At 36.7% G+C, this 58572-nt stretch overlaps 11 protein-coding genes across 13 annotated transcripts; 5 read left to right on the top strand and 6 right to left on the bottom strand.

The window, feature by feature from the left end:
* Positions 1–324: 324 nt before the first annotated feature.
* On the bottom strand, positions 325–3673 carry LOC147285414 (putative lactoylglutathione lyase, chloroplastic). The gene is made up of 9 exons (XM_086243762.1): positions 3431–3673; positions 2882–3086; positions 2670–2794; positions 2485–2549; positions 2112–2324; positions 1978–2025; positions 1306–1413; positions 911–1051; positions 325–569 (listed from the first exon to the last, which is right to left on the bottom strand). Exons 1-9 carry the CDS (start codon positions 3564–3566, stop codon positions 528–530), a joined length of 1083 nt encoding a protein of 360 aa, XP_086099888.1. The 5' UTR covers positions 3567–3673; the 3' UTR covers positions 325–527.
* A 5376-nt stretch (positions 3674–9049) lies between these two features.
* LOC147285413 (protein phosphatase 2C and cyclic nucleotide-binding/kinase domain-containing protein) lies at positions 9050–17043 on the top strand. The gene is made up of 15 exons (XM_086244101.1): positions 9050–10705; positions 11559–11690; positions 11801–12031; positions 12153–12278; positions 12811–12873; positions 12968–13050; positions 13390–13621; positions 13705–14021; positions 14170–14257; positions 14353–14419; positions 14681–14958; positions 15077–15142; positions 15265–15386; positions 15881–16037; positions 16195–17043. Exons 1-15 carry the CDS (start codon positions 9674–9676, stop codon positions 16438–16440), a joined length of 3240 nt encoding a protein of 1079 aa, XP_086100227.1. The 5' UTR covers positions 9050–9673; the 3' UTR covers positions 16441–17043.
* A 1438-nt stretch (positions 17044–18481) lies between these two features.
* On the bottom strand, positions 18482–20026 carry LOC147285412 (E3 ubiquitin-protein ligase ATL42-like). The gene has a single exon (XM_086245140.1). It carries the CDS (start codon positions 19985–19987, stop codon positions 18656–18658), a length of 1332 nt encoding a protein of 443 aa, XP_086101266.1. The 5' UTR covers positions 19988–20026; the 3' UTR covers positions 18482–18655.
* Positions 20027–21636: 1610 nt separating this feature from the next.
* On the bottom strand, positions 21637–24754 carry NINJA (Putative interactor of JAZ). Of its 3 annotated transcripts, none has more exons than XM_086245449.1 (3): positions 24621–24754; positions 22682–23698; positions 21637–22422 (listed from the first exon to the last, which is right to left on the bottom strand). In XM_086245449.1, exons 2-3 carry the CDS (start codon positions 23688–23690, stop codon positions 21923–21925), a joined length of 1509 nt encoding a protein of 502 aa, XP_086101575.1. In that variant the 5' UTR covers positions 23691–23698; positions 24621–24754; the 3' UTR covers positions 21637–21922. The 3 variants fall into 3 exon arrangements, with proteins under 3 accessions (XP_086101575.1, XP_086101574.1, XP_086101576.1); XM_086245448.1 differs by having other exon boundaries at positions 22682–23840; positions 24621–24730; XM_086245450.1 differs by having other exon boundaries at positions 21637–22419; positions 22682–23840; positions 24621–24730.
* A 7389-nt stretch (positions 24755–32143) lies between these two features.
* Positions 32144–32917, bottom strand: LOC147285410 (uncharacterized). The gene has a single exon (XM_086245794.1). The coding sequence runs from the start codon at positions 32915–32917 to the stop codon at positions 32144–32146; it is 774 nt and encodes a 257-aa protein (XP_086101920.1).
* Positions 32918–34676: 1759 nt separating this feature from the next.
* LOC147285409 (uncharacterized) lies at positions 34677–35592 on the bottom strand. Its single transcript, XM_086245793.1, has one exon. It carries the CDS (start codon positions 35590–35592, stop codon positions 34816–34818), a length of 777 nt encoding a protein of 258 aa, XP_086101919.1. The 3' UTR covers positions 34677–34815.
* Positions 35593–38010: 2418 nt separating this feature from the next.
* Positions 38011–40920, top strand: STP14 (sugar transporter 14). The gene is made up of 4 exons (XM_086243331.1): positions 38011–38328; positions 39176–39498; positions 39594–40223; positions 40336–40920. The coding sequence occupies exons 1-4, from the start codon at positions 38187–38189 to the stop codon at positions 40807–40809; spliced, it is 1569 nt and encodes a 522-aa protein (XP_086099457.1). The 5' UTR covers positions 38011–38186; the 3' UTR covers positions 40810–40920.
* A 1097-nt stretch (positions 40921–42017) lies between these two features.
* Positions 42018–45435, bottom strand: CAF1 (RNA-binding CRS1 / YhbY (CRM) domain-containing protein). Its single transcript, XM_086245472.1, has 5 exons — positions 44389–45435; positions 44062–44189; positions 43450–43675; positions 43215–43342; positions 42018–43112 (listed from the first exon to the last, which is right to left on the bottom strand). Exons 1-5 carry the CDS (start codon positions 45212–45214, stop codon positions 42078–42080), a joined length of 2343 nt encoding a protein of 780 aa, XP_086101598.1. The 5' UTR covers positions 45215–45435; the 3' UTR covers positions 42018–42077.
* Positions 45436–45615: 180 nt separating this feature from the next.
* Positions 45616–49279, top strand: LOC147285406 (putative glycosyltransferase At3g07620). Its single transcript, XM_086244215.1, has 5 exons — positions 45616–45728; positions 46005–46886; positions 46976–47106; positions 47476–47815; positions 48201–49279. The coding sequence occupies exons 2-5, from the start codon at positions 46056–46058 to the stop codon at positions 48870–48872; spliced, it is 1974 nt and encodes a 657-aa protein (XP_086100341.1). The 5' UTR covers positions 45616–45728; positions 46005–46055; the 3' UTR covers positions 48873–49279.
* Positions 49280–49877: 598 nt separating this feature from the next.
* Positions 49878–53577, top strand: LOC147285405 (putative glycosyltransferase At3g07620). The gene is made up of 5 exons (XM_086243615.1): positions 49878–50022; positions 50440–51486; positions 51579–51709; positions 51851–52199; positions 52605–53577. Exons 2-5 carry the CDS (start codon positions 50569–50571, stop codon positions 53271–53273), a joined length of 2067 nt encoding a protein of 688 aa, XP_086099741.1. The 5' UTR covers positions 49878–50022; positions 50440–50568; the 3' UTR covers positions 53274–53577.
* Positions 53578–54814: 1237 nt separating this feature from the next.
* On the top strand, positions 54815–58367 carry LOC147285404 (uncharacterized). The gene is made up of 9 exons (XM_086244830.1): positions 54815–54869; positions 55318–55450; positions 55645–55912; positions 56209–56313; positions 56459–56587; positions 56818–56867; positions 56970–57067; positions 57261–57545; positions 57732–58367. The coding sequence occupies exons 1-9, from the start codon at positions 54822–54824 to the stop codon at positions 58257–58259; spliced, it is 1644 nt and encodes a 547-aa protein (XP_086100956.1). The 5' UTR covers positions 54815–54821; the 3' UTR covers positions 58260–58367.
* Positions 58368–58572: the final 205 nt, after the last annotated feature.

The following is a 58572-nucleotide window of genomic DNA, read 5'->3' as shown; positions in this document are numbered from 1 at the left end:
TATCTTTTACATCAAGATAAGCATGCTGGTAACATTATTGCAATGGGAGAATACCTATAGGCTATAGCAGGGAGATGTTATTCATCAACAACAGCAAATTCCTTTCTCACCAAAAAATACAAGCCGTTCTCATTTCTCACCAGTGAGGAGAATATCATTCTGATTTCTGTATGCTTAAAAGCATGTGGCCAAACCAAACTGCTTTGCAACTTGCCAGGATATCTTCCCACAGAAACAGATGAATTGAATGACCCAAAAGAATATAACATAATAAGAGAGAAAGTAATATCTCAAACTTAACTACACTGCTGCAAAGCTAATCGCTTTTTCTTTTTTCTTTTTTCGATAATGGCTGCAAAGCTAATCGTGAGATAATATTTGTTACAAAGGTTATTCAAAGTTAATTATAACTTTATCTACAAAATGGAATTTAATACATTCTTTCAAGAGAACAGCTTTGTAGAATCATCTTGGCCTGATATTTCAATTTCAATATCACAAACTTGGTACTGTAAGCCTCCTACATCTCACTCCAATTCCTTAAGGAAATCAACATTATCCACAAAAACCTGCAAAATGGAAAAAAATGTATGAGACCTTGTAAATCAAGGGGGGCAATAACCGCCAATCATCTTTCAGCATGCCACAACCAAGTTTGGTCCAAGTAAGCCAATACCAAAACATCAAGAAAGTGGCAAACAGAATTGCCACCTGAATCACATAAGCCTTGCCAGCCTTTTTGTCGAGGAAGTTTACTTATATATGCACCTTAAGTATCTACACCCATATTTATGATTAACGGATAATATTGAACGAGTCTTGACAGCTATATAAATTAAATCCTCTTTTAGAATCCCCTTAAGTGTGAAGCTGTAGGTCCTCAACAAAAGCATGAAGGTATGAACCATACCGATTTCCAACCGTCAGGATCCAAGCAAGCGGTGATCTTTGTGTTGATACCAGGCAATGGCCCAGGTTCTCGTGTAACCTTGCCCCCACAGAGTTTAATTGCTTCAGCAGTTTTATAGACGTCATCTGTGCCTATCGCTATCTGTTGAGATAAAGAAATCACTCTACAAAATTAGTCCAAAAAAAGGGTGGCTCCAGACCAGATATACCATCTTTCAGTAATATAGCAAAATAGACTAAATAAGAAGCAAAGGCACCAGAACACAAAATAGTTTCTGAAAAAAACAAGCAAAATAATACGAAATCATGCATGCCCACAAAAGCAAAACCTCTTTCACAACAGATTGAGGGAACAATATCAAAATAAGAGGGAAAATAAAAAGGTCTGGATTCTACCTGGGCGTAAGCATTTCCTTTGTTGTACTCTGTGACCCCATAGTTGTATGTCAACTCCAGAACGGTATTTTTGTCTTCAGGGCCATAACCCAGCATTGCTATAGTATACTAGAAGTAATGAGCACAAGATTATGTCATTAAGGTAGGAATACACTAATCCAAAAACCAAACAAGGCTTGCATTATTGCATAAAACGTATTTTACAAATCAAAATAAGCAAGTTCAAAGGACTACATATGAGACAAAAAGATTAGGAGACATAACACACCGATTAAAACAAAAAGGAAGAGGCAGCAGTTGGGACAACGACTCAGTCAAAAAAAATCATGCAGATTGAAGAATTATTGTCTTTCACGATCTCCAAAAGTTAGTTGCATAATAGATGAAATTCATTCTCAGATAGATTTATTCCCACATGTAGTGACCATGGTTTGATCAAAAGATCAAATCTAAAAAATTATTGGTTAGGCATGCTTGTTCATCGCTGCTTCAATCTAGAATCTCATGTTAATAGATCATCATACTTAAAATCTATCTTTGGATAAAAGAGGCATCAAGATGATCAACCAGGAATTCTGATTTAGTTCCTGATACTAACAATTCCTTTGCAATATGGATTTCCAGTGTACAAAATAAAAGGCAAATATTGATCTAGAGAAAATGCAAAACTACCTTGTACTCAGGATTATCTCTCTTGCGAAGGAGCTCCATGCCAAAAGCCTAGATAGCAAAAAGGAAATAAGGGTTGAGAACCAAAATAAAAAATAAAAAGGCAAACAACATATTCTGCCCAAAGCAACTCTCACCTTCTCATAAAATGTTATGGAACGATCAAGATCACCCACACGAAGCATAACTTGACACAAAGGCTCAGGTGTAGGCCCTCTTTCCAAAAGTTCAAACTTATAACCATCAGGGTCTTCAACAAATGCAATTACTGTACTACCACCTTTGACTGGACCAGGTTCTCGAGTTACCTTGCCACCCTTAGCTTTTACAAGTTCCACAGTCTTGGCAACCTAAACATAAGAGCACATAAGTAAAGTCCTAGAAGGTGTCCATTAAGAACCAACAATTCGAACAAGTCTACAAAACTAGTAACAGCAGGATAAAATAAAACTATCATAAAACGTTTACTGTATGCTTAAAAAAATATACATCAATAAAATAGGGACTTACATCATCAACAGCAATACCAAAATGACCAAATGCAGTTCCAATATCATACTTGTCAACTCCATAATCTGGAAGCGCCATTAAATCAAAATGAACATCAATCATATATATTTACAGTGCAGGACAAGTGCTTATGAAAGGAATTCACAGCAGGTTTTTAGTGAACTTCAATGCTTTAGATGGCTTACTGTAAGTGAGTTCAATAACAAAGTGGGAATCCTCTGGCCCGTATCCAAGAAAAGCATTTGTGTATCTTTCCTCTGGTATGTCGCGTTTCCGCAACAATTTCATCCCCAGGCACTCTGTGTAGAATCTGCAGTCACAACACATTTTTGTTTGAATTCTACATTTTCGCTGATTCTAATCATACAAATACAACATAATATATCAACAGACATACTTTATGGTCCGGTCCAAATCCCCGACGCGGTAAACAACATGGAGCATCCTTCGCTTGTCCTGTTTGACCCACTCTAGGACATTTTCTGGGGTAGCCGTTGTGCTCGCCTGTGCCGCATTTCCAGCAGAAGCCACCCCCATGGTTTTACCATCTCCTCTCAACAGCTTAGAAGCTTTCAGACCGAAAAACTGTGACTGTGGCACGGCTGGTAGACAACTCAAAATCATCAAGCAGGTCTAAAATTTAAAAAAACAAAAAAAAATTCTGGTATTATAAATCTACCCACATTGGCATTTCTGTAACTTGATGTCAATCACAAACATAATAATCCCCGTCATAATTCATTAAATATTTATTTCCATAATCTCAACCATTCGATTCTAATCTTTGTACAAAACTTCTAATGAATTACTACAAGACACTAATCAAATTTTACATGATTACATAATTTAAAACCAAATCGAATTTGACAGCCTCTAAATCCCCAATTCAACTGCAAAGTGATGAATTCAGCAGAAACAAACAGATTTAGGGTTTAAGTTTATTTACCACTGGCGAGGTGAAAGCAGGCGAGCCTCCTCGAAGGAGTGGACGAAGCGAAAAGGCCGAAGCGAGAAGCGCCTGCGAATCGCAACGTAGAGAGCGACGGTCTGATTGAGGACGCCATAGGTATTATCCTCACCATCTCTATCTTTCTGTGTCCCTCTCTGACCTCTTGTCTGAGGCTGTGAGTGACTGACTGGCTCTGAATTTTTTTTTTGTTTTTTTTTTTTTTGGTTTTTTTTTTTTTTTGGGTTTGGGGGAAGGGAATGAGGAAAAAGGAAGGGTGGTCCGCGTAGCAAGGAAAGCCCTGGTTGTCTGGTGGAGTGTGTGAAGTGAGAGGAGAGCAACGCTTCGATTCGATTTTGATTTTGATTCGATTTCGGGTTGGGCCGATGGCCCAATTATGGCCTACATGCTTGATATAAAAGCTCAGCCGAAACGGGTGCGTAGAACTCGGGCCCATGACCTAAAAATAACAATGTCATTAATGTATTGTTAGCATGATTTGATTTGGTAGTGTGGTCTAAAGACTCTAAACAAGCATCAAAGTTAGCATGCCTGAATTGTACCAAGAAAAAGCTGGAGCTCCTCAATACCCTATTTAGAAAGACTATCTAGCATAATCTTGTTAGAATTCCCTCTAATGCAAGATTAATACGAGATATGTAAGAGGGTTTGCATATTTAACGTAAAAAAATTTCAAGTGTTAGAACACTTTTAGGCATTAAAATGCTTATTAGTATTAGAATAGTTATAAGTAATATTTAGATCTCACAAAATAAAAGACCTCATATTTGTTATATGAATACATATTAAATGATTAGATCATCTAATATGTGTTGGAAATTTGGAATACGATATTTTCTCACAATATATATAAGTTAAATATTTATCATACGAACATGATATTATACAATACGCACTCGTATAAAAACAAAACAATATCTTGTTGTAAAGTCGTTGTTTGCTTGCTTTTTCCCTTTTTCCATTTTTCCATTTTTCTTTTTTGTTTAGATACATGCATGTAATTGGATAAGAAGAGCTTGGGTTTTGAGACATGGTCAATATAAAATTCAAATGGTTTAATAGTGAGTTTCATACATGCTCACTATGAAAAAGTTTTAAATGTCTGGTCAAAGTAAAGTTGAACATCTTAGCTATAGCCTATAGACTATTGCTTTTTGAGCGTCAAATTGTATGCGTGGCATGCACTCATACAAGTGTATACGTCATGTCATGATCTAAGCAAAAGTAAGATGCCGCACAAACGATTCTGGACCATCAATATTACCATCAATCTAGATTCTACTAAGATGTCTCTCAACGAACCGTTTGGGATTGCGGTGGAGGATCCAAAAATTGTTGTGAATGATAATTCTCAATCACCTACAGCAATTTTGATGTTTGGTAAAAAAATAAAAAACTGTTTTTCCCCATAATTTTCAACTCCCCACAGCAAAAATAGAAAGCATTTCTAAGTGCTTTTGAAAACTGCAGTGAATCACAATAATGAATATTTTATTTTACCCATACTACCCTTATTGATTTATATAATTTTTATTTGTTTATTTTAAATTAAAAAATATGTCCATTGTTAGTTATATTTTATATTGTGATAATTAATTATGATATTTTATTTATATAATTAAAATTATAATATACTTAAAAAAATAATATGAATACTTATTTAATAATTTTGTTCTTAAAAAAATTAATGTTAATAAAAATTTGTAGCCACAAATTTTAAAAATAAGTAAAAAAATATTTTAGTTTTACCTAACAAATAAGTGAAATACACTTTCAGCATCATGTCTATTTTAGTAATTATACACAGTCACAACACTTTTACATTAACATTTACCAAACACTTTGATATTGTTTTTTGCACTCACATAACTTTTGAAAACATAGTTTACCAAATACTCAACTGCTTTACTTTACAGCTGACTTTACTTCACAGCTATTTTACTTCACAGTTTTTTTTCTCACAGCAATACCAAACTGACCCTAAATAATACCATCAATCTAGATTCTAGACCATCAAAATTCAATACCCTATATTTGTTATTGCATAATTTAAATTAACTTCCATTAATTAATTTTAGGTATTAAATTGTAATGTTTTTTCATTTTAACTACCAAAATATTTATGTCATTTCACTTTAGATACTAAATTTCAATTTAAGTACCAACTTAAAAAAATATGGTTATATTGAGCTGTGACTGTCAAATAGTCATAACTTTTTTATTGATTTATTGTTTTTTCAATATTTGTAAGGCTTAAACTTTAATGTTTGGTTTTTGGATTATAGGATTTCATCCTCCAAACTTAAATCAAAAGTATGAAACCTTTAAAAATTTTGATTTTTTATAAATTTTAAACAATCATATAACAAATTAATTTGTGACCTAATCTAAAATGTTTTACTCTAGGTTAGTACCTAAACTAAAAAAAATTAATATTTTGCTGCTTTACTGAAAAACTATTGATATTTGGTATTTAATCATAATTTTCTATTTAAATTAACAGTTTAGAGTATAATATATTTTTAAATTAGTTTTAATATATTATAATTATGATATATCAATTGGATTCCCTTTACATATGAATATATGATATATTTAACAAAGAAAAAACTATAATTAACCCTTTTCGGGATCAAAAATTTATGGAATATAACTAAAACAGTCTTTATGAGGACCTGGCTTAGAAGCTGAGATATTTATGTGTGGGACAGTCATATTGTTGCGTTTTATGAGATGCACCCCACATTGAATGAATGTCCCTCTTGCCTACCTGTTATAAAAGTAAGAAAAAATTTAGGATGGTAATAATAACACTTAAATTTTAGTTTTTTGCATATTTTCGTGTGGGTGCAGGAATATGGTAAGATAATTAATTTGAAGTGTAACAGTCTAAAATCAAAATAAGCAATAAAGAAAGCAAAAATCAAAATAAGCAATAAAGAAAGCAAAGGAAAATCGGAAAAAAAATGTTATTAAGATAAAATTATTTATATCATTTTTTTTTTTAATAAAAATGAAAGTGAGTTATATAGATGAATTTCTGAATTTCACCAACATTCAAAAAAATAATACTGTACCTATAATTATTAATATATAAAAGTTGAAGTTGGAGCTAAGTTTGATATGAGGGGTCACAGGCTAACATAAACATAAATGGTACATGCATTGGGTGAACTAAAGTGGTGACTGGCGGTGGCCATAAAGTTGACATAGTGATTGTGGGGTGCGGCTGTCTAAACTCTAAAAGCTGATGCGACTCGCACAAAATGCAGCCTCGCGACTCGTGACTCACTCATGGCTCCGCGCACGGAATGCTAGCTGGCTTTAGCAATTCCACTCGACTACTTTTCTCTGTGACGTGGTTTATTGAATATTTATTTTCATTAAGTTTTTAAATTTTTTTTGGGTAAATAAATAAATTTAGTATTTTACAATTTATAGATTAAAACTTATTTATTGGTGACCATTTTCTGTAATTTTAATTTCCTATTTATTATGCAAGCGCATATATGGCTATTCAAGCTTTATAATTTGTACTAACTAACTGTTAATTTATAATATTTTTTTGTTGAACGTTGGGACCGATTCTAAATTCAAATAACTTTAATCATAAATAAAGAAAAAATAATAATTTGAGTATAACATAATAAAAATGATGCTTTGATAATTTAAAATAAAATAAAAAGGTAAAATATCTTCGCTTAAATTAATTTATTATGAATTATTTATACCTTAAGGACCAACAAAAGGCATTACGTAGGCTTATTAATGAAAAATATTTTCTAATTAAGTAAACATTATGTGGGAGACAAATGGCACAAAGCCATTAGGATTTTAATGGATTGACCAAACGGTAGTGCCATTATTAGTCAATTTAGACAATAATCTCTCATCAAATTATAATGACAACTTACTAAAGCTCTTTATAAGTTTTTTTTTTTTTTGGCTAACAAGTCTCTTTATCTATGCTCAATCATTCATTTTGTACTTGTGAAAGACCACTATGGAAAGTTGTATATATGTGATTATGAGTGAACGTGGGTGGCTTTCTCATTCAAGTATCGAAGATAGTCACGCACAATTTGGTAAAGCATAATTCAATTATTGCATGAGAAAAATAAAACGAAAATAAAGGGTGGCAAAAGGGACTCATTCCACAAGTCGTTTTCATGTACTGTATTAAAAGTTGGCCTCATCTATGAATTCGTTAATCTTTTATTTCTTCTTCTTGTTCATGAAATGTTTTTGGTTTTTGGTTTGTGTAGTTATGTAGTGTTTAACTATAAACATCTTATTATATATATATATATATATATTTTAAAAAAGGTATAAACATTCTCATGCTTTCAACTTCGGGCATGCGTAAGAAAATAGAAGATAAGATTACAACTTTGAAGTAACTAAACATTGCAAAGTCATTAGTACATTCTCACCTAATCCACAATTAAATTACAAAATTATTCAACAAAGAAAAGTTTTTTAATTAAAGTTAAAAAGAAATTTGATCGAGTCTTGTGGATGAGACTGCAAGCATGAATGAAATGGAAAAGGAAATGTGAGTCATGTGAATGACAATACAACTATGAGTCAAGTAGAAATAAGATAGTATGTAATTACTATATTAACCTTAGATTTAGAATTATTAATTTTTTTAAATAATGATTTTTTGCAAAATTTAAAGTATGAATTAAGGAATGTTGGGATCTAATGCAAGTGACATTACGTGTCATAATTACAGTTTATAAGGAATACTTAGAGTGTTAATTGAAAACGTTAAAATGTTAATATTTTTCGTCATTTTCAACCAAAAGCTTATAAGATTTACTTGCTCCTTAAGGAAAAATTATTGGGTACGTCGTGTAACCAATCTACTTGTAAGGGTATTGTTTGACAACATATTTATATTTGTAGAGTATATTATTAATAATGTTCACCTATATTATAATAAATAAATTAGTTATACAACATAACAGTGTATAAATTAATTATTTTGTGTATCAGTTACACAAAATAATTTCTCTTCACAAAATATAAATTATCTTATTTTTAGTACAAATAAACAGCTTAATTTTTATGTTATCAAAGATTTTTTCGCCTAATAATATATTCTAAATTTTTCCATAAAAAATTGAAACCAATGAATTTAGGTTCTAAGAATGCATTAGCCATATTTGGAAATTATTAGGGTATCCACTATCCGATATACTCGGATTTGCCCAACAATCAAATTTTTTTATAACTTAAAAAACTCATTCAGAAAATTCAGAAAATAAATCTACTTTTAATTTGCCAAGAAAAACATACCATACCAGCGATATATTTTGATGTGATATTTCATAAGAGTGGAAGTAGCGCGACGCGTCACAGCGCGTGGCACAAGCACTGTCCACAAAAGCTGAGAGTGTGCACACATGCATTGTTTACTTCCACTGTTCCACAGACCAACACTGACACAGGCCTAATCCACAAAACAACGCGCCCCAACAACTCCCTGTCCCACGCGCTTGCTTGGCTTTCCGATCCCAAACTCAAACCCCAAGCAAAGCAAAGCACCTGCCCAATAAGCCTAAAAGCACAGTCGCAGCTAAAAGCCTAAAACTAGGCACCACTACATTTCTGTAAACAAAAACAAAAAAAGAAGAAGAAGAAAATACTCCCGAGTCCTGAGCTTCCTCTGTAACGCAGTCTCTGTTTCTATTTCTTTGAATTTTCAGGACTCAGAAGTATCTGAATCCAGTAGGCTATTACCATTCTTGGCCAATCATTGTAATTTTTTTTATTAATTAGTTCTTTTTTGGTTGTTGTTATTTTATTGTTTTTTTTTCTACCCCTTGTAACGGTTCTGAACCACAGTAGATCAAGAACGTCACTGTCCAATTTGATGTGCGATATCTAACAGTTTGAGTATCATAAAGCTTTGAAATTCTTTGGAAATAAAAACTTGTGGGTGGGTCAGTTCCCTTTCACTCTCTAAAAGTGTAATTTTCTGACCAGCTTTCTGGAAGATAAGGCTTGCTTGAGCTAAATCTCATTAGCTTTCCTGTAGTTTCCCAAGAATATATATACCACAGCTCTGTTTCATTGGAGGAATAAAATGGGTCTGGGGACGTCAAGCTTGAAGAAGCAGAGCAACCACCGTGATTGAGCTGGTTCCAGCTTGAGCCTAATGAATTTTCAGGTAAATTTGGCATTTGGGTTGCTGTCAGTTTATTGTTTTGAGTGATGGGTTGCGTGTACTCGAGGGTTTGTATTGGCGAGGTTTGTAGTCCAAGAGATGCAAGAATCAAAGAGAGCCAAAATGTGAGGAACACCGAGATCCCAGTGTTCTCTCCCACCTCTTCCAATGGCGAAGAAGGTGAAATTAGGGACCAGTTGAGCCAAGTAAGCTTAACCAGAGACGCTGAGGTGGGCATCACAAGGCTGTCTAGGGTTTCAGCCCAGTTTCTACCTCCAAATGGGTCAAGAACTGTTAAAGTTCCTTCAGGAAACTTCGAACTGCGGTACTCGTATTTATCTCAGAGAGGGTATTACCCTGATGCTCTTGATAAGGCTAACCAAGATAGCTTTTGCATCCACACTCCATTTGGGACAAACCCAGATGACCATTTCTTTGGGGTCTTTGATGGTCATGGAGAATTTGGAGCTCAGTGTTCACAGTTTGTGAAAAGAAAGTTGTGTGAGAATTTGCTTAGGAATACCAAGTTTCAAGTGGATGCAGTTGAGGCATGCCATTCCACGTTTCTTGCAACGAATTCTCAGTTACACGCTGATAGTGTGGATGATAGCATGAGTGGTACAACTGCAATTACAGTTTTGGTTCGAGGTAGGACGATATACATTGCAAATTCGGGTGATTCAAGGGCTGTTATTGCAGAGAGGAAGGGGAAGGATGTTGTGGCAGTGGACCTTTCAATTGATCAAACCCCATTTAGAGTAGATGAGCTTGAACGGGTTAAGCTTTGTGGTGCAAGAGTTCTTACATTGGATCAGATTGAAGGGCTGAAGAATCCAGATGTGCAGTGTTGGGGCACTGAAGAAGCCGATGATGGTGATCCACCTAGGCTGTGGGTACCAAATGGAATGTATCCTGGGACAGCTTTTACGAGGAGCATTGGTGATTCGATTGCTGAGACAATTGGGGTTGTTGCCAACCCTGAAATCGTGGTTTTAGAGCTTACGCAAAATCATCCTTTCTTTGTGCTTGCTAGTGATGGAGTTTTTGAGTTTATTTCTAGCCAAACTGTGGTTGATATGGTAAGGTATCCTGCTCTCACTTTGTTGCAATTTGAGTGTAGTGGGAGCTGTTTATTATGCTTCATTGGATGTTTATAACTTTATTACCACCGCTTATGATTGGTTGTTTGCTATTTTATTGTTGGATGTAGTTGTTATTCATGTAGTTATATCCTATGTCAACACAAACTGAAATAATCATTAATAAATAAGTTATCACATATTTTCTGGATCTTGATCATTGGGATCTAGAAATTATTATCATTCAAGATGTATTGAATTCAAGAAGCATTGTTAGTAAAAGTTGAGTAGAGATACATAGTTATCTCTTTGGTGCTCAAAAATCATGTTTCAGCTTGTCCTCTAAACATCTTTGCACCATATGTTTTCCATATTCCCTTGAGGCTCATTAAGATAGTTTTGCCCACATAATCAATTATGAAGTGTAGGTTTGCTTCTCCCTGTTCTATGAGTTTCTTCTAGTGAGAATCACATAGCAGAGGTCTGCTTCATCACATAAACAAATCGTTTGACTCACCTCTGATTAAATGGTTATATGAAAGAACTTGATGAAATTTCAACAATGGGTCTCATAATACTAAAACGATGGTTTTGATTTCAACATTATACTGAATCTTTTTCTATATAATTGTTTCACCCCTCCCTCCTCCCTGCACCATGTAAAACTTTAAACTGTAAGCTGAATTTACTTTCAATTACAAATTATAATGGCTCTTATTTTTTTTTTCCCAAATACGTATTCCAGCTCCTGCATGTAAAGTTTTTATTTTTATTTTTTAAATTTTAAATATTGTACTTTTTAGTTTTATTATTTTTTTTGTCAATTTTCCTGATTCTACTACCATATTTACAGGTTGCAAAATTTGAGGATCCCCGTGATGCTTGTGCAGCAATAGTAGCTGAGTCTTATAAACTTTGGCTGCAGTATGAAACTCGTACAGATGATATTACAGTGATAGTTGTGCACGTAGATGGGCTAACAGATGTAAGAGGATCCACAATATTATGTTTTTTTATTAGCATTTGAAGTGCATTTTCTTCACTTAAATACTTTTTTCTCAAATTTAGTGAATTAATGATGTATTTTTCTCATAGACTGTTGTTAGTCAATCAGTAAGTCCAGTTGCTGTCTTACGACCACCTATTTCTCAAGTTCTAGAGGTTACTGGATCAGAGTCTCCTTCAACCATGAGCTGGAACTCTAGAAACCAACGCACAAGACATGATTTGTCAAGGGCACGTCTCCGTGCGATTGAGAGTTCTCTAGAAAACGGGCAAGTTTGGGTTCCTCCATCTCCAGCCCACAGAAAGACTTGGGAGGAAGAAGTATACCTTTTTTCTTATCCTTCTTGCTTTCTGTTCAACATAGTTTTGTATGAAAGAAGGAAATGGTACAAATTTCTCTAATTATGAGTTCTTACTATGAATCTTTGTTTGTGCTAAACAGGCACACATTGAGCGGGCTTTGCATGACCATTTTCTTTTCAGAAAACTTACCGATTCTCAATGTCATGTTTTGTTGGATTGCATGCAAAGGGTTGAGGTCCAGCCTGGGGATGTTGTTGTTAGACAGGTTACCTTTCTTATTTCTAGTGTGATAGCCTTCTATAGGTCTCTGCTCTTATATACATATTTGCAATGTTGTTGGCGTTGGTATTAGTGGCTGAAATGGACCAATGACTCCAACAATTTGAAAAGAATTAATGTTATAGGTATTGAAATGTCAATTTGAATGTAATTCAATTCACTTGGAATGATTCAACAATGTCAGGAATGGTTATACAAAAAGTAGAAAAAAAAAAAAAACTGAAACATAATTATTAAATATGTGATATGTTTGCAGGAAATTTATGTAACCCGAACATAATTATTAAAATTTGACATATGCACAAAGAAATTTGCTTAATGACCCCATGCTCCAAAAAAACTTGATTTTCAAATTGGTGATCCATAGGGTATGCATTAGTGGTTTAATATTTGAGGTTTCATTCACAATGCTGAACCGTAGCAAAAACTGCCTGTAGATTCTATGTGCAGAAATGGAGAAGTTAAATGTTCCAAGTTTGTGTGAATTTAGTAATTTTAACAATTATTATATTTTGTAGGGTGGTGAAGGTGACTGCTTTTATGTTGTTGGCAGTGGAGAATTTGAGGTGTTGGCAACCCAGGTTTTAAATATACTCTCTTTCTATTTGAGTTTCATTTGGATAATTAATTCATGGGGTCCACCAGTTCTTCTGTTGACGGGAACTATCATGGCAGGAAGAAAAGAACGGAGAGGTTCCGAGGGTTCTGCAACGCTATACAGCTGAGAAAATGTCATCCTTTGGAGAACTAGCACTAATGTGAGTTAATTATTCCTACCTTTTTTTTTTTAATCTGTTGATGCATAAAATGATTCTACTGTCATAGTTTCTGTGAGTTTGACAACATGCATTACCCATAGAATTTGATGTACAAGTTCTAAAGGTATCTGAACTTATGCTCTTACACCTGTACATGTATATATTAGGCATTAATTTATTGCAGTGCCTGGGAAAATGAGATGCATATCCCTAAAACATGTTAGATCCATTTGATTTCGGGTTTTCTTGATCTGTTTATTTCATCCTTTTGTGATGGTGATTAAAAGCTTGATGTTTTCTAATTCCTTTTACTTTATTTTGGGATATATGGTATTACAGGTATAACAAACCACTCCAGGCCTCTGTTTGTGCTGTGACCAGTGGAACTCTTTGGGCTTTGAAAAGAGAAGACTTTCGTGGAATTCTAATGTCCGAGTTTTCTAATTTGTCATATTTGAAGTTGCTTCGATCAGTGGATCTTCTATCTAGGTTGACAATCTTACAACTGAGCCATATTGCTGATTCTCTTTCTGAGGCTTCCTTCTCAGATGGGCAGACAATAGTCAATGGGGTATGCAGTATGCTTGCTTTCGTTAAGAATATCCATCTACTATGTATTCCTTTATCTTACGTATATTTAACATGTATCTGCAGAATGAAGGCCTATCTGCATTGTACATTATCCAGAAAGGAAAAGTTAGGATTACCTTTGATGCAAGTTTAGTTAGTAATCCAGTTGTGAGCAGTCTCATATCTGACAATAAAAAAGAAGATGATAATCCTCAGAGCAGTAAAGAGCTCTCAGTGGAGAAGACAGAGGGAAGCTACTTTGGTGAATGGACACTTGTTGGTGAACATATTGATTTGATTAATGCAGTTGCTGTGGGTGATGTTGTTTGTGCTGTTTTAACAAAGGAAAAATTTGATTCTGTCATTGGTCCTTTGAGAAAGATTACTCAGGATGATCAGAAGTATGTAGTAAACTTCCATTTTTAACTCCATGGTTAAATTTGGAGCTCTCTGATGACATAGCAATTTTTGAAATTCTCTTTTATGTTGTACTTGATAACTCATGATTGTTTCATATCTCTGATATTGTTGGTTTATGTCACTATTTAGGGAAAGGGATCATTCTTCAGAAATTACAAAGGAATCTGCCAAGAATATTGATATTTCAGCTCTTACTAAAGTTCAACTCTCTGATTTGGTACTACAGTGTCCTGCTTGTGGTTACGTTTCCAAGAATAAATGCTAAATTGAGTTCTCTTATCATTTAATGATATCTTATTCTTTCTTGTCTAGGAGTGGAGAACATGCTTATATTGTACTGACTGCAATGAGATTGGGCTTGTACGCTTAAGAGACTCAGGTTGGTTTTGTTGTGTTTTATGATTATTTTGATTCATTTTTGTGTATGGTTAGATTGGCTTCTACTTGATGGTAGTGGTTCATGTTAAAGTGGGATTTTTTCTTTTTGTTTTGGGGGAGCGGGGGGAGACAAACTGACATTGAAGTAATAAAAAGCTGATTGTATATACTGCATGAAATTAGATGCAATATTTTGAGAAGAATCTCATGAATAGTACATAAGCTGATGAAAATGCTTCTTCTTGATTCTGATTGCCTACAGAAAATTTGCTTAGTTTGAAAAGGTTTTCAAAGCAGAAGGTCAGAAGGCTGGGAAAGGAAGCACAAGTATTGAAAGAGAAGGATCTAATCAAGAGTATAAGCCCTTCAGCTTGTGTGCCACAGTTTCTGTGCACTTGTGTTGATCAGACACATGCCGCCATACTGCTAAATACATGCCTTGCTTGTCCACTGGCCTCTATTATTCGTACTCCCCTTGATGAATCATCTGCCCAATTTTGTGCAGCCTCTCTAGTTACTGCCTTGGAAGATCTCCACAAGGTCTGATGTCTGGAAATAGCTTATTTCCTCCCCCTTTCTTCTTTAACTCCTAAATTTGCTCTTACCTGTTTTTGTAACATCTTCCTTTTGTCTTTCTTTTTTGAAATTTGAATTTCAGAATGACGTGCTCTACAGAGGCTTGTCTCCTGATGTTTTAATGTTGGACCAAACAGGACATTTACAGGTTGACGGTGTACCATTTTTCATGCCAAATAGTGTTCATAATATCTTGATTAATGTTTAACGTAGATGAAAGGAGAAGTTGATGAAATTATGCTTAATTACTATATTTTTGCTGTATTGTAGCTAGTGGACTTCAGGTTTGGGAAGAAGTTATCTGGGCAAAGAACATATACAATTTGTGGAATGGCAGATTTTTTAGCTCCAGAAATAGTCCAGGGAAAAGGCCATGGTTTCCCAGCTGACTGGTAATAGTGTAACTTCGGTGATGCATGCCATCATTTCCCAATATAAATATACTATATGATGCTTTATTTAGCTTTTGAAGGAAAATGTGAAACATATTGCATGAAAAATAAAATCATTTTGGATCAGACAGCATGGTCGGCATTGAAACTTGTAAAAATTTATGAAGGGAAATGCTTGACAGAAATATTAGACTTAAATGCAATTGTGAGATACATGCTGCTTTTAGGACATCCAATTAGCTTTGTACGAGTATCTAGTTTTGCTGTTTAAGATTTTTGGGAAAATTTTAGAACAAAAAACTAAAAGCATATATGGCTTTTTATGAATAGCATTTATACCAAAAAAAAATTTCTTCCCTTCTTGGGGTGGGGTGCTTATGTTTGTCACATAGGGATTATTGAAGGTTTAGGCTTTTTTTTTAAATTTTTTTTTTTTGTCTTAACAATATCCTTTGAGACACTCTGCAATCCTAAATTTGTTTGCATATTTGCAGGTGGGCATTGGGAGTCTTGATATATTTCATGCTACAAGGCGAATTGCCATTCGGGTCATGGAGAGAAAGTGAGCTTGATACCTTTGCAAAGATTGCAAAGGGACAACTAAATCTTCCGCAAACTTTTAGCCCTGAAGTTGTAGATCTCATCACCAAGGTATTGCAGGAATCTTTTAGTCAGAACCTTTTAGTCATCTCTCTCTCTCTCTCTCTCTCTCTCTCTCTCTCTCTCTCTCTCTCTCTCTCTCACACACACACACACACACACACAAGGAACTTTCACATGCTTACTTGTAATTTAATAATATGTTCAGTTACTTGAGGTTGATGAAAACGCCAGACTGGGAAGCCAAGGTTATGATTCTGTCAAAAGGCATCCCTGGTTTAATGGTGTTGATTGGAAAGGGATCAGAGACTCTAGTTTTCCTGTTCCTCATGAGATCACCTCTCGTATAACTCAACATTTGGAAAGTCACACCGAGGACCGTACTGTTCCTTTAGCTTCTCCATCTCGAGACGTAGAAGAACTTGACATTCCTGAATGGTTTGATGACTGGTAGAAGAATGAAAAGATACTGGATTTTCCACCTTACCAAACAATTTCACAGGTGGGCTTCTCTTCTCTGCTGTGAGATTGACTCATAGCTTTTGTTGAACGATGGGAACCCACCAAGGACAGGACAAAATCAATGGAGAAGTGGAAGTTACAAGCCTGACCTTGCTTTGTGGTCCAATTATATTTCATCTGATTACATAGTAGCATAATAGCATTAGAAGAGCATATGTTTTGGTCGGTTAATAAGTTTTTTACTTTTAAATTTCTTTTTGTGAATTCCATCTTTGTAAATACATATATGTGTAGATGAATGAGGGTCCTTTTTTTTTTTTGTGGGGATAATGAATGAGGGTCCTTCGTTGATGAAATTACAGCACTCCATTCCACGTTACTTCTGTAACAGCAGCTGACAGAAATTTGATTGACTTAGCCAAGTGGCTTCTCAGAGTCAGAGAGTCTTTTTTATTATTCATTGTCTTATTGTTTACTATTCAAATTCTCATGTATCACTTTCTTTTTTGTTGTAAATACTGAGCAGCGAGTTATGCAAAAACTTACTGATTGGTGTCCAGCAAAACTTTATATATTCTGTTCTCATTTTCTCTGATGCTTTGCTTGTTCAAATTGTTTCAGACATACATTGTTTGACATGATATGCTCACCATAACCAAATTTAAGGTTGATCTATGATGGTGATTTGAATTTGGGACCTTCTCTAACAAAATGGTACGAGATCTCATACCATTTTTATCCATTCCCTTATCACCTGGACTAGCTGAAACCTTTGGACTTTGGTTTCTACCAAATTCATATATAAATAACAAGGACATGGAGGAGTTTTCATTCCCTTCATAATAAAGTAATAAAAGTACTATAACAAGCATCATAACTTGCTTATCTATTAAGGCAATGAACGAATCAAACATAAAACAATACTAGATTAATAAGATAATTTAATTTAAAATGGAGTTCATAGATCGAGTCTACCACAATTATTCTAAAGGATTACCAAAAAAAATTGAAAATTAAATTATGAGGTATCGAGCCGACATCTTGTAAAGACAAAAAACTAAATTTAATTAAGAAAAAAACATGCAAGAGATGATTCATGGACGCGTTCCTTGAAGACAAATGAAGCAGGCTCAGCTCTTACGTCAATACCACAGCAGGGTTCATAAACAATATTACTAACTCTTGCGCCAACGATTTAGACAGGTTTACAAAACAAATTAACTTTTTTTTAATTTTTTTTTTGTCAGGATTCCATGCATGAGGCTCAAGATGATATTATATTCACAATTTGATATAGTAAAAAAGAAGATAACCGTGATTGACTAATAAAAATAATGACAAATTTTCAGGATTCTAAACTGCATGAGAGGACAAACGACTGACTGATGAAAGTTAAAATTTATAATGGAAAAATAAAGATAGTATAGTTCGATGGCTTCAAAGAGCATCATCTTTTCATTGTCACTTTATATATATGTGTATAATTTGGTAATTTTGTTAAAAAATAATGTGAATTTATAAACTCGATAGAATAATATTAGAGGTATCAACTATTTTCCAAACTTTAAAGTCCTAACTATACTATAGACATTAAAGTCCTAATTTTTAAAATCTCAACTATGGTGCTGATCCTAGTTTTTGGGCACACAAAGCGAACAAAGGAGAGTATATCCGGGTCCTTTCTATTTCTCGACAGATTTTGATGGATAAAAAGAGATTCCCACTATTAATTGTTAAGAAAATAAGTGAAAATTGGCATGATACTCATGGAACCAAGGCGGCAATCACTTTCTTGTGGCCTAAGTCTCTTTCTTGGAATTGGAGGAGTTTGTTCACAAAGCAAAAAAGCAAACAAAAGTATGTCATTAAGTAGATGATTCAAGAAATTACACAGTCATTGTAATCCTTCTGCTTAGTTTTCATTCAATAAAGTTTACTCAAATAAAATAAAAAATAAAAAAAAGTAGATGATTCAAGAAGTTGGTATTTGAAAATCTGATAAGAATAACATTGCCATGTATAGCTATGTGCACTAGTCCTTAAAGATTCAAAATGTTCTATTGTCACCAAGGAATCCATAAATGGTAGTGTTCAGTGTGTGATTGTCTGTTCCTCTTGAACTTATAAACAAAACTACCTAAAATCTATGAAACTTGTTTAATTTACATGAAAATTAAGAACATACTTGGAAAGAAGCATTGATCCAATTATACATCTAAAGGCTTTTGAGGCTGTTGAGACCTTTCCTCTCTATTTGCAAACCACTGGACTGTTCTCTTGGCAATTGGCAACCAAAGCCTCCTCATTCTTTCCTCTTTCACATTGTTTTCAAGCAAAGAAGGTTCTCTAATCCTGTTCTTGAAACCCAAGTTCCCAAATCTTGAAAAACCAGTGATTTCTGACATTGATCTTTTCTCACCTGCTGGATTCATAGACCTTGAGGCATGAGTTGAAGAAGTTGGTATGCCATCTGATGTGGAAGGAGCAACTGGGTTTGAAGCTGAACCATTTTTGTTCATTGTACCAACTTTGGTCTCAAACAATCTTTTCATCTCCATCTCCTCCCTAATCTTCATGATCTCCTCATTTCCTGTTGCTTTCGGGGTCAAAATCTGCTCATTGTTTGAATGTGTGGAAGAGAATCTGTTGCTTGACACCGCATTGATCATCTCCGAGTTCAAGAACATGAGGTCAGAGGAACTCACATTGCTCCACCTGTTCTTAAACACAAAATCAGACACAACAACTTTGTGTTTGTGCTTGTGCAGGAGTTTCTGACCCTCCTCATTTGTCATGCCTCCAGCTTCTTCTCGGATCAACAATTCTTCTTCCTTGTCAACATCCTTTTCGAGTTTTCGAAAGCTGCTTCCTATGCTGAATCTTGAGGAACCGCGGTGTTCTTCCTCTCTCTGAACAAAGAGCTCTATGTTTGAGTCTTCTCGCAGCTCTGACTGGTTGTTCCACAAGACCCTCATACTATTTGAGTTGGTGATGAAGGTGAGGTCCTCAGAACTGACCCTGTGCCTGCAAAGAGGGCAGCTTGAGTGCTTTTCAAGCCAGTGATCAATGCAGTCAATGTGAAAGGCATGCTTGCATTTGGGTAGCAATCTGAGGATTTCAATATCTTCAAATTTTGACAAGCAGACTGCACATTCCAGGCCTTCCTTGGACCCTTTTAGAGAAGAGAATCTGAAATAAGGAAGTGCCTCAATCACTGTCTTATCGATACCAGAAAATCGATTGCTTCTGCTGATAAGTCCCGTTGTCAAGTGATTGTTGCCAAGGAAAGATGCTCTTCTGTGGCAGAATTTGGCATAGACAAGGAGAAAAAATGTTAGACCAAACATGATAGATAGAATCCCAATAACCACAGCAAGATTTGGTTGTAAATTGGATTCATCATCAGAAGGAAAACCAGGACCTAAGGATTGTGCTTCAACATGGAAGACCACACAATTGATGAGAAGTAAAATAATCAAGCCTGAATGAAACATTGGAAGCTTATTGAAATCTTGAAACTGGCCCAAGATTCTAATCATCTTTTGCAAGCATTCTGTAAGGACAAAAAGGGATTATATATACACATATATATATATATATGTTTGTGGAAAAGAGTGAGATGGGTTTGTTATGCATAGACTTTTTGATGTCTCCTCTTAAAAGGTTATATATCAATCTTGTTTGTGACTTGGTTTTCTTGGTTTTTTCTTGGGCTGTTCCTGTGTGTCCTGATTTGATAAATCATTTTTATATGCACGACAGTGTAATAAGGATGACTAAGTGGGAGAGGATTGATTGCGTGTAGACAAATGTGGCTCCTTATGGTAGGCTATAGGCGTGGCGTTTCAGCTTACGTAATGGTCCTGCATTATAATAGTAAAAGCACCTGCCACATGACATCATGGGGATTTCAATCATGTTAAGAAACCATTTAACTATTGAAGTATAGCATTCACATATCTACCACTAAGCCAGCACACCAGATAAAACCTGGTTAAAGAAATTGAAAATTGGTTATGAGATTTTAACAGGTAGTTTGTCCCCTATATGTTTTAAGTTTCATTTTAGTATTCGATTGCTTGGTCTTCTCAGAATTTGGTAATGACTTCTTGTTTGTGATTCGACCAAATTTAGAACTCTTATCAAAAATTAACGTCAAAGTTATTAAGTTGCGTATGCTGTACGCAATAGCAAATATACCCCCAGAAAGTCAAGGGTCGAGTTGGATCTGGTTTTGGTGAGCTCATTGCATAGGACATCATTCAATTTCAGGCATGAAATTATCAACTCAGCTAAAGCCTTTTTGTGTTTTATATATACAACCCTGAATTTGGTGACCAGTTCATTGAGTTGAATCTGAGGGACAAGTAAACTGGGCTGGGTCTCATATATTGTACTCTAAAGACTTAGAGGTTCTGCAACTCCATTAAAAGAAATCAGATAGATTGGTTTAGCTTTCTGTTCAATAAAACTGAAACTATAATTCTTTAATAACATGCAGCATTCTTAATTACAACTTGATGTTTTTTCTAATTACAGCATTCTTAATAACACACACACATGCTATCGAAGACTCAAAAGTGGGTTTAAACATGCAGATAGATCGATGCAATTTTAAAAGATGAAACTGAGCATTTGTTAATGTCATAGACCTGGAATCAAGGGAAATGCCGTGTCATCCTTGTATAATTTTTTTTGGGTCAAAGAATACAGTTTTCAATAATACCCATTTGGGAAAGAAAACTAGCTATATGAAACAAACGTAGACATAACAAATCCGCAAGCGTTTCAATTTTTAAAGAATCACATGGAGGACGTTGAGGCACTAGGAAAATCCAATCTTTTAGTTAAATGACACAAGCATGACAGGTAGTACCTATAGGTGATCAATGTCGGTTCTATCTATCAAGGCCCAATAATTTTTCCAAGGCCTGCTGCTCCATACTCCATAGTCCATAGGAACACATCCAACGCACTACAACAAAGTTTGGGCCTCACAATATGGCCCATTACACATATAAAATTATAAACCGTACTCAACTCAAAACCAGTAATTCCATATGAATAGATGAGAATGGAAGATCATCTTTGCAGGTAACATACATTCAAGTTGGTTCCATATCTGCAGGTATTTTATATACTAAAATATACATTAACACCTTGATTCAAGCCTGATGCCAACTAAATATGAGAAGAAACACCGCTAGAATTCCAAATACATACCACTTAAACTCAGAAGAATTTATAAGTATCACAATGGAATGTTTGGCCTAACTATCACAATGGAATGATGGAATATTATTGCATACACCTGCAAATACTAGATTGCAGCAGACGAGGGAACTGATAGAAGAAGATTATCACTACACAAGAGTAAAGAGATAAGTTGAACATACAAAAACATCGCCAGGCTTTCCTGACCATGTATCAATATTTATTAGCTTGGTTAAACATACTGCACACATGGTACAGAATCAGCTCTGAGCGGAGGCAGCAGGATTGCCATTCGGATATGTCGCCAAACCAGTGCCACTTTCTGGATTAGAAGGCTCTTCGCTAGCATGCCGAACAAACTCTTCAGGGGACATGTGGGAACCATGGCAAGCACAAACTATATTGATTTGGTTTGTGCTGTATCTGTAAGTAACACCAGAAATCGTCCTGCCATTTGGGCCTGGACCTTTGGTAGAAACCCATGGTAGATTTGGGCAGGAACCAGATCCCCCGAATTTTACGTCTGCTGCAATACCTGGTTTTATAGCTGAAAAATCAAGGGAGAAATCCTCAGCCACTGAGCGGTCATGTGCATCTTTTATCCTGAGGTTCGTACTGCTTACTTTCATGTCTTCTTCTGCCTGAGAAGAGGACCCCTCTTCAGTAACATGCTGTTTGCCATCACCTTTGGCTCGTTCCGATATCCTCCCATCATATTGTGTAGCCTCAGACGAATTATGTGGAATTACTTGCATCACTGCTACATCAATACAAGAACGGTAAGGAATTGTTTTCAACTATTAGCACTGACATCATAGTCAACAGATTACATTCAACCAAAAAATTAAAAGAAAAAGAGCAGCAATAATGATATCATAGCCAAAAACAAAGGGGCATAGATAAACTAAAAGAAACTAAAAGCACAGGGAAATGGAAAATCTACAATAGAAGAAAAAGCAGAGGGTCTCTTCTACATGTAGCAAGGATAACTAGAATTTTTAATCCATAATTAAAGTTACCTGAGGTTGGTGGATTTCTGCCAGCAAAGGAAGGGTGGAACTGTTGAGGATGAGGAACCGAACCCCAGGAGTTATCCTTATCCAGCATTGGGAGCTGGACAGGTGAATAGCCAAACATAACTGGCAAATTTCCAGGATTCACAGGTTGAGTCCCTGATCGCTCACTAGTTGCAGTAGGCATCACCTGCATCATTCCAGGCATCAGATGGCCTGATGTGCTGGGTGCACCAACAGAGTTAGATTCTTTCATAGAGAGAGAGTAAGGCATGTTTATCATGTTTACTGATTGCACTGTGAATGGACTGCCATACGTCATGTTCCCAAGCTTATATTCATTTTCCGATGAAATAGTAAACCTCTTCTGCCCATTTAGGTCCACAACACTTGATTCAGCAAACCTACGAACCTCCTTTTGAGCATCAGAAGAGTCACCAGACCCAACAAATCGCTTGGAGCCATCATCGTGTTGGGAAATCAGACCTGAGGCTGAAACCTCCACTTCAGAATCTGCCACATCTTCGTTTTCAGCAGTAGAGCCATCTTCTGTTATAGAAATGTGTGATGTTCTCGTCTTGTCATGCATATCAGTGTAATGAACATCTCTCTCATGCTTCTTTTGATGGTTCATCTCATCAAACACATTCTTGCGTTTATTACCGGCCTCTATCTGTTTTTCCTCCTCTATATCATCAGACTTGTTAATGTTTGCAACCCAGACTCCTCTCCCATTCAAGTTCATTGACGCGTCTGCATCAACTTTGCCCTTGGAAAGGTCATTGAAGAAGTTTTCCTTAGGTTTCACTGAATCACTTCTTTGAGAGCTACTACTTGACTCTTGTTTCTGAACCCCACCATGAAGAAAGTCTTTAAAATCATCCACTAGTTTGTTGCCTCTATCACCCTCTTCTGCTCTAGTATTTGAGGAGGCACCATTTTTACCCTTGGATTTGGCAGATGATCCACCACAAGATAGACCCAAGCTAAGTTCAAGTCCATTATCATCCTCCATTTTTTTTTCTTTAAAAAAAAAAAAAAATGAAGAATATCAGTATGGATCAAGCATAATCCCTTCCAGTCCTCTATTCTATGCAGATTATATCCCTCACAACATTGACACCAACACAAAGACTCAACGAGCAATCATTCTAAAAGGTGATGCCTGCGCAAAAGGCAATCTCATTTATAGAGTCCAAGGAAAAAGGAATTTAAAAGCATCAACACTGCCACACATGTTAAAAAATCTATATCATAAAACTTTAGTGATCATCCAATACGAATTCAGAACACCAACCTAACCCAGTACATAAACAACAATTCAGAGAGACTAGCCTGATTAATTAAATACAAGATCTTAGACTCCCGTCTGTCACTAACAAAACATGGGTAGAGTGGGAAAGAAAAAAGAAAATCACAATTTGAAACCATCAAAATTCCGTTATTTCTGATCTAGAATAACAAAAACACTCCATTCAACTGACACAAACAAACTATACCGCTTAGATGAGCTAAAAATGATCATTTGCAGGAAACAAACATTTAAAGAACCCAGAATTTTATTAAATCTTATTTCCCTCCATTTTCTGGGCAACCAAACAAGGGCACGCAGATCTGCTCATCACCAGATTATGCATGAACGCCTATTAAAATCAAATAAAATACATATCCACAAGATTGAAAGCTAAGAACTTTAACAGAAAAAAATGTAAAATTAAACCTATATAGAGCCGGATAAGATGAACAATTAGCTGCTTACTGAGATTAGATCTAAAAAGAGTTGAATTCCCAAATTTCACAAAAAGATAAAACCTTTACCAAATACTTACAGATTTAATCTAACAAGGTTCGAAATTTTCCCAAAAAAATGCAAAAAATTATAATAAGGAACGCAGAGGAGAGAGAAAGAGGGACCTGAATTCGAAGAGAAGAAGATTAAACTTACTCGAAATCAAGCTGGTCTGTCCAGAGAACAGTGAGGGGAGAGAGAACAAGTTGTGAAATTTGGTACAAAGCAGTGGGAGAAAATGTTCAAGGCAACCTCTTCAATTTTTTTTCTTTTTTCTTTTTCCATTTTCCATTTTTTACTTTGGACGCACGTGAATATCATGCAAATTTTTTATTACGTGATAAGTGTTGTGTTTTTCTATTTCAACTTTCACCCTGCCCAAATGCCTTATTTGCTCTGCTTTTCTCTTGTTTTACTCCATTTCTAATATTACCCATTATTTTTTTTTATGAAGTTTTTTCCACTCCATTACTTGTTATTAAAATCCAAATTACACTAGTGGGTCTAAACTATAATGAAGAGTGAAGTCCATGAAAAAGTGCACCTTGGTTAATAACAATTGACGGCTCATATTTGTTTCCATAATAAAAAATTGACAGAATATCTGATTTGGATTAATTTGACATCTTTAAATACATTATAGAATTTCAGTCAGTGAAAATTAAAGTGAGATTGGACCCAAATTATGGGGAAAAATTATAATTCCAACTGTAATTTATTCAAGGTATTAGGTGAAACAACTTAAGTTATTTATAGAGAGGGTTTAAGATAAAATAAAGAAGGTCAAATATAATAACCAGTGTAACCACACTAAAATGGTAGTATGTTGCTAAATAATCTGGATTAGTTCATTAGAGAGGTTATCCTACTCATGTATGCTTGATGCAACTTGGATTCATGATCAGAGTTATACATGAAGATGGTACAGATACAAAAATGTAATGTACTCTTAATTTTTTTCATAAGTTTGGAGTTGCAACTTGAATTGTTACACTTATAATTACTTGGACAATTTATGCATAATTTAATTCAAGAAATTTAGATGAGTGTTACCTCACACGTGTTATCTTGCACATGGGTCATGCTAATTTTCTTCGTATTGATCCAATTTTATCGGACGTATCCTAAAGCTCGAATTGCTTGTAGTAGGTGGGAATTTTTTTTTTATGAGAAAAAAAAAAAAACATATTAACCTGACATTTACTGAATATTGTGGTTGTGATCACTTGCAAGCTATTATAGGGCCACAAAGTATGCATTACTTGACGCTTAGGCAATGCATATGGAACTAATTAATTACTATATGAATGGATTAGCTAGTTTTAGATCTTAATCATAACATATGTATGAATTATGATCTGCTGGCAATGCTTAGCATTGTTTACAAGTTCTTGGTTTTCCTTTTCAAATGGTCCCATTAATTATTAAGTTTCAATCAGCATGATGATATATACATCATCATTATCAGGAGATGAAGATCGTATAAAATTTGTCATATGATAGCTCCTCTGTTGTATCTAAAACAAGCTTATATGTGGGAGAAAAGAACAATGTTTTCCGCAAATAAATAGTCATCAAATGAGCAAATTAATGAAGCAATGCCATTGCAGCATTTGCTTTTGACTGGATGACCTTTCAAGGGAGCTAAAGATAACACACTAGTATACTTGGTTTACAGAGACACAGAGGCCTAAATTAGAGAATGCTAAATTGAACGAATATATTGCAGAAAACAAAATTTCTTTAGTAGTGTAACAATGTGCCTAAAAATCTAAGAGCCCTGCCAAACTGATATATACTTAATGTCCCAAAATGGGACAAAATACAAGTAAAATTGATTCCTTAGACAAATGAATGAAATTAAACTATTAAACATTGAACTTTTCTAAGGTAATAGGAATTGATATTTGGTATTAGGCATTATGAAGTAGCAGAGAAACTGTCAATACAAGAACATTGATGAATGGAACCAAAAACAACATACATGCAAATGTACCAAATGTTTGAAATTAAAACCATTCCCAGAACTAAACTACCATTAATTCCCCCTGTATATTGTGCAATACTAATAAAATGGGGTTATTCTAAAGAAATCATGTCAGGCAATGACTTTGTACTTTGTAGACCTTTCAATTCATGGTGCTGCCAACCCTCCATTGGTGATGAGAAAGCAAAGGTTCTGAGTTTGTGCATTCCGGAACATCCACAAGTTAAGAACAGTATTACGTTGGTTCACCAGAGCATGATGTTGAAGGAATTGCCTCCAGGCTCTACCACCAAGGACATGATGTGTTCCCGACTTGCCCCAAATCTTGAACTCCAAAGGGTACTGATTACCTTCACTGTCATATATTGTGACTGGGATGCCTTGGCTAAGATCTTCATTAGCATTCAACATTGGTTCGAGGTGCTCTTCGACGTGACGCTTTCTAATGACGAGTCTCAACGCTTCAGGCCTCGCATCAGTGCTTGACAACTGCTTCTGAAAAGAAGGGCTGCATTGTTCTTCATGAATCAAATGTTGCAGGCCAATTGGGAACACAACTTGTTGTTGTTGTTGTGGTTGTTCTTGGGCTTCTTGCGCTGCATTAATGCCTTGTGGTGGTGCTGCAACAACAATGGCTTCTTGGGCTTCTTGGGGTTGTGGGGCATAGTTGTGGAATTGATAAAGATTTTCACCACCCTCCATCAGAATCTTTCCTTCTTCACCAGGTTCTTCATCTTCATGGTGATCATCATTATGCTGCAACCTTCTGATGGTGATGAGAAAGCAAAGGCTTTTGGTTTCTGCATCCCGGAACATCCACAAGGTCACAACATCTCGGTTGCCTTCCAGACCATGATGTGCAGAGAAACTTCTCCAGCCTTCACCACCAGTAAAGAAATGACTAGGCCCTAACTTGATCTTCATAGAGTAATCTTTACCATCACTGTCATACGTTGTGACTTCCATGCCATTTCCAAGAAGCATTTGATTTTCATGAACAGTAAACATTGGTTCGAGGAGGTCATTGACTAGACGTCTTCTAATGAAGAGCATGCGCCTCACATCAATATCTGTCAGTTTCTTCTCAAAAGGTCTGCTGTAATTTACTGGTTGTTCTTGAATCAAGTGTTGCAGGCCAACTGGGAGTGGTGGTGGAACATCAGGAGGGACATAGAGTTGTGGTGATTGTTCTTGGGCTGCAATGCCTTGTGCTGCAGCAATGGCGGCTTCTTGGGCTGGTGGGTCTGCTTCTGGTTTTTGGATTTGCAGTGCTCCTTGTGCAGCAGCAATGGTGGCTTCTTGGGCTGCTGCAGATTCTTGGGTTTGAATGCCAGAGAGAATTTCATCAGGGTCTTCATGGTGATCATCATCATTAGCCATTATGCCTAGCCTGCCTGGAGCTCTCCTCGATCAGAAGTCACTTTTATTGTTTCTTGTTTCTCAATGATTCTTGCAAGATCGAGCAAAGGGGTCTGTCTTGGGAGATTTTAGTTGAAGAAGAAATGGGAGGGAGGTGTTTGTTTCCCCTAAATTCTCAACCTGGGTTTTAAAGAGAGAGAACCCAACTTGTTTTTTTGGCTTGATAATGGAACCCAAATGACTTAAAAAGGAAAGAATCAAGATTAACTTTGTTTAACTAACAACTAAGCATTAACAACCTCTCGTTTCACTTTGGGAGACTTAAACCAACTTAACCAACTTGCTGGGCAGAGCAGTTTACAGTAAAACCAACTTAGTTTGAGTCTTTAATGCTCTTGGAATATGGGCTTAATTGGTAAATTTATATTTTCCTTTCAGTCCAATATTACTGTTTATTTACCAATGGATTAAAATAACTTTTCTTGCTAGAGAAAAGTGTTCCAAATGGGAGATTTTGTTGAAAAAATGGCACCTGGGTTCTACAAAGATCTTTCCAAATGGAACCCAGCTTTTTATTTTTGTTATGCTTAAACGAGAAATAACCAGGACTAAATTTGTTATAACTAACAATTAATCTTGCTAGGTACAACTACAACAGTTTTACAGTTTACAGAGAAACTTAAATCAATTTCAGTCTTAGAGTCTTGGAATAAGTCACTATAACAGTGAGGTATGTACAACAGTACAAGTGTTTTGCACTGTGGTACCAAACGGGTAAAATATTAGAGGGCCAGAACACAAAACATCTTTTTGATTATTAGCCACGACCAATTCCTAATAATCAACTTTTTTATCATTGGATTTCTTCTTAAAAGAAAATAGCCAGACAGTTCTGGTAGTGGTAGACTGGTAGGGAATCCCAACTCAAGCTTGGAAGTCGGAAATATACATGATGGAACCCAAATCATTGTCTGGGACAAGGGAGGTAAAAATATAATTAACCATTAACAAATCTCTTTTTAACTTTTTAACCATCTTGCTGGGAAGAATGTACACGTTACAGCAAACCATAGTCAATTGGAGTCTTAGGCTCTTGGGATATGTGTTTAATTGGTAAATTTTGTACCTTCCTTTCCAATGACACTATTTAAAAGGAAAAAAAAAACATATCTCCGTATTGGGTGAAAAAGATTAAGTTATTTGTAGGCAGGGTTCAGATCAAATGCCCATAGTAACTGGACAAATTACAGAGCAAATGCTAGCTAAAGATAACACAAGTATACTTGATTTAGTTATAGAAATTTCAGTAAACAAAAATTTCTAAGGTAGACAAATGAATGAAAAAGATTGAACTTTTCTAAGGTAATAGGAATGCATTATACAGCATTCCTTATACATTATGCTATACAGCAAACTTATGTGTATTACAGGGGTCACAGATTGTACATTATTTATACATTACTTAACGGTTATGTTATATCGAATATGAAATAAATTAATCACTATATGTAAGGATTAGTGAGTTTTAGATCTTAATCATAAAAGAACAGAACAGAAGATTCAAGCACGCATTGCAGACCAGGGTTATAGACAAAATTCAATATTTCAGTAAACAAAATGTCTTCACTGTAATTGCCTAAGAGCCCCTGCCACACTGACATATGCTCTTTCCAGTACTACAAGAAAATTTGATTCTTTACTACATCCTCTTAACCACCCTTCATAATATGATTGAATTAAATGCATTGCTGAAAAACAAGAAAGACAATGAATGAAATTTAACAATTAAAGATTGAACTTTTCTAAGGTAATAGTAACTAACATTTGGTGTTAGCGTCATATATGTAGCAGAGAATCTGTCAATATAGGAACATTGATGGATGAAACCAAAAGGATTAAACATGCAATTGTTAGAAAAACCATTCCCAGAACTACCACTAATTCCTGCATGCTGTCAAATACTAATGAAATGGACAGACACCTTATTCTAAAGACATCATATATGTCAGTGACTTTGTAGACCTTTCAATTCATGGTGCATGGTGGTCCATATATCTCGATCAACTATGCCTCCTCCTTACTGGTTTCTTGATGGTTTCTTTAACCTGGCTGCCTTCTGGAAGTGATCACAAAGCAAAGGTTGTGAGTTCGTACATTCCGGAACACCCAAAAGATTAGAACATCTCGGTTGCTTTCCAGACCATGATCTTCACGGAAACTGCTCCAGCCGTCACCAGTAAAATAATAACTGTTCCCGGTGTCCCGGAACCTGAACCACATAGGGTACTCAACACCATTAGTGTCATACACTGTGACCGGGATGTAGGTGCCTTCACTAAGATCACGACTCTCTTTAGCATTCAAGATTGGTTGGAGGAACTCTCTGACGTGTTTTTGCTTAATTTTAAGCTCCGAGCTTTTGTGCTTCGCAGCAGAGATGGACAACAGCTTCTCAAAAGGTCCTCTGTATTGGTCTCCATCAATCAAGTGTTGCTGGTGAACTGGGAGTGGTGGAACATCACGAGGGGCATAGTGTTCTGCAAAGACCAAACCTTGTTGTTGTGGCTGTTCTTGGGATTCTTCGACTGCAATGCCTTGTGCTGCAGCAATGGCTTCTTGGGCTTGTGGGGCTGCAGGTTCTTGGATTTGCAGTGCTTCTTGTGCAGCAGCAATGGTGCCTTCTTGGGCTTGTGGGGCTTCAGATTTTAGGAATTCAGCAATCTCTGCAAGCCAACTTTGTGAAACTTCTTTTGTCACCCAGTCATCCTCCTCAGTTTCGAAAAGCATGCCTTGTGCTGCAGCAATGGATTCGTGGGCTTGTGGGGCTGCAAGTTCTTGGATTTGCAGTGCTTCTTGTGTAGCAGAAATGGTCGCTTCTTGGGCTTGTGGGGCTGCAGGTTCTTGGATTTGCAGTGCTTCTTGTGCAGCAATGGTGGTCTCTTGGTCTTGTGGGGCTGCAGGTCCTAGTACCATTTGATACGATTCTGCAACCAACCTTTGTACAGCATCTGGCACCAAGCCTTCTTCTTCCATCTGATCAGTTTCGAGATAGTGCCTTGTGGCAGAGAGAACATCGTCAACATCCATTATGCCTAGACTGGAGCTCTCCCCTCCCCAGAAGTCAGTTCTATTGTTTTTGTTTCTCAATGATTCTCGCAAGAGCAAGGGTTCTTGGGAGATTTTTGTTCAAGAAATGGGACGGAGGTGTTTTTCTTTTCTCCACCTGGTATTTAAAGAGACAACCCAACTTGTTTTTGGGTTGATAATGGAACCCAAATGCCCAATCAAGACTGACTTTGTTTAACTAACAACTAAGCATTAACAACCTCTCTTTTCACTTTGGGAGACTTTAACTAACTTAACCATCTTGCTGGGCAGAACAGTTTACAGCAAAACCACCTTAGTCAGTTTGACTCTTATAGGCTCTTGGAATATGGACTTAATTGGTACACTTATATATTTCCCTTTAAGTCCAATATTACTATTTATTTATCAATGAATTAAAAGAAATTCAAGCAACATCAAAAGAAAGCCGGCCACGTCCCACTGTAGCAGTGAGGGAATCCCAAAAACTGCCAGACAGTTCATGTAGTTGTAGTGAATCCCAACTTAAACTTCAAGCTCAATTTCATGGTTTCTTTCAGAAAGAGGATTCAATGGCTTCAAGTTTTGATAGGCAAGATTAAAATCCATCTTCTAAAGCAAAATTTTATTGCAATTCACCATCAGCCTTTACTTTTTAGTTGACAATTCAAGGTAATAGAGCACAGTATACTTGGTTTGCATACCAAGTTATTGAAATTTCAGCAACTCTGCACTGTGATGTGCCTAAGAGCCCCTGCCATATTTTATTAAACATAGCAACTTCTCATATATAAACAAGAAAAACTGATATATAATGATTCTTCACTACACTGAAAAATCAGCAACTTTACCAACACAAGAAGGATTGATTTAATTGTTTAAAAATCAGCAACTTTCATATACTGATTTCACTCATCTTTTTCCTGTTTGAATTGTTTAATTCGAATTAAAAAAGTAAAACATTAGACAAATTAGTGAAAAAAAAATTGAACCTTTTGAAGGTAATAGGAACATTGATGAAACCAAAAGCAATACACCCACATATGTGTTTTTTTTTTCCAAAAAGTCATTCCTAGAACTGCTATTATAACTCCTTTGATCCAAAAAAACACTCCTAATAAAATGGGCATTATACCCAGAAATTAGAAAGCTAAATAAAAACAAAAGCTAAATAAAAACAGTACCTAAAGCAAACCAAAAGAAATGTCAGTGGCTGTGTGTACACCTTAATTTCTTGGTTGTCCAAACCTCAATCCTGCCTTGTTTTTCTCCTCTTTACTATTCCAGTCACTGGCAACCTTCTCGAATGGACCACAAAGCAAAGCTGTTGAGTTTCTGCATTCCGGAAAACCCACAAGGTCACAAAATCTTTTATCTTCATCAGGCCATGACCCTCATAGAAACTTTTCCATCCACTAGTAAGGACATAAATTTTGGACGCCCAAGTCTTGAAAACCATGGGGTGCCCTTTACCAGCAATGTCATAGACTGTGACATGGATGCCTTGGTTAAGATTTTCATCATCATTCAGCAATGGGAGTATGTGCTTTTGCACATCATCTTTCTTCATGGAGAGCCTGGATTGGTCCTCCCTCACATCACTACAAGTCAGCTGCTTCTCAAATGGCTTGCTGCACACTTCAATCACGTTTTGCAGGGTTGGGACTGGTGGGATTTCAGGAGGGACAAACCCCCCATAGAACAAACCTTGGAGCTGTGGCTGTCCAGGCAAGCCTTGGCCTTGTGCAGCAGCATTAATGGCTTTTTGGGCTTGTGGGGCTTCAGGTCCTTGGATTTGGAGTGCTTTGCTCTTGGTTCCTGCATTTGGGTATAACCCATTCTTACCAAGAAACTTGCATTTGATGCTCTCCAAATTCCTGGCTGTTTTGGAATCCAAACTTACATGCTTTAGACAACACAGAGTCAAAGCAGCCTTGGTCATCTCTTTGTCTTCATCTGCAGCAGGGTATTCATTGTGAACACTAACCATGCCTGGCCTAGAGTTCTTCCCCATTGAACCCATATTTTTCTTAGCATTCACCCAAATTTAAGAGCAAAATTTTCTTAGTAGTTCTGCAAAAGAAAGTAATGGAAGCCCTATGTCTAATAAAGAGTGTTTTCCTTAATGTTATTCGAGACAAGGTAAGAAGAAAAAAAATATCCCAATTGCTGAGATAAAAAATATCCCAATTTATTTTTACCAGGATGAGTTGTCTTTCTTGAACTTCAAGCAATTGTGGAAGTACAGTTTTGGTAGAATTGGATTTTGCATAGGATTGTTTACTTCTTTATTATTATTTTTTTTTGTCTATGAGGCCTGTGTTTCTGGTCCACTAGGTTTACCAGGCTTAGCTGAAAGCCCATGGGCTCAGAGAAACCTAGACCAATAGTAAACCAATTCATAGTTGATGATTCTAATTTCTAACTAATCAGTAATCAATTCATAATTTTGATATAATGGCCAAAAAATAAAATTCATAATATGATATGTACATATTGTAAATGGCAAGGAAAAAGTACTATCCATATATCTTTGAATAAGATTTGTTGTCATATTTTCACGATGATTAGACCATAAATGATTAAAGTATAACCAAATGGGTTGTGGAAGTTAGCTTGTTCACTCTAATGATTTCATCTAAATTTTCATCTGATCTTTCACGAGAGAGCGAAAATTCACGTCCATGTTTTAGATGGTTTAAACCTTGAACACAAAAATGACCAAAATTTGGTTAAATTGGGATAGACCCACAAGACTCATGTAAGGCTTTAGATGTGTATTGTCTATTTTGTCCTCATCAAAGGATACTTCATAGATTTTAAATGGAAAATTGGATGAAATTTTAGTAAAATTGGCTCACATTGACCAACTTTTAAAAATTTGATGGCTTGATTTACTACACACCGTCATATTTCAAAGGGCAAAATAGCTATTAAATATTTTTTTTAAAATAAGTTCAGCTACTTTGAAGAACAATATCTTATTAGGAGGGGCATAGTCTGCGCATTTGATTTTCTGGTGATTATAAAATTTGTTATCTGATAGCTCGTCCTCTTTTTTCTTTAATATCTACAGCAAGCTTAAAGGAGAAAACATAAGTTTTGCACAAATAAATTAATGCAATGTCATGATAGCATTTGCTTTTGACTGGATGGTACCTTTCAAGAGAGCTAAGGACAGAACAGAGTCAATCCCCTGCCACACTGATATATGCTTTGACCACTACTATCAGAAAAAATTGATTCTTTACTACCTCCTACTTTTAACCACCGTTTATACATGATGAGTTAATTAAACTATTAAAGATTGAACTTTATGTGTGTGTTTATTCGTGTGATTTTAGTTTGACAATGCAAGGTAATATAACATACTACTTGGTATACATACCAAGTTATTGAAATTTCATATAAAAAGAAGAAAGATTGATATATAATGATTTTTCACTACACTGAAAAACAGCAACTTTTCCCAACACAAGAAAAATTGATCCTTTAAGCAAACCATTCACATATAATGATTTCATTCAATCTTTTCCATTTCAAATTAAAATATAAGACCTTAGACAAATGAAATGAAAAAGATTGAACTTTTCTATGGTAATACGAATGCAACATATATGAACTAGCAGAAACTATCAACATATATAGGAACATTGATCAAACCAAAAGCAATATATATACAAGACAATATAGTGTTTTCTCCCAAAAAGCCATTTCTAGAACTGTCATTCCTATATATATATTATCAAGTCCTAATAAAATTCTGGGGCTTATAACTCCTCCTTTGATCCAAAAAGCCTATCCTACCAAAATGGACATTATGCCCAGAAATCAGAAAGCTAAATAAAAACAGTACCTAAAGCAAAAACCAAAGAAAGGTCAGTGACTTTGTTAGACCTTAATTTCTTGGTGATCCACATCTCAATTCTGCATTGCTCTGCTTCTCTTCACGGTTTGAAACACCGGAAACCTTCTTGAATTGATCACAAAGCAGAGGTTTCCAGTTTCTGAATTCCGGAAAACCCACAAGGTCACAAAATCTTGCTTCATCCTCAGGCCATGGTCATGACAGAAACTTCTCCATCCACTAGTAAGGACATGAATCTTGGACACCCAAGTCTTGAAAATCATGGGGTACCCTTGACCAGCAATGTCATAGACTGTCACAGGGATGCCTTGGTTAGGGTCTTCATCATCATTCAACAATGGGATTATGTGCTTTTCCACAACATCTTTTCTCATGGAGAGTCTGGCTTGGTCCTTTCTCACATCACTATCTGTCAGCTGTTTCTCAAAAGGTTTGCTGCATATTTCAATCACATTTTGCAGGTTTGGGACTGGTGGGAGTTCAGGAGGGACATAGTCTCCAAAGAACAAACCTTGGACTTGGAGTTGTTGTTGTCCAGGCAAGCCTTGGTCTTCTTTAGCAGCATTAATGGCTTTTTGGGCTTGTGGGGCTTCAAGTCCTTGGATTTGCAGTGCTTTTCTCTTGGTTCCTGAATTTGGGTATAACCCACTTCTACCAAGAAACTTGTTTTTGGTGTTCTCCAAATCTCTGGCTGTTTTGGAATCCAAAACCACATGCTTTAGATAAGAAAGAAACAACGCAGCCTTGGTCATCTCTTTGTCTTCATCTGCAGGGTATTGATGGTGATTATTAGCCATGCCTAGCCTGGAGCTTTTCTCCATTAAAGCCATGTTTTTTTTTTTTCCTTAGGATTCACGCAAATGCAAGAGAAAAATTTGGTTGAGAGATTTGCTGAAGAAATTAATGGAAGCTTAGGTCTAATAAAGAGTGGTCTTTTTCTTAATGACAGATGAGGACAAGGTAGAGAAAATAGGAGAAAAAATCTCTCTTTGCTTGATCTTCAAGTATGCAGAAGTGTTTTAATAGAATTAGAGAATCTGTTGGGTAGTGTTGCGACTGAGAGGTATTTGGGCCGTTGGATCACACGGATGGCCACGATATAATTGGAAAACTGAGACCTGGTTTCAGAGTGAATCAACCCCATTTTATGAAAATTATGAAAAAATTAATTAAGCCCTAAAGTTACAGGCTACTAAATTTGTGTTGGGCTTATCATTGGATTTCTTGTTCTAAATGATCAACGTGGCATTCTGTGCCATCCACAGTAAGCAGTACGTATGCGGACCGCGTTTCTGATTCACTCAATAAAGCAGGCTAGGCTGCAAGCCCATAGGCTGAGAATTGATAGTTTTAATTAAAAAGTAAAAACAGAAAAAAAAAAAAAAAAAAAACGAAATACTAATAATACATAATACATAATATCTAACGCCATAATTTTGGAGGGAGTGCTTTTGTCATCAAAAGTTTAACACCATAATTTTGGTGGGATATTTTCATGCTCCATTATTGAATTTGGTTTTATCAAACCTTTTCTTTTTAGCAAAACTCCTGCAAAATTTGTCATTTATATACCACATTAGTATAAGTGACGGAAAAATTACTAAGCTGATGGATTGGAGTACAAAGTGAAACAAAATCAGATTTGAATAGCCAAATGAAACACAGAATAATGATTTGGGAGACTGCTATACATACCCTTTTCTTTGGGTTTGGCCTTGAGATGTACCAAAAAATTCATCATTATTACGATTTCTTTCTCAAAGTGAGCTTTGTTATCTATTTTCTCTTTTATCTCACCTTTGATAAGTTGCCAACTGCATATGCATGATTAAAAGTTGTCCAACATAAGTCATTCTCGTTATCATTTTGTTCAAGAAGTATGATTGAAATATTGAACATAGACATATCATTATGCAAATGAGAATCACACACGGTGTTATCATTGGCAACCTAATATGCATATACATTCTCTTGGCAAGAGAAAGTTATTATGCCTATGTAGGGACTATGATTCTCTATTCATTTGCCTACTTATTTTTCTATCATACTTTAATTTAGACCATTAAAAAGAGAGTAAAGAGAGAAAGAAAGAGGAAAATGTGAGAGGTTTGATGGCCAAGATTAAAAGCATGGTAAGAAAATACGTAGAGAATTTTGATCCCTCTGTATGAGATCTCTGTAAAATAAAATATATGATGTTTTACTTTGATATATTAATCACCCTTAAATAAAGTATCTTTTTTAGAAAGAAACAAAAAAAAAACCCATATATAATTGAGGTCTAACTTAGATGGATCACAAAGGTTGGTATGTGAAATCACATGTCCCGAAATATGTCCCTAAACCCTTGGATTAGTAGGGTCCCCATATGCAATGGGTGGGTAACAAACTAACAAACAATTCACTAGTTGGCAAAACTATTTTATTAAAGAAAAATAGATAAGCTTGTACGTAATTCGTCCCAGCCAAATGTAGACTCATCATCATCTTCCTAGTCAAAGCTTGTACTTTAATTCATATGCTACTTTCCCTAGTCTTATAACTGCTGCTTCATCATCTTCCTTATCCCTATCCGAATGGCTGTAGACTTGTAGGGTTGAAATTCAACACAGCTTTGGTTCAACTTTAATTCCACCAAATATTGGATAATTTCCGATATTTACTCCACCTTGTCATGCGGCTTCACATACTTACATTCAGTTAACAAAATCTTCTTATCCAAAATTCCTTATAATAACAATAACAATAATATTCCACCTGTTTACTATTTTTATCCATTTTTCCCATTATGTTTTAGATATTTTTTTATCAAATTTCCATTATTAATTGGAACCATTATATGGGTTAGTCATAAATTTTTAATTGTTTTTGGTACCAACTGCTAATTGAGTAGCATAAATAATACGTTACTAGTACTGCTGAGAGTGTGACCCAAATGTAAGCCAAATTTGAGGTCAACTGGACAAAAAGCATGATGAGTACTGTAATCTATGACCTCTCACCTCTTGTTTTTTTGGGTTGGAGGAAAAAGGCATCCATTAGAGTTGAATTCAAGATACCAAGTAAACAAAGATTATTAAAAGTGATTTATAATATATTGTAACTAATACAGGTAGTCTTTGCAGGTCCTTTTCCCATTTTTCCACTTGTACTTTGTTTTATGTGTGAAAATATATAAAAGATAAGAGATACAGATAACTAATAAGTTGAATATAATACCATTGTCTATATGTAAGTAAAGGAAAAAACTGAGCTGTGTTTCTTGAGTCTGATCTCATATTGGGTTGACTCACAGCTCTCTATATAAGTTCTCTCAGTATGTATACGGTATACCATCATTCCCTTCTGTAAGTCATTATGGTCTAATGCAATAGCAGACATCCTTAGAGAGAGAGAGACAGAGGGAGACAGAGAGAGAGAAACAATGGCAGGAGGATTTGGAGGGGCAGGAATACCACATGAAAGGGCTCAACAATACGAGTATAGGATTACTGGGTATTTCATCTTTGCTTGCATTGTTGCAGCTCTTGGAGGCTCTCTTTTTGGGTATGATCTTGGTGTGTCAGGTCAGTATATTTTCATTGGTTCATTATTTAAATATTAGAGATTGGCTTGGCTTGGTTTGTTCCTCCTCTGTGTTTCTTACCCCCCCCCCCCCAAACAAAGAGATTAGCTTGTCCTGTGATCTGGGTTTCTGTAATTCATGGATATCAGCAAATCCTGTGACCAGGTTTGTCAGACTGTGTCACTGGCTTTTCTTAATAAAGTTGACACTTGTTTTTTCTCCTTCTCATTGAGAGGTTGGATGAATATGTCAGAGTGTGGGACAACTTTGAAGCTTTCACTTTGTTTTTAGTATTGGATGAAAGCCCAAATTTTTATGGGCGGAAAAGAAGAGGAAAGGGGAGAGAAAAAGCAAGATTTTTCTTGTTTTGCTTAGAAAAAGATTACAGGAAACAGTGGTAGATATAGGCTTTGTCTGGTGTTCAGAGAAATACTTTTGAGGAATACTCAATATTGATTCGCATTTCTTCAAAGTAATTAGTGGAACAATTTTTTTATTTTCGATGTTATTCGTTTTGCCAAATAGTTGCAAAAATTTTCAATAGTATACCTCAGTTTGCAGCATACCACCATGGATGTGCTGCCTCACCTACCAATAGAACATATCTTTTCCGTGACTTCCTTATCCTCTAATTTTAGATAGGCATTCAATGGATACCCATCTGCACTCTGCAACAAACATATTCCATAATGCTTAAGATTTTTGTTTTTCCATATACATTAACAATGTTACCCTTCGAAGTTTTAGGGAAAGAGAAGGCAATTGTATACTGCTGTGGTGAAGAGGCCTCTTTTGGCATAAAATTCCAAATGCACTATTACAATTTTACTTTCTATGGTAAATTTCAGGTGGAGTGACTTCCATGGATGATTTCTTGAAGGAATTCTTCCCAAAAATTTATAGAAGGAAGCAAATGCACCTCAATGAGACAGATTACTGTAAATATGACAACCAGATTCTGACACTCTTTACATCCTCTTTGTACTTTGCTGGCCTCGTTTCGACATTTGCAGCTTCCCATGTCACCAGAAGCAAAGGCAGGAAAGCCAGCATTATTGTTGGATCAATCAGCTTCTTTTTGGGAGCAGTCCTGAATGCTGCTGCAAAGAACATTGCAATGCTGATCATCGGACGAATATTTCTTGGTGTTGGCATTGGATTTGGCAATCAAGTAAGCCTAATGCTTTCCAGCAAAGAATAGTTAACAGCATCTTTCTGATTAATATACTAACAGCTTTAATTTCTTGTTCTATATATATAATCCAGGCAGTTCCCTTGTATCTCTCAGAAATGGCTCCTGCGAAAATTCGGGGAGCAGTTAACCAACTTTTCCAGGTGACAACCTGCTTAGGTATCCTGATAGCTAATTTGATCAATTATGGAACTGATAAAATCCATCCATGGGGTTGGAGATTGTCTCTTGGTTTGGCTACAGTCCCAGCAACTCTTATGTTTGTTGGGGGTCTTTTTCTTCCTGAGACCCCGAACAGTCTTGTAGAACAAGGCAGATTAGAAGAAGGAAGAAAGGTGCTGGAGAGAGTGAGAGGTACCCCAAAAGTTGATGCTGAGTTTGCTGATCTGGTTGATGCCAGCAATGCAGCAAGAGCCATAAAGCACCCTTTCAGGAATCTACTTCAACGAAAAAATCGTCCCCAATTGGTGATTGGGGCTCTGGGAATCCCTGCATTCCAACAGCTCACTGGCATGAACTCTATCCTCTTCTATGCTCCTGTCATATTTCAGAGCTTGGGTTTTGGCTCAGGGGCAGCTCTGTACTCATCCGTCTTTACCAGCGGAGCGCTGGTTGTTGCTGCATTCATTTCAATGGCTTTTGTTGATAAGTTTGGCAGAAGAGCTTTCTTCTTAGAAGCCGGAACTGAAATGATATGCTGCTTGGTAAACACACTTCATGTCTAAGCTCATTTTAATTGGAACTCTTTCTCTAAGTACCAGAAATGCTTATACTTCTGTATTTTGCATACTCACTAGAACGTTTGATCTACTGCAGGTTGCTTTGGCCATAACTTTAGCCCTCAAGTTTGGACAAGGAGAAGTCCTTTCAAAAGGAATTGGGATCTTCCTTGTTATTGTCATTTGCATATTTGTTTTGGCCTATGGAAGGTCTTGGGGTCCTTTGGGGTGGCTAGTCCCAAGTGAGATATTCCCCTTGGAAACAAGATCTGCAGGGCAGAGTGTGGTGGTCTGTGTCAACCTCCTCTTCACAGCTTTGATAGCACAGTGCTTCCTTGCGTCGCTGTGCCATCTTCGATATGGGATTTTCCTGCTGTTTGCAGGCTTGATATTCATCATGAGTAGCTTCATCTTCTTCCTCTTGCCAGAGACAAAGCAGATCCCAATTGAAGAAATATATCTTCTCTGGAAGAAACACTGGTTTTGGAAAAGATTTGTGGGAGATGGGGAGGAAGTTGGACCCAATGGGAAGCCTAGCCAATTAGATGGAAATTCAGGAACACAAGTTTAGAATCTTTAGCACAAAGAACATTCTCCAGATTTCTTATTTGTAGTTTGTTTGCTGAATGCAGTTTTATAAATAATCAAGAATCAATTTCAACGATTTCAAAGTCATATTCAAGTTCTGGATTTGTCACCAAACTCAAAAAAATATCATGAATAAAACTGTGGACCATATTGCTAATAACATAGATATCGGGATCTATTTATGAAAGATGTGATCGACAATATGATCTGTAAATATAGCGAATAAATAAAATCAATTGCCAAAAACCAAGCTGGACAAATGTACCAGACAACTCCATGTTGCATGTACATTTATCCTATAACCTATGTGTTCTTGTGGATGAACTAAGTTGTCCTTTCATGTCATGAATCAGGATGATTTTGGACAATAACAAACATGTTAATGAAGAGTCTAAATTGCATTGAAAATTAGAAGACAGTATGAAAATTTCTAACCACAAGTTTTATAAACATCGTAAGTCATAGCATCTGACGTACGCTTTGGTTGTCACTAAAACTAGTGATGCGACATGCATAATCTAAGTTGCATCATCAGACTTTTTATAGCAGTAATATCTTAGAAATCTTCAACAAAAGAAAAAACTTTTTAGAAATCCAATTATTGAATAAATTTCGTACAAGAAAGTTTTCAACTTTTTCCTTCGATATGGAAACCAACTTTCCGTTAAATATTAGTCTATATAGTAAGGGACAAGGATAGGTTGTCCTTTTCTAAATATATAAATTCGTCTGAATCAATCAAATACTATTTGGAGCTTTGAATCTTTAAAACAAAAGGCAAAATAGACTAATAGAGTAGTCAAATACTCAAATTTTCCCATCGTCCTCATCTGTGTTTCAATGGATTTGTTCAAATTTCCTCTTTCCCAATCAGGATTAATGATGTTACATTTATTTATTTATTAAATTCTTATGGAAAAAACATTGAATATTATCGTCGTGCAATTTTCATAGCATAAGATAAGTACCATTAATAACATTTTTCAATATGGTACTTTATAATTTTTTAAACGAACAATTCTGAATATGATTATTTGAAGGTCTTTTATCTTGGGCTGAAATCTAAAAAGTGTGGCTGGCTAGCTGCTGTGGAGTGTCGACCAACCACCTTCAAAGATCATAGTGGCAGCATTTGGAATATGAAATGGAGGCCAAAGAAGATGAAGCTATGCAAGAATAATGAGTCAGATTGTACCACCAAAAACTGTGCAAAGCATTCATAAATTCATCCCAAAAAGTCTAGTATGTACATCATGCTAATAGCTTAGCAAGTTCATCAACTCTCAGGCTTCCCTGTGGTACAACACTATCTAGATGTTCACCAAAATCTCTTGTTCTTTTAACTTTAGAATCCTTCTTCTCACTTCCTCTCTTCGCAGAAACTGTTATCTCTTTCACTTCCGAAACCCCGGCTTCTTGCTTCTGAACAAACCTTACTTTCTTTGGAACTGATACTCTCTTAGGTCGTTGATGCTTAAACACCGGCCCAGGTGGAGCGGACTGGGAGAAAGCAACTGCCCTTTGATAAATGATGTCAGAATCCAAGGAAGAATCATCTAAAATAAGTGCACTCCCACTCCCAACAGCTTCGTTCAAGAGTGATAGCACTCCCTCTGTACAAGGTGCACTCAACCTTGCTGGCTCGCTGAGATTTTGTGACCCTACTGAAGCATCTTCCGGATTCTCATTACTTATAGGATCCACCATGAGGGAATCCAACTTTGTTTCAGTGCTTCCAACAGTCACTGGCATGGTCCCAGACCCCACTATTGTATTATCCAATATGGGCTCAATTCCAGATGCATTGGACATAGTTTTTGACACATCATCAGCATAGTGGGTATCGTCTGGTATGGTTGAACTGTTATGGGCATTCGTTATGGTTTCTGATTCATCATTTATATAGCCTTTAACATCTGAAATGGTTTCAGTTTCATGGGCACCTCCAACAGTGGAAACCCCATCAACTGTGGCACATGGCTCAACATATTGTGAAGGGGATGGATCCTTACTTCCCTCTGCACCCACAACTTCAGAACCAATAGAGGATGTGCTTGTATTTAACATTTCAGGACTTGCATCCTTGACGGAAACTGTAGAAGCACATGATGAAGATGCTTCTTGACCTTCCAAGGGAGGTGCAATGGAAGTTGAATCATCAAGATCAGATTCTTTGACTTCCTCAGGATCATTCTCTAGACTTGGGAAAGAAGCCTTCCATTCGCGTCCTCTCCACATAAGAATGTGCTCACGTTCAAATGAAATTAATACACAAGGGACAAGATCCTGCATTCAAAGAGTTCAGAGAATTGCTTTACATGCTTTGTGATACAGATTATCATGGCTTGAGAAATGTTCTTGTAAACAAATAAACTAAATTCAGCAGACCTTTAATTTAGCGCCTATTTTTCGGTAGTCACTCCCATTCATCCCTTGGCAATTTATTCGTGCTAATTCACACTCTTCAAAGGCCTCTCTAACATTATTAACTAGGTCAGAGTATACTCCGTTTTTCCCTGTAAAAACAATCTGGCCACTGTCACCTTACTTGAAAGCAAAATTGAAACACCCTTATTATCATTCTAAGGGTTAGGTTTAACAAAATTAGGCATAAGACTGGTACCTAGCTTGCATATTGGTATTAGATTCCGTCCCTTCTTGCGCATTTCAGTTGCTTCTTCCACTGTTAGACCCTCAGGAGCCCGCTGAACCAGTCTAGGATATACAGGAGTGATAGGTCTCCAAAGCATGAGAGGAAACCGTGGGCGAGATTTATAGTTGTAGTTTCTACCTCGGAAAAGGTATATCACCCCACCTCTTTTGTAAATAATTTTCCCTCCAGTTCTCTCCTGTCAAATAAAATTTTGATAAGATTTCCTGTCAGATAATATAATCCAAGTATAATGAACTCAAAGCACAAAGCACAAAGCAAACCAAATATTAAACAACCTACATGTTGCATAATAAAACACCCACTGCTATAAAAAAATACCTAATCATCTTCTAATGAATAAAAGCATTTCATCACTACCAGAGAATAAAGAAGCAACTGAAATGCATTGATAATACAGCTCAAATTTGTAAGATGAGTCATTTTTTGCTATTACTCAAACTACTCTGTACTCATGCATTATCTTATTTTAGAAGCAATGCTAAGATATATGATTGAATGTATGAAAGCACAAGCATATTCAACTAAACTGGAAATAGAGGGTTGGAAACAAGAGTAACTAACCTCTAATTGCTGCCACACATTGTCCATGTCGACTGTGCACACTCCTTTACATTTTATCTTGCACACTCTTCGCCGCTTCCAATGAGCATGTATATTATCCAACATGTTGTGGGTCAAACCATCTCTACCTAAACAAAACATTGAATTAAAACACAAGAAAACAAAAAATCATAAGCTTTCAGCTACTAATCTCCTGCATTTGAAAGTTATAAAATCAAAACCCCATATCATTTAACACCCATATTAAAACTGTCTCCAATTTCACAATGCCAACAAGAATGAATCAAAATCCCAAAGGAAAAGAAAATGGCTATGAAAATTACATACCCATATTCAATTGCCTCTTGGATTTAATACACCCTTTAACCAACTCCTTAACCTCCTCCGCCGTAAGAGGCTCCCCCAATATCTCCTCCCTAGACTTAACATACTTGGGACCCGACCCGGGCAAGTAAGGACCCGGTTTCTGCACCGGCTTAACCCCTTTCTTATGCGGCGGCGGCAGCTGGAATGAATCGAATTCCTTCAATTTCTTCTTGCTTGGCGGCAATGGGGCCCGACCCGTCCACGGGCGGGGCATCGTGGTGGGCCCAAACGGCGCGTACGGCGGCTCACGGAGCTTAATGGGCTTCTGTTTCGGGGTCTCGGTGTAGCTGTACTTGAATTCAAACGGCGCTCCATCGATGACATACGAAAGCCCATCGTCGCCGATAGAAATGTTGGCTTTTCTGTCGATTGTTGTAGCCTTCTCTCTGGGGATGCTAGAGAGCTTTGTGGGTCTTATAACTCGGCGAAATGCGGGGTGGGAATCGGAGTTAGGGTTTGGATTTTTGGAGTACTTGGATTTTTTGCCTGGGATTGAAGGGCTTGAGGGAAATGAAGGTGTTCCTATGGATTTGAATGTTTCACTGGTGGAGGTGGTGGTAGTGGTGGCAGTATCAGAGTCGCATATTCGTGTGGCGGAATCAAAGCGGCGCTCGCGGCGAATATCGTCCTCGATTTCTTGCTGGGCCCTCCGGCGCTGGTTGAATTTCTCGGCGTTGGCGTTGTTCCACCGCGCGAATCGGACCTCAGTGGGCGGGCGGTTCTGGGTCGGGTTCGGGTTCGATAGTGGCGCGAAGATTGGGAAGGAAGTGGGCAAATTTAGCGCCATTTATTAGGAAGTAGGAGTTGGGTTCCGCAAATTGAAGGGCCGTGAAGGCAAAAGCTTAGAACTTTTAGAAGAAAAGAGTCATCATTTCCTGGATGTGGTGGATGCAAACCAGTGAAACGACGTCGCAGTAGTTGATAGTTGGTAGCAGGTAGGGGCTATCAAGTTTGAGTTTTGCAGGGAATTTAGAGAGAGAGGTTTAAGGTTGGTTTTGCCTACCAACTGCCAAGGGATAACGGGCAAGCGCGAAGGGGAAACAGAAGCCATAGAAGACTTAAAAGTACCGCTATACGACGTCGTCAATATACAATTAAACGACATGTCGTAGTTACACCCTCGTCTCCTCCCTGACACTGTAGGTCTGTAAACGACATGCCACATTGTCACATGGAGTTTGTAAAGTTGCATTTTCTCAGTTGGATGAGCAACAAAGCAAGTAAGCTGCAGTCCACAGAAGAACGCATGCACCGACAGTTGACCAAAGCCTACAGATCTCTTCTGGGTTCGCCCATTCAAGGTACTCTTTCTCTTTCTCTTTCTCTTTCTCTTTCCATTTTTATTTTCTTGTTTTTATTTCATATCAATAAAAACAGTCGTTTCATCATCTGGTCTTGTAAAATCTTTTATGACCTTCTATTTTAATTATAATGGGTACGTGGTTTTAAAATCACAAATCATTCCTGTTGTGGGTTTGGCACAATTTCCATTTGCAATGTAATTGTTTAATGGCATATACAAGTTTTCGGGTTGTGGTGGTGAATTGTGATGCATAAATTTACAATCTTTCTTTCAGCTATTGCAGTGTACTTGGAAAACAACTGGTGGACTGTACAATTTCTAAGATATGGATGTTGCTGCTCTTACCCAGAGATTATGCAATGTTGAAATCCGTAGACTGCTGTTCATAATTGGTGTGGTGGCTGTTATTGTAGTTGTTTCTCAGTGTTTTGAGCTTCCCTATGGCAAAACCTTTTACTTTTCACCTGCTGATGCGGGTTCGACTTCAACAGTCGCAATACTTGTCAATATTACTAGCTCAAACAATTCAAAATCTGGGAAGTTTAATGTTGTTGGTGAACTGGGCTTAGTGCTAAGTGATACTGATGGTTCAGATTTAGAAGAAGAAACTGGGTATGGAAATGGGAATGGTACAAAACAAACATATAGGGTGTATGGATTAGCACCAGATGATGGCAGCAATTCACACAAGATGTTAGAGAAGGAAGTAGCTCTTGATAAGAGTTTTCCGGCTGGAATGAATAGAAGTGCAGATGATATTTCTATGCCGGGAAAGACAATAGATTTTAGACGTGATTCTATACAGAGGGGTAATAAAGTAGATGAGAGTTACAAGGCAGACAATGGCCCTGAAACAAGCTCTGGTTTAGCAGTGAGTGAAGTTAGAAATGAAGCTGGTATTGTGTCAGTTGTATCACAAGGAATGTCTATGGATGCGGGAAAGTTAAATGCAGATACAAAGGGCAATACCAAACAAACTATAGAAACTCAATTTGAGGATAAGAAGACTGATATATTGAAATCTGTTTCATTTACCTTGAATGATAATTCTACAATGAATAGTATTTCCATACTAAAGAAGTGGAATCGTCGACCAACATCAATATCCCAGATGAATTCATTATTGCTTCAAAGTCCAGTTTCTTCTCGTTCAATGGTATGCATTTAAATTTCGAGGTTCCAATTTGAGAAACAAGGAATGAGTTAAGGTTTCTGGATACTCACTTGTACTTTTATCGACTGTAGAGCCCACAGCGTTATTCCATACGTGATCGTGAACTTCAGTCTGCAAAACTGGAGATTGAGAATGCTCCTATCATAAGGGACAATCCAGGACTTAGTGCTTCTGTATTTCGAAATATTTCCAAATTTATACGGTAAGCCTGTTCAAATATACAAACTGTCCACTATGTATTTGCACTTATAAACTGCATTATATTCTTCCTTTACTGTCTTTTTAATTTTACTTTATAATTGCTTGTAAACTGTCGCAATTATGTCTATGTTTATTACTTGTGTTTTGGTACATTTTTTAACAAAAGCTTATCAATGAAACTTCTAATCAATCTTTACAGATTCTCTTCATACTTTTGGGGATTGCTATATAGATGTGGATTGTTAACATTGCTCTGATTAGATATTGCCCTGTTAGTCTCTATATAGTGTTGAAAATTTGCAATGTAGGCTTCTTCGAGAAAACCCATGGCATTTGTTAATCTAAAGATCTGTTACATATTGTATTTCAGGAGTTATGACTTGATGGAACACATGCTCAAAGTTTATATCTACAGGGAAGGTGAAAAGCCCATATTCCATGAGCCTTTGATGAGGGGAATTTATGCCTCAGAAGGATGGTTTATGAAACTAATTGAGGGAAATAAAAAATTTGTTGTGAGGGACCCCAAAAAAGCTCATTTGTTCTACTTACCCTTCGATTCGCATATGCTTAGGTTGAAATTGTCTGGACAAAATGTCAAGGGCTTAGAAAAATATTTGAAGAACTATGTTGGGTTAATTTCAAGAAAGTATCATTTCTGGAACAGAACAGGAGGAGCAGATCATTTTCTTGTTGCTTGTCATGACTGGGTATGCTTCTCATGGTGATATTTAATTTCTATTTCATAGTTTTAAGAATCACCGAAGCTTGAACCTAGGGATAATATTGCATAAGAAGTCTTTTCAGTCTTATCTTTCAAAGTGATAAACCATGAGCAGCATCATGCATTAGTCTAGAATAACTCCATGAGCTGTGCTTCGTAAATGATTGATTACAGCTAGATGGATGTTGATGAAGGTTTTGTCCTGTTAGTTTTGCTAAAATGATATGGATGTCCATACAATCCCCAAATGGAGATACTATTCTGTTGCCTTTTCAAGGGAAAAAAATGGAAACTATGAGTCATATTATTTGCATTATACTATCCTCTATCAAACCCTTAATCTAATACAGCCTTGTAACATGGAATTCCAGGCCTCCAAAATCACAAGACAGTGCATGAAGAATTGCATCAGGTCTCTTTGCAATGCCAATGTTGCTAAAGACTTCCAAATTGGCAAGGACACCTCTCTACCTGTTACATATATACGTTCTGTGGAAGACCCCCAGGCGGATCTTGGAGGAAAACCTGCTTCAGAAAGATCTACTCTGGCCTTCTTTGCAGGGAGCATGCATGGCTATCTCCGACCAATTCTGCTGGACTACTGGCAGAATAAAGAACCTGACATGAAAATCTTTGGCCCAATGCCACATAATGATACTGAAGGCAAGAGAATTTACCGGGAATACATGAAAAGCAGCAAGTACTGCATATGTGCCAGGGGTTACGAAGTCCACACACCTCGAGTAGTAGAGGCCATATTCCATGAGTGTGTGCCAGTCATCATATCAGATAATTATGTGCCTCCTTTCTTTGAGGTATTCAATTGGGAGACATTTTCGGTTTTTGTACAAGAGAAGGACATCCCAAATTTGAGAAACATTCTGCTTTCAATCCCAGAAGAGAAGTACCTTACGATGAAGTTGAGAGTAAAGATGGTGCAACAACATTTCTTTTGGCACAAAAAACCTGTGAAGTATGACTTATTTTATATGATACTTCATTCAGTTTGGTACAATAGAGTTTTTCAGCTAAAAAACAGATAAAGATGCGAGAGTTTCAGGTTCTTGGGTTCTGGAAAACAAGACCGGTGAGTGCAAATTAAATGTTTCTGTAAACAAGAAAGAGATGCATAGAAGCCATACTGACTCTACTGATAATTTCATGTCATTGAAATTCAAATGAAGATAACCAATGATTCATCCAAGTACAGGGAAGTGATTGCCATTTAGGTTTTCTCTGCCTGGCTGAGACAATACTGCTGCAAGGCAATTCATCCTACTGGACTAGTGATCTTGCTCTATATGATTGGGTTAAATTTTCTGCATTATCTGCAAATGGGTGAATTCAGACCTGTTCTTCAAATGTATCATCAACCCCACTAGTGGGGATAGTGTATGTAAAGGTCAATGGTGTAGTAACATTCAATTGAAGAAAATATAATGTACAAATTGTGCTTTTGATTCTTATGAGCCTACTTGTTTCTTGGGTAGGCCTGTAAGTTAAAAGAAAAATTGTAAAAATAATATATAGGTATAAGTGTATAACTGAAGTGAAAGGATAAACATGATGCTATTGCTGATGGGGTCCCAGTGTCCCACGAAATAATTTGGTCTACTTTTGGTTTTTTAGTATTTCCACTTGTAGTAGAGAATCAGAGGACGGCCGACATGTTAGTCAATAGTCAACACTCAACAGTGGCAGTAATGTAAATTGAGTAATAACTAACGGACCAAAATTGTATTTCCGGTGGCAAAGCCAACTACAGCTTCCACTTTGCGTTGAGTTTCTTTAATTAATTGAATTCAGTAATTTCTGCAGAGCGCAGACAAGCCCCAACGAAAACCAATGAAAATGTCAGCGAAAAATTCATTTAGAAAGAAAATATTTAATGCTTTTGTAATCAATAATGGCAGTCTTTGGACAGTGTCACAGTGAAATTAATATTTTAATTAAACAAAAAATAAGGATGAGAGAGACGCTCTCGGCTCTCCCTTTCCTCTTTAAACGGACTCACGCGGACTAAAGAAAAAAAAAAAAAAAAACGGACTTCCAATCCAAGTTCCAAAGCCAAACAGAAAGCTGTGCTCTTTTTAGTTTGTAGAGCTTGAACTGCTCGGTTTTGGGGTTTTTCTGTTTGGCTTCTAAGAAAACGAAGGAAATTCAGCCTCAAGTTTTCTACTTTACTATACTCAGGTGAGTCATTGATCTTTCATTTTCTCGGGAACCAAACAAGAATGTGAATTTCTTCTAGCTAATGCTTGGGAATGTTATGGGTTGCTCACTGAAATTGAATGCCTGCCATTTGTAACTGAAAATTACACTGAAATTGCTCACTCACTCACTCATAATGATTATATGAATAAATTTATATAATGTATGTTTGTGTATAAATACTAAATTAGCAGACTAGTGAATAAGATTAGGACTTCCCAAAGATCAAAGGCTCTAATAAGCCAGCTTTCATTTTCAGTTTTTGTTACTAATTTTGTTATCCTGTTTAAATGATGTGAAGGGTTTGCAAATGCTTATAACTTATAAATTTGAACCTCTTTGTTTCAGTTTTTACTATAAAATAGCTAACTTTGTTGGTGCTCTCTACCATGAATTCAGGACACATCTAACTGTTCATGAGCCGTACTATGTGGACTGCTCCTTTGCATGTTTAATATTCCAGATAAGTTGATGTTTTATTTCTAAGATGATTGGGTAGCTTCTGCATTATCCGTATTGCAAGTGTTAATGCCTGGTATGGAGTACTCATTGCAATTTCTTAAGCTATGCAATATAGAAACCAGGCGATGGCTTTTTGTTCTGGGGGTAGTGGCTGTTACTTATTTATCGTTTCAGTCGCTGCTGCTTCCCTATGGAAATGCTCTTCGGTCTCTATTGCCTCAAAATGAGTTTCCAACACAAGTCAAAGATAGCTTCCTCACAGTCCATTCTTCTGCCAAGTCTGTGATGGTCCGCAATCCTCTTATGGTAAATTCTTCGGGTTTGATTGATGCTTCTATGTTTGGTGGAGTGGAGAAATATGATGATAACTCTAGTCTCGGAGGAGAAATTGAGCATGATACTGAACTGAAGGGAAAGGGCGGAGATAAGGAAATTGGTTTAGTGTTAGAAGAAAAAGGGATAGATAATACTTTTGAGCATGCCGTTGATAGACACATAGATGACAAGTTTCCATTTGAGAATGCTGTTGATATAAATGAAAGCCTAGCATTGGTCAGCACTAAAATTCAAGAAAATGGTTCTATTCTGGATAAGGCCAATGAAGCTAGTCATGGCTTCCCTTTGGAGCAGATTGTGTTACCACAATCTGAAATTTCTACAGAGAATACTCTGGAAGAAAATACAACTGTGACAGCGAAAAAATCTGAGGGTGTCAAAACTGCTTTTCCATCCTCTCTACTCATTTTACCTGCAGCATCTTCATTAATAAATGGGACCAATTTAACTTACTTGGTGTTCAATGCGAGCTCTTCTGTTGGTTATGCTTCACTGGACAGTACTGTTGTGACTTCAAAAAATGACTCTGTGATCATGACAAGTCCTGGGAAGAAGAAGATGAAGTGTGAAATGCCACCAAAGTCGATAACATCAATAGATGAGATGAACCATCTACTGGTGCGGCACCGTGCCAAATCACGTTCAATGGTACAAATATTGCTGTTGCTAATCTAATCGTATCCATACCCTCAATGCTTCAGTTAATGTAACAGATCCTAACTTCTTCCATTTGATTGCAGAGACCACGATGGTCCTCTGTACGTGATCAGGAAATTCTAGCTGTGAAGTCACAGATCGAGCATCCTTCTCTTGCAATAAATGATCGAGAACTTTATGCTCCTCTCTTTCGAAATGTTTCCATGTTTAAAAGGTAAGTGGAATTATCAACAGTAAGGGTTAATAATTTTAATCCAAAGTGATGCCTTGGATTTTCCATTTCCAAGAAAGTGATGCTTTTTCTTTTGTTACAAGAAAGTGCTTTTCTTAAACTAACATGTTGTCGCTTTCTCAGGAGTTATGAACTTATGGAGCGCACACTGAAAATCTATATCTACAAGGAGGGAGACAAACCCATCTTTCATCAACCAATACTCAAAGGATTGTATGCTTCAGAAGGATGGTTCATGAAACTGATGGAGGGATATAAGCGCTTTGTTGTAAAGGATCCACGCAAGGCTCATCTCTTTTATATGCCATTTAGTTCACGGATGCTAGAGTACACTCTCTATGTTCGTAACTCTCACAATCGGACAAACCTACGCCAATATCTGAAGGAGTATTCTGAAAAAATTGCAGAAAAGTATCCTTACTGGAACAGAACTGGTGGAGCAGATCATTTTCTTGTTGCTTGCCATGACTGGGTATGCTCTCTATGCTTCGTACCTTTTATCTTTCTTTTGCCTGAATAGCTAATATCTTTTTTATTGTGATAAGAATCATAAGATAGTAGAATGGGATTCCAAAAATGGTTGTGAGATTGAGGACCTGTTGCCAAAAGATTCATTAAATGAATTCATATTGGGCCATATGAATACCACATCTAGTATGGTGGTTTATTTAGCCACTCCAAACTTGGAGAGTTGGAGGAGACATTCTAATCCTTTGGACTTTGTTTAAACTGACCAAATCACACCATTTTCAAAAGTGGCATATCATCTGTTCTGTCTATAAAATGTATTCATGTTTCATCCCAAAATGAATGCAATTTCCTACATGTGTGTTTGTGTGTGTGTGTGTGTTTAACATGAGAAGTTGACTTTTTATAGGCTCCATACGAAACAAGGCACCATATGGAACGTTGCATCAAAGCCCTATGCAATGCTGATGTAACTGCAGGCTTTAAAATAGGAAGGGACGTGTCTTTTCCAGAAACATATGTTCGTTCTGCAAGAAATCCCCTTAGAGATCTTGGAGGCCAACCTCCTTCTCAGAGGGAGATTCTTGCCTTTTATGCTGGAAATATGCATGGCTATTTACGTCCAATTCTGCTAAATTACTGGAAGGACAAAGACCCTGATATGAAGATCTTTGGTCCAATGCCTCCTGGTGTTGAAAGCAAAATGAATTACATCCATCATATGAAGAGCAGCAAATACTGTATCTGCCCCAAGGGTTACGAAGTCAACAGCCCCCGTGTGGTTGAAGCAATATTTTATGAGTGCATACCCGTGATCATATCTGACAATTTTGTGCCACCATTTTTTGAGGTTTTGGATTGGAGGGCATTTTCCGTAATTCTTGCAGAGAAAGACATTCCAAACTTGAAAGACATACTACTTTCAATACCAGAAGAGAAGTATCTTCAGATGCAACTAGGAGTCAGGAAGGTTCAGAAACATTTTCTCTGGCATGCTAAACCCCTTAAGTATGATCTCTTCCACATGACACTTCATTCAATTTGGTACAACAGGGTTTTCCAGATAAAACCCCGGTAAGGTTACCAAAGTTCCTCAATGGGAATTAAGCACGGTGCAACGTTGAGATCAAAGGTGGAAACACTAGCCCATGAAATAGAAATGAGGCTGTCTTTTATGGCCTCTTATTCTCCCTGTGAGGTTGTAGAAAGAGTTCCTGTTTAAATGCTAGCACATGAAATAACTGTGAGTCTTCTGTATTATCTTGCCATTTTCACCTTGTACATGATAATTACATATTTCCCTTTTTCCTTTTTGTAAATGATTTCATCTTTGTGGAGGAACCCAGTGCATGAAGCATAGTACAAGTACATGATAATTACATATTTCCCCTTTTCCTTTTTGTAAATGATTTCATCTTGTAGAGGAAGTGAGGAACCCAGTGCATGAAGCATAGTACTAGCTATTAGTATTAGTTATCATACAAGAGCAGCTCATACTTTTGGGCTGGGTCTTGAGTTGGGCTGCACTACTATGACCCAGAGAGATATGAATTTAGTCTGTTTGATTTTGGGGCCTTTTGGGCCTTTCTTGAGTTAACCCGGTCCAGTGCCACCAAATGACCCGGTTTGCTCAAACCATAACTGACAGTTACTCAGATTCCCGGCACGCTTCCGTTAACAATGAGATTTGTCCACGTCAACCCCAAGAGGTTATCCCCGACACGCCGCGTGTTTCTTCCTCTCACTTCAACGAGTTATCACTGACGTCTAATTAGTGGGTCCCACTAACCTTTCACTGTTCACTCGCTGACTGTTTTTAACACCACACCAGGAATGTACCACGTGCACTTCTCAACCCCCAAGCTTTGTCTCCAATGTTACCGTACACAATCACTGCGTTTAAAAATTTTAACATCTCTTAGATTTTTTTCTCTTTTTGCTGACAAGAGTTTGAGTTCGAGGGTTGTTTTTCCTTATGGAAACTCTAATTTCATTACCCATAAAATAATTTTTGTAATTACATATTTACATCCTTGTCTCCTTGGCTGCTGTTAAAGAGACCTATGGTGGGCCAGAGCAGAGATTGAAAATCGTTGAAATAATGGCAACTGGATAACGATCATCTATTGCTTCATTTCATTCCATGACTCTACTTTTCATTCGGTTGGTACTATTCCCAATATGCATGACTCTTATGTCTTTGTCATTCACTAAGTTCACTTCCTTAAACTTGTAACTTTGAAATTTAAACTTTCTTGGAAATGGGGTCTGTAGATTTTTGTTTCTTCTTCCCTCTATAAATGGAATTGGCTTTGGTTCTGATTAATAAGCTGTTTCTGGGTTTTGCAGATTTTCTCTTTCTTTGATTGTAAGTTGCTATCTGATATCTTGGTTACATTTTGTTTTGATGATGAGCTACATGTCTGTTGGTGTCTACCGTCTAAATCAGTATGTTGAGAGAGTGGGGTTGATTTGTTGTGTTTTCCTTTTCATATAATTCATTTACTCACCTGGGTATTTATTGCTTTATTCTAAATGTGTCAAAGTTCCACCCTTTTAAGTTGTCTTGCGGTCGTCTAATATCACCTTAATTGTTTTGGTTCATAATTCAGGATTTGAAGAATTAATGGGTGATGTATTTATTGAAAATGAAATATCTGAAATGCCTTTGACAGTGAGTACTTTTGCCTTTACGATTGTGCATTATTCATATTAATCCCTGACCTCATGATTTGAATGTTGCATGTACTTGTGTTGTGCTGTATATCTTCTCTGTTCAAACTTTCTTATTCTCAATAATTAGCTATGAAATGTTAGCCTGATAGTAAGTTCAGGAGCTTAAAACACTGACAGTGTATATAAATCTGCACATGAGCTGATTATTATGCATCCATGGGTTAGGAATTGGCAGTATCTTTTGTATATACGGAATAGCTAAGAAATTATATAGCTTCTCGATTCTTTTTATTTCCTTTTTCCATGTTCTCCAACAAAAAGGAATACATTAAAAATGTGGAGGTATGAGATCCATCTTTGAAGTTTCATTTTTGACATGTATCTGTAATTATTTTAGTTTGATTCAGACTTTTGTGTTTAAAGATCTAATTAGTTCCTTGCATCAGGCATATAATGATACTGTGAGGAACACGAGCTTTCTTATTGATAGTCTGGGATTCTGCTCATCAATGGATGACATTTTCACCCGTCTATTGACATTGGCTAGTTACATTAGTTGTCGATTTATTCAATTTATAGGTGAGTTCTTTTACTATGCTTACATATATCCATACTGGCGCTAATGTTTCTCCTTGTCATCATTACACGAATGCCCTTGACATGTAGTGCTTTGTATCAGTTTGCAACCATCTTCTATGCTTATGTTGAAAACCATTATTTTCCATATTCACATAACATAATGGCTAGATTTTGAAGTCATGTTGTTATTGCAGAGGATCTTGCACTCAGAGATGCTGATAGATACTCAGATGATTTGGTGGCCATTTCTTCTGAACATAATTTAAGATCATTGAGACATGGAATTGGTAAATCATTTACTGAAGGTTGTTCATCATCTTCAAAACCTTATATTTTTGGTCGAAACCCTGGAATCTGTGAAAGAAGAGCCTCAGAGCCCAAAGAAGAATTGCTTGTAGATACAAGATCTGTAATTGTTGAAACCAATCTCAGTTATACAGTTGTCCCATTCATTTTTAAAGGGTAATACGGTTCTATCCAATTACCTTTATGCAATAGCCTTTAAAGATTTGACCATTAAAAAGGTGAATTCAAGCAATTATTCTAGTTTTATGAGAAAACTTCATCACCCCATCTAATTTTAAGCGAACTGAATGATTAATATGCTAATGCTTCTTAATTTTATCTGTTTCTGTTTTCTTCCCTTTTTAAGTGCAAGGTTGACCATCAAGTATGACTTACTGTAACTGTTTTGCATTTCTCAAATCTCATTCTAGTCATCTTCATTGTTAGATTGCTGTTTCTTCATCTTGATATAGGTTGACGCTGCCATTATATGGTTTACAATTTGCCTGGAGGTTGGCAATGTTTTGTTGGAGAAGTTCTTTAGTGTATGTTAGACGTGCTCATCTTCAAATTTGTAGGTAAATATGATTTTAATTATGCAAACTGATATGCCATGCAATCTATGAATGATTCCTGTTTGTTTTAATTCAGATTGGATTTTAGTTTTACTTGGTGTAAATAATTTCTTGCCTTTACATATCTTAATCATTGTTGTGGGTTCAGCATCACATCCCGTGTAACGAAAACATTACGAGGTTCATCTGATGATATTGGATGGATGCAGCGTATTCATAGCATGCCTCGTGTGGAGGATGGTACAGCAAGATTCTTGGAATTGCTTGCAGGAATAAGGTACCAAGCTAATATAATAAGCTCGACTCAACTAGATGGCTGGATCCATTAAGGAACAGTATTCAATTTTGTTATTATGTCTGTTTAGTCTATTCCTATCTCTTCTAACATGAATGGCTTTCACCTCGGATGGTAATCAGTGCTATTCAGATATCTGCTCATTTGTTTTTTACTAGTGGGTTCATATATTGGTATGTTATTTTTTGTGTATGTCATACTTTATACTTCAGGAATGGAGAGCACACACTACCCGACTCATTTGTTTATCTACTAATTCCAGGTATAAGATTTATTTTTTCCTGACTTTTAACTTTGTTCTTCCCCCCTGTTCAATTGACATTTAGCGTGGGTACCTATAGTTATGGGAAGTTTTATTTTTCAGGCCTCTTTAGCAATCACGGTCCTTTGTATTTTGTTGGAACTAAGAAATTCTTTTCGAAGATGGGTTTAGCATGCCATATTGCAAAAATTCAGAGCGAGGTAATGAAATAGTGGAATAGATTGAACTTGGTATGGTGAAATTTTGATTAATGACTGGATGTTTTATGTTCAGTAGTTCTTCTATTTATGCAAAATTCGTATTCACCTTATTCTTGGTTTTATTTTCTTCTCCATAGACCTCGTATAAATATTATATTTGCCCTCCTTTTTCCATATGTTTTATTGTACAAAGGTATCTGTTGAGCATAATGCATGGGAACTCAAGCAATATATTGAGGAGCTTTACTGGGGATCCGGTAAGCGTGTGATGCTGCTAGGGCACAGCAAGGGTGGTGTTGATGCTGCAGCTGCATTGTCAATCTACTGGTCTGATTTGAAAGACAAAGTTGCTGGTTTGGCACTGGTACAGAGCCCATATGGTGGCACCCCCTTGGCTTCTGATATTCTTCGTGAAGGCCAGGTCGCTGACAAAGAAACCCGCAGAATCATGGAGTTTCTGATATGCAAGCTAATTAAGGTAACAGCTACATTTGGCTGTGCATTAACGCCCGAGGTAGTTCATTCCTATGTGTATGTACTAATCAAGTTGATAATTATGTTTTTGCTTTATTTCCAAACATGTTGATGGAAAATTTTTCTTTCAATTATCTTGTTGTGGTTTGCTCTGTTGTACTCATACAATTGCATATTTATTGTATTGTAGGGTGACATACGAGCACTGGAGGATCTTACATACAAAAAACGAAAGGAGTTCATCATGAAGCACAAGCTCCCAGATCAAATTCCTCTAATCTCCTTCCACTCTGAGGCAAGTATAGCCCCTGGTGTGCTTGCCACAATGACCCATATAGCACATGCAGAGCTTCCCTGGCTCCCCCTACCAAACTTTGGCAATGAGGAGTCGGATAACATTGTTCAAGCAGGGCGCCAGCTGCCTGTTGTGATTCCTATATCTGCTGCCATGGCCGTGTGCGCGCTCCACCTCCAACTCAGGTATGGGGAGAAGAGTGATGGGGTGGTGACATGCCGGGATGCTGAAGTTCCCGGTTCAGTTGTAGTCAGACCAGACCGGAAACTTGACCATGCCTGGATGGTTTATTCTTCAAGAAAGAAGAACCCTAATGAGGCTGATGCCTCTGAGATGTGTGAGGCTATTTTGTCTCTGCTTGTAGAGCTTGGAAAGTTAAAGCAAGAGGGAAAAACTGGTAATTCATCCATGCATGACAGTTGACACTGTAGTATTTATTTATTTTTTTACTTAAGTTTTAATTGATTTGTTTGATGGCATACGATGTTATACATTTGAATTTGTGGTATATTCTTCAGCACTTAAGTTCGATCCCCCTTCCCCCATAATAAAAAACAAAGAACAAGATACTCGTTCACAGTAATGATTTTTTGTTGTGATCAATAATTTTTTTTTTCCCCAGAGTGCAGAGTCAAACTCTATGAATTGTAATTGGCTCTCTATGAAAGGGATCCACCCAAAGGGTGCATCGATGAGGATATATCTACGTATGCATGACATTCAAGGTGGGGCCCAT

This window comes from Dryas octopetala, chromosome 5 (genome assembly GCF_963921425.1).
Source record: "Dryas octopetala chromosome 5, drDryOcto1.1, whole genome shotgun sequence".
Lineage (NCBI taxonomy): Eukaryota > Viridiplantae > Streptophyta > Magnoliopsida > Rosales > Rosaceae > Dryas > Dryas octopetala.
This window is presented reverse-complemented; position numbering and strand designations above follow the sequence as displayed.

Coding starts and splice junctions, on each gene's coding strand:
- LOC147285414 (XM_086243762.1), bottom strand. CDS start 3,566: ATGGTGAGGATAATACCTATGGCGTCCTCAATCAGACCGTCGCTCTCT. Junction 2,795..2,881: donor GATTTGGACCGGACCATAAA/GTATGTCTGTTG, acceptor TTGTGACTGCAG/ATTCTACACAGAGTGCCTGG. Junction 1,414..1,977: donor GAGATAATCCTGAGTACAAG/GTAGTTTTGCAT, acceptor CATTACTTCTAG/TATACTATAGCAATGCTGGG.
- LOC147285413 (XM_086244101.1), top strand. CDS start 9,674: ATGGGTTGCGTGTACTCGAGGGTTTGTATTGGCGAGGTTTGTAGTCCA. Junction 13,622..13,704: donor GGCAGACAATAGTCAATGGG/GTATGCAGTATG, acceptor ATGTATCTGCAG/AATGAAGGCCTATCTGCATT. Junction 14,420..14,680: donor TGTACGCTTAAGAGACTCAG/GTTGGTTTTGTT, acceptor GATTGCCTACAG/AAAATTTGCTTAGTTTGAAA.
- LOC147285412 (XM_086245140.1), bottom strand. CDS start 19,987: ATGATTAGAATCTTGGGCCAGTTTCAAGATTTCAATAAGCTTCCAATG.
- NINJA (XM_086245449.1), bottom strand. CDS start 23,690: ATGGAGGATGATAATGGACTTGAACTTAGCTTGGGTCTATCTTGTGGT. Junction 22,423..22,681: donor CAGAAATCCACCAACCTCAG/GTAACTTTAATT, acceptor GTATTGATGTAG/CAGTGATGCAAGTAATTCCA.
- LOC147285410 (XM_086245794.1), bottom strand. CDS start 32,917: ATGGGTTCAATGGGGAAGAACTCTAGGCCAGGCATGGTTAGTGTTCAC.
- LOC147285409 (XM_086245793.1), bottom strand. CDS start 35,592: ATGGCTTTAATGGAGAAAAGCTCCAGGCTAGGCATGGCTAATAATCAC.
- STP14 (XM_086243331.1), top strand. CDS start 38,187: ATGGCAGGAGGATTTGGAGGGGCAGGAATACCACATGAAAGGGCTCAA. Junction 38,329..39,175: donor GTATGATCTTGGTGTGTCAG/GTCAGTATATTT, acceptor GGTAAATTTCAG/GTGGAGTGACTTCCATGGAT. Junction 39,499..39,593: donor GCATTGGATTTGGCAATCAA/GTAAGCCTAATG, acceptor TATATAATCCAG/GCAGTTCCCTTGTATCTCTC.
- CAF1 (XM_086245472.1), bottom strand. CDS start 45,214: ATGGCGCTAAATTTGCCCACTTCCTTCCCAATCTTCGCGCCACTATCG. Junction 43,676..44,061: donor ATGTGTGGCAGCAATTAGAG/GTTAGTTACTCT, acceptor TTTATTTGACAG/GAGAGAACTGGAGGGAAAAT. Junction 43,113..43,214: donor AAATAGGCGCTAAATTAAAG/GTCTGCTGAATT, acceptor CTTTGAATGCAG/GATCTTGTCCCTTGTGTATT.
- LOC147285406 (XM_086244215.1), top strand. CDS start 46,056: ATGGATGTTGCTGCTCTTACCCAGAGATTATGCAATGTTGAAATCCGT. Junction 46,887..46,975: donor CAGTTTCTTCTCGTTCAATG/GTATGCATTTAA, acceptor TATCGACTGTAG/AGCCCACAGCGTTATTCCAT. Junction 47,816..48,200: donor TTGTTGCTTGTCATGACTGG/GTATGCTTCTCA, acceptor ATGGAATTCCAG/GCCTCCAAAATCACAAGACA.
- LOC147285405 (XM_086243615.1), top strand. CDS start 50,569: ATGCCTGGTATGGAGTACTCATTGCAATTTCTTAAGCTATGCAATATA. Junction 51,487..51,578: donor GTGCCAAATCACGTTCAATG/GTACAAATATTG, acceptor ATTTGATTGCAG/AGACCACGATGGTCCTCTGT. Junction 52,200..52,604: donor TTGTTGCTTGCCATGACTGG/GTATGCTCTCTA, acceptor GACTTTTTATAG/GCTCCATACGAAACAAGGCA.
- LOC147285404 (XM_086244830.1), top strand. CDS start 54,822: ATGGGTGATGTATTTATTGAAAATGAAATATCTGAAATGCCTTTGACA. Junction 56,588..56,817: donor GAATTGCTTGCAGGAATAAG/GTACCAAGCTAA, acceptor TTTATACTTCAG/GAATGGAGAGCACACACTAC. Junction 57,068..57,260: donor TTGCAAAAATTCAGAGCGAG/GTAATGAAATAG, acceptor TATTGTACAAAG/GTATCTGTTGAGCATAATGC.